The sequence below is a fragment of the Arachis hypogaea genome, chromosome 14 (genome assembly GCF_003086295.3).
Source record: "Arachis hypogaea cultivar Tifrunner chromosome 14, arahy.Tifrunner.gnm2.J5K5, whole genome shotgun sequence".
In the NCBI taxonomy this organism is placed as follows: Eukaryota; Viridiplantae; Streptophyta; class Magnoliopsida; order Fabales; family Fabaceae; genus Arachis; species Arachis hypogaea.
The window spans coordinates 13375539-13447627 of record NC_092049.1 but is presented as its reverse complement, the minus strand read 5'-3'; the positions used below and the strand labels follow the sequence as shown (position 1 = coordinate 13447627).

The 72089-nt window shown below is 34.0% G+C and overlaps 5 protein-coding genes and 2 long non-coding RNA genes across 8 annotated transcripts; 4 read left to right on the top strand and 3 right to left on the bottom strand.

The window, feature by feature from the left end:
* Positions 1–14984: 14984 nt before the first annotated feature.
* LOC112741599 (uncharacterized) lies at positions 14985–20707 on the bottom strand. 2 transcript variants are annotated; one of them, XM_025790615.3, is made up of 7 exons: positions 19923–20707; positions 18544–18689; positions 18382–18458; positions 17845–18303; positions 16988–17533; positions 16665–16877; positions 14985–15834 (listed from the first exon to the last, which is right to left on the bottom strand). In XM_025790615.3, the coding sequence occupies exons 2-7, from the start codon at positions 18626–18628 to the stop codon at positions 15229–15231; spliced, it is 1986 nt and encodes a 661-aa protein (XP_025646400.1). In that variant the 5' UTR covers positions 18629–18689; positions 19923–20707; the 3' UTR covers positions 14985–15228. The 2 variants fall into 2 exon arrangements, with proteins under 2 accessions (XP_025646400.1, XP_025646401.1); XM_025790616.3 differs by having other exon boundaries at positions 16988–17395.
* A 1544-nt stretch (positions 20708–22251) lies between these two features.
* Positions 22252–25112, top strand: LOC112741598 (uncharacterized). Its single transcript, XM_025790614.3, has 6 exons — positions 22252–22457; positions 22904–23285; positions 23787–23983; positions 24082–24223; positions 24390–24549; positions 24769–25112. The coding sequence occupies exons 1-6, from the start codon at positions 22384–22386 to the stop codon at positions 24807–24809; spliced, it is 996 nt and encodes a 331-aa protein (XP_025646399.1). The 5' UTR covers positions 22252–22383; the 3' UTR covers positions 24810–25112.
* A 9855-nt stretch (positions 25113–34967) lies between these two features.
* LOC112741597 (uncharacterized) lies at positions 34968–38749 on the top strand. The gene is made up of 8 exons (XM_025790611.3): positions 34968–35407; positions 35526–35634; positions 35760–35875; positions 35956–36075; positions 36226–36315; positions 37076–37218; positions 37940–38180; positions 38337–38749. The coding sequence occupies exons 1-8, from the start codon at positions 35207–35209 to the stop codon at positions 38487–38489; spliced, it is 1173 nt and encodes a 390-aa protein (XP_025646396.1). The 5' UTR covers positions 34968–35206; the 3' UTR covers positions 38490–38749.
* A 330-nt stretch (positions 38750–39079) lies between these two features.
* Positions 39080–40220, top strand: LOC140178261 (uncharacterized). The gene is made up of 3 exons (XR_011870647.1): positions 39080–39370; positions 39592–39678; positions 40007–40220. It is a non-coding gene; the product is annotated as an uncharacterized lncRNA (long non-coding RNA).
* Positions 40221–41577: 1357 nt separating this feature from the next.
* LOC112741596 (probable NADH dehydrogenase [ubiquinone] 1 alpha subcomplex subunit 12) lies at positions 41578–43989 on the bottom strand. The gene is made up of 5 exons (XM_025790610.2): positions 43756–43989; positions 43574–43600; positions 42596–42687; positions 42000–42109; positions 41578–41919 (listed from the first exon to the last, which is right to left on the bottom strand). The coding sequence occupies exons 1-5, from the start codon at positions 43845–43847 to the stop codon at positions 41761–41763; spliced, it is 480 nt and encodes a 159-aa protein (XP_025646395.1). The 5' UTR covers positions 43848–43989; the 3' UTR covers positions 41578–41760.
* An 8482-nt stretch (positions 43990–52471) lies between these two features.
* On the top strand, positions 52472–55921 carry LOC112742262 (uncharacterized). The gene is made up of 4 exons (XM_072215578.1): positions 52472–54722; positions 54837–55175; positions 55478–55755; positions 55808–55921. The coding sequence occupies exons 1-4, from the start codon at positions 52472–52474 to the stop codon at positions 55919–55921; spliced, it is 2982 nt and encodes a 993-aa protein (XP_072071679.1).
* Positions 55922–58644: 2723 nt separating this feature from the next.
* Positions 58645–61162, bottom strand: LOC112741595 (uncharacterized). Its single transcript, XR_003171523.3, has 4 exons — positions 60875–61162; positions 59707–60070; positions 59354–59588; positions 58645–59278 (listed from the first exon to the last, which is right to left on the bottom strand). It is a non-coding gene; the product is annotated as an uncharacterized lncRNA (long non-coding RNA).
* Between the last annotated feature and the right edge of the window lie 10927 nt (positions 61163–72089).

Sequence of the window (72089 nt, the reverse complement as noted above, 5' to 3'; positions counted from 1 at the left end):
TTTGAAAAAGTTACTGCCCTTAGATTTTTCTTTGTATTAATTTGTGTTCTAAAATTGTAAAGAGTTTACAGATGGCAGTGATTATATATATCATAGGAAAAGTAAGCTCATACACATGCACCAGATATTTTTTCATCTCATAAAATTCCTATTGTGCAATAATCGATTGTTTTATTTATAAAAGCATAGTTTTCTGAGTATTACTTTAATTTGGTTGTACTTTTAAAGATCTAAATCTATTCTTTCAGATGATGATTTGAGTAAAGAATAAAAGTTATAAATTATTTTTATTAATATAATAATACATATAGTTAATTTTTTTGTTCTCACAACATCTTCTAATCCAGCAGCTTAAGACTAGTTTATCATAGATGGAAATTTCATTTTATATAAAACTTATATTTATACTTTTCATGCATGCATAGTATCAAAACTCACATTATATATTGCCATCAATTCTTCCAATATAACTCGTGCTCTAATATTTGAATGGTTATTATTCACTCTTAGGTCAACACCTCCGTTTTTTGCTACATAAATATATATGATAACTCAAAACGCAAACAAACAATAATAATAATATGATCCTCTTCCTTGTCATCTTGGATGATTTTGTCTCACACAAGGAATAATTCTCACGCTTTACTTCAATTCTTTGAACCACAATAAAGCATTTTTAGGGCAAATTATCTAACTTCGGAAATACAAACAATATGATTAATGAATAAGTTGGGGGACCCAACCCTTTTCCATATGGACAATTGCATACTCATATCTTTGGTGCTTGTAAATCTAAACTTTGTAGTAAGATGTGACATTTGCCTTCAAATTTCAAATCACTCAAATTGTGAAAAGGAAAAGTATATACAACAAGAGGTGATCAGTCAAAAAATAAACAACTTAACTAATTTATAATTATATTTAATTAATTTTATTTATTTTTAATTTATAATATTTAATATTAATTATTTTTCATCCCAAATTAAAATTCTGAATGATACATTGGAGAAATAGGGGCGGGAATCACGAAACTTCTAATAATTCTGATTCTTAGTATATAAAAAAATTTATAAAATATATAAAAGAACATCCATTTAGTATAAAAAAGAAACATTTTAATACTTAGTAGAAGAAACATCCTAATACCTAGCATAAGCATCATTCACGTAAAGATTTTGAATTCATCCAGAGATATTTAACTGATTTTTTGCTGTACTCTAATTCCTAGCATTGTTGTTGTGAAAAATATCTCCACTATTAAGTCATTTAAAGCTGTCAAAATGAGTTATGACTTGTGAATCGGTTTAGATAGCTCGTAAAAATAAACTAGTTGAATTAATAAAATCACAGCTCATTTAAAAGTAAGTCAATTTAGCTCGATTCATATTACTTGCGAGTTAAACGGATTAGAATTGAACGGGTACATATTAACTCATTTGACTAGTTTTTTTCTTTTTTTTTTGAGTATATAAAATCTCTTTTGATAAACAAAGTCTCGTTTTTGGTAATTAATTTTTTAAATTTTAGATAATTTACTGTAAAAATATAAGAATATATGATGCATTTTTTTTATTTGTATCGATATCAATAAAAAATTACTAAAATTATAAAGCATTTTTTATATATATAAAAAAAGAAAATAAAAAACGAGTCAAACAAGTCGACTCATCAATCTCGTTAACACGGACAAGTTAAGTTGGGTCGATATTTCCATGATTTGTTTAAAATACAGGCTAATTTATTTTTTTTTATTTTGATTATTAAAGTATAAAATATATATTAAAATTAATTTGATGACTGATTTTTTGTGTGTAATAAATTTTTTATGTTTGTAAAAAATGCTAGATAAACGACTCAAATATGCTACATATAATAAAAAGGAAGAAATGTGTGTTTGATGAACATTTCGGAATAGTTGTTAGTAGTAGATATTGGATTGAATTGTTGCCCTATAGCATTTCCACTTAGTTATAAAGGGTACAATATTATAGTTAGGTATATATAATGGCAGTTAAATTAATCAAATTGGTAAGACCAACCAAAAGTGTGATGGAATATGTAGGTCTAATTTTGAAAAGTTGAACAACTAGAGAATTACTTTTTTGTTAATTTTTTTTATTTTAATTTCTAAATTTTAAATTCTAAATATTAATTTTAAATTCTATCCTTCAAAAAAATGAATATTAAAAAATAATTTTATAATAAAAAATAATTAATATTATCTAATTAAAAATTAGATCCATATATACTTAATTCATTTTGAAATTAAAAAGGAGAAAGGGTTGGCTTCTTGTAAATTGTAATTGTAAAAATTATGCAACCAGACTAAACCAAATCCTTGTCGAACGTACATTGTCATAAAAAACAATGTTGTTCAAATCAAACCAACCGAAAGCTATCATAAGCTAGGGCAGTCGACATTTTCCAATTTTCCATGTCAGACCAAAAACGGAAAAAGAAAGAAAATATTTGTAAAATTGAATAATTGCAATTGTTTACATAAAAATCATCAGTCATCTAACAATTTTAAATAATAAAATTCAATTATTCATCTGAGGGTTAATAATGTTACCACATCAGACCTCTTGCATGTTAGTGAGATTTTTTTTTTTCTTTTAGAACCTATAAAAATAAATATGAAAGGAAAACATGTTGGAAGCTGATTAATTTAAATACATTTGAAATGCACCTAGTTAAACTTTATGCATCATATACCAAGATAATCTTCTTGTGAGAATTTGAAGAAACTGATGTACTTCATACTCACATTTATATCATTGAATTATGGATTATTAAGCATGATTATCTGAATCGAACGGATAGTTGGACTAGTTAGACTATTAGTTTATTAGTTTATTGGTTTAATTTGTAAGCAACTGATTAAACTGTTGTTAATGAGTTATATCTCAAATGGCATAGTTTTTTCATACTCATTTAAGAGATCGTAGATTTGAGTTTTCCTATCTTTAGTAAAAAAAAAAAAAACTGGTTAAAGTATTTACATTATAATTAATAAATATAAATTTTAAAAATATAATTTAATTTGTATATGTTAAATATTAAAAAAAAGGCAAATATAATGAAGAGCAACTTGGTCTAATGACAGCCAAGTTGCTCCACATGCAAGAAGACTGGAATGTAAATTTAAGGATGAGTTTTTTTTTTTTTTTTTTGGTTATTTGTTGATTTACACCGATTCCGATCGATTCGCACTGATTCTGACTGATTTTTTTTCTTAAACAGTCAAAATATTAGATTGAATTAGTTTAAGATTCGATTCACTCATTTTTTAATCAAATTGGCTGGTATGTGATTTTAACGATTAGATCTTTTTAACATTGCGAACTATGTTACATAGTTCTCATGATGACTGAAGAGGACAAGGGTGTTTCCGGTCATAAACACCTTTTTGAGAGTTTAGCAACCGTTGTTATTTAGCTGATATTTATAGATAATTACGTATTTAATTAAATTATTTTACATAATATATACATATTTTATTTATAGTCTTGAGTTTTGACATTTTTATTTTAATAAATTTTTTTAAAGTCAGATAATTTCATTCATGAAATAAAAGAAATATATAGGTGTCTATATGTAGGACAAGTAAAAGAAATTGGGGACTCTCAACGCTCTACTATAAAGATAACATCATATAATAATCTAATCTATTTTATCATACAAAAATCGAGTTTTTGCACCTAATGATAAAGTTGATGTGGCATGCTTTTGAGAATGTTTTCTGATTTATTTCTTTTAACTCATTATATATATATATATATATATATATATATATATATATATATATATATAATAATAATAATAATAATAATAATAATAATAATAATAATTCTTTGATAGAATATTTTTTGGTCTAATAGATTTTTTCTTATTTTTTGTCAAAAATAATTTATATTAGGAGAAAAAAGAAGATACAAATTAAATTTTAAAATTCAAATTTAAATAAGATGTACAAATGGTAACTATTGAATTCATTTGGTAGATTTAAACTCTTTGTATTATCGTCATTAAAAATTTCAAATACTATTATAAAATTTTAGATATTTTTTTTAACTTATTATTCTTAAATTATACATTATACCGTGTATTTGAAGAGTTTCATCTTTTTTAAATAAGTGTGACATTATATACTTTTTTGGATACAAAGGGATAATGAAGTCGAAGTGATTAACAAAATTGATTATATAATAAGATACAAATTTTTAGAATTTCTAGCACAATTGACAAATTTTTAGTTTCAAAATAAATTTTTACTCTATTTTTTATCTTTTATTTGATTTTCTATAACTTTTTTTAATTTTCTTAATTAATTATGATTGTAATAATTCATCACAAATTTGTATTTTGTAGAGAAAATTTATTAATCATAAAATACAGAAGACTTAACCAAAAAATTTAAAAAATATTGATTAATTACAAAATAAAAAATTATGAATTGTGCTTTAATTATGTTGTAAAATACAAATTGAGTCTATTTAAAATTATTTTTTATCAAGGGTTAAGTACTTTTTTCGTCCCTAAGGTCTTGGGCCAAAATCAAAATCGTCCCCAACCTTTTTTTCTTATTAAAATCATCCTCAACGTTACAAAATGTTAAAAAATCATCGTTTTGTCCAGAAACAACATTTTTTAGACGATTTTACCCTTACATAAAAATAAAAAAAAACTTCAAAAGAAGGGTTCCACTAGTCACCAGATCCGTCCCCCTTTCCACGCCATACTCCCTCACTTCCTTCACAAGCCGCAAGCCCTTCCCTTAGCTGCGGCACCTCACGCTCCGGTTACCTTCCACGCCACGATGACAACGTAGGTTCCAACTCTGCCGCAGGTTCTAGCTCCGCCGCAACTTCGACAGGGAGAACTGGCCAGAGCAGAAAACAGAGAAACTCGCAAATCTGCAGAATGAGGCGGAGGCGAAGAAGAAAGAGGCGCTGGTGGAGCTGAAGCGAGTGGTGAAGGACCTGCAGCAAGGAGAGGACTTGGCGATTTATAATTTTCTGGGTGTTTTCGTACTCTCATAATAGTGGAAAACGATCACCAACCCTCTACTCTCTCTATCCTCCTCCTCTAACCACATAATCTTCAACCTCTTTGAATCCCAATTCCCCCAACCCGTTTCAGTTCATCGAATGCTCTGAATCTCCAATTGTTCCTCCTGCTTCAATCGTTTTATCTTCGTTCCTCCTCTTTTTGTTCTTCTTTTTTTTTTTGAAGAACATAAATATCATTTTTTTTAATTCTTTTTAATTTCTGTGATTGCTGATTTTGGATTTAAAGTTGCCATTGATGATTGTTGAATTGTTGTTAAATCTGAATTTTCTAATGATTTATTTTGTGGATGTTGCTGTTGATTTATTTTGTGGTTGTTGTTGCTGCTAAATTTGCTATTGTTAAATTTGCTGAATTTGGTTGTTGCTATTGCTGAAGGAGAGAAGAAGAATTGGAGTTTTTTGTTTAGGATAAGGGATTTTAAGAATCGGTATATCAATGCGCTTGTTATGAAGAGTTTGTGCAAGCAGGGAGGTTGGATGAAGTTGAAGGGTTCAGGGAGTTTGGGGATTCAGGCTGCTAGATTAGGATTAAGGTTTGGATAAGGGGCCTTGTGTAGGGTGGCAGGTTGGATGAGGCCTTGGAATTTTTAAGACAGAAGAAGGAAGATAAAGGGTACAGTCCTAGTTTGCTGTTTTATATTAATTTTTTTTTTAATTTTTGTTTAAGGATAAAATTATCCACAAAATATTGTTCACAGACAAAAGGATGATTTTTTAATGTTTTGTAACATTTGGGATGATTTTAATAAGAAAAAAAGGTCGGAGACGATTTTAATTTTGGCCCAAGATCTTAGGGATGAAAAAAGTTCTTAACCCTATTAACTTAAATTATAATAAGTTAAAAAGTAAAAATTGTATATAATAATTTAGTTTAATTATTTATACTACTAAAATTATTTTTTATTATATCCCATTTATTTTTATTCATTAGTGATCTTTAATTGTCTATTTTAAATAAAAATTTAAATTGATTGAATTGATTTTTTTTAATTAGTAATATAATTATTGTGACATTTATTTTTTTCAGTAATATTTTTTAATTTATTTAATCTGATTAATCATCTCTTTCTTATTTTATGCTAATTTAACTAATTAAAATTACTAAAAATTTCAGTTATTTTAATTCTTGCAACTTTTTATTCTAATAATATATTTTAATTAATGCATTAATATAATTTTAATATTTATATGTCATTAATAATAATAATCTCATTTTAAAGTAACCTTTTACTCCAAAATATATATATATATATATATATATATATATATATATATATATATATATATAATTGTAGAAAATATACTATTTCATTATACAATTAGATTAGACATATTTATATTCAATTTATTTAATTATTTAATTATAATTAATTATATTAAAAAATTATATTAAGATTATGGTAGACTAATTATATTATTATTAATTAATTATATTAAAAGATTAAGATCGTGATGAATTATCGTTATTTTATTACTTTTTATTTTTTATATTAATTCAGATATTTAATTTCTTTTTATTATTATTTTTTATTCTCTTATTTTATGTATTTATTCCCATAAATCTTGCTAAATTAAACAAGGTACTATATATCTTCTTTTTATTCCTCTTTTATATACATATAAAATTTATTAAATTATTTCTCTTCTATCTAATAATTTTATTTTTCTTCTATTTATATTTCTTTCCTTCAATATTTTATTGGTTCTTATTTTTCTAAATTTTATTTTAATTTATGTATTTATTCTTATTATACCGAACATTTTTTATTTATGTGTAATATACATTCTTATATATGTTATAGAAATATGATTTGATTCCATTAACTTATCAATTTTTTTTGAAAAATCTAAAGCTAAAACACAAAAATATATTTATAGATATTTTACTTTTTTAACTAAAAAATGTAATATTTTTACCATATTTGTTGAAACCTAAGTTAGATATGAATATTGATTTTTGAAATAGAATAAATATATTTTAAATTTTTTGCATCTAAAATCAATATTCTATCAATATTAGAATTATTTAGATGGATAAATAATAGTGAATATAGAATTATTTATGATGGATAGAACTAAGTACATCTTTTTATTGAAAATATGAATTTAAAAATATTATATTCAATTCTCAATAGTCAATCTCTCATTGAACCATTGTATGCTCAAAAGATTAATAAAATGATAATTTAATATTTCTATACTCTTAAAATATTATTTATTTATTTTTCTAGCATTTTTTATCATCCAATGACCACATTAATATAATTTAATTCAATAAATTTATTTATCATCATTCGATTGAATAAAAATTCTATTTTATCTTAAAATTTTAGGATTTCTCAACCTCAAGATCATCCATGTTAAATCATTAAAAAATATAACTAAGAGCGCGGAAGCGTCCCTTCATTTGAGAGCATGATTGAGATCAGAGAGCTTAGCTTTTGTGGTTCTTTGATCTTCGTCAATCAAAACCTTATGTATTCCTGATAGGGCTGAATCACAACTCCACTGTGGAAAAAGAGCTACGGAAGTGATTTTGATGTGTTGGAGACTAAAATCCTGAAGTCATTATTTATATTTGAGTGTGACACTCATTAAACCCTAAAACTCAAATAAATTAGTATCTATGATTTTAATCTAATTTATCCAAATCAAAAGTAATAATGACTTATTTAATTCAATATTTATGACAATAAATAAGATCACCGTTATATAAGTCATTTAATGTGAAATTACTTAATTTGCGATTATAATTAATATATGTATTGCCCATAAATATATTAACAAATAATTTCCTAACAATCTTCCATTTGAGCTATACATATATATTTTCTTGATCACATCGTATAAATTTATGCGCAAATTTGAATGTTATTTTCCTGATTACTTTAATAATCTAGTCTGTCTCATATATAAGTTATGAAATTATCGCAGCTTTTATCACATTAGTATCGCAACGAAACCATAATGATCGCCATACTAAAATACTCAACCACATAGATTAAATTTGGATGAGAAAATTCAGAAATTACATGCAAAAATGATCTCATGCATGCCTATTTCTAATTGGTCCAACTTGAATAAAAATTCTATTTTATTCGGTGATAGACTCAGACGAAACTACAAAGAAAACGCCCAGGCTGATAGCGACGGTGACTAAGTGATGAGTTTGTGGAAGAAAAAGAGAAGAACTTAACAGACTCAGAGAGAGAGAGAGAGAGAGAGAGAGAGAGAGAGAGAGAGAGAGATAGAGAGAGAGAGAGAGAGAGAGAGAGAGAGATATGAGGATTTTTGTAAAGAAGTTGAGAAGAAGAAGACTCTGGATGAGGATGATTGAGTTTCTCTTGCATGGCTATAGAGTATGGACTGAAGCTGTGAATCACTAAATCTATGATGTGAGGCAAATCCTAATTCCGAAAAAGTGTTTATATGTATATATCCGGGGTGGGTACACCCTAAATCCGACCATGCCCTTTCCTGAGCAAAATCAGCCCCAACTCGGATCAAGTTATTGCCCTCCCCAACCAGGTATGGACGGGTCAGGTAGCTACGTATTCGGGTACTCCTGCTAAGTCTAACCACATATTGATGCTTCATTTAGTAAGGGTTTACCGTTAGCCAATGGATTGCTACACACACAAGGCGAGATTCTAACTCCTAATAGTTGTTTAAGCGGACGAGTGAGATGATCATTCAATAAACTCAAATTGATTAAGACAAATACTAATTATTTTTAATATTTTAATATTAAAAATTTTAAGAGTTTGATTTTAATTATAACTTTGTAAAATATTTATAATAATAATTACTACATATATTTTATTTAATTTTTTAATAAAATTTTTTATATAATTTTATGTATTATCCCGTATAGGGTACGGGAACATACACTAATAAGAGAAATAAAAGAGAGTGATGTGCTCATCAATTAGGAATTAGGGATTTGTTGAAACTCCTTCTGCAACTTCAAAGTCGACGCTATTATCTCTTCCACACTAATTGATACATTATCAAAGATGAACCTATTTTTAGCCTTCCATAAGGACCAGCTCAAAATCACCATCATCATCCTTTACGAGGAGCTATTGGGTTGGGTACGTAAGATTCCCATTCTCAAGTTCCACTCAACATAGAAATCAGAGTCTTCGGTGCCCTTTCTAGTAGATGGTAAGCCTATTTTTGACTAAATTTTCTTTGATTTCTCACAATGGAAGATGCAATGATTGATTGTTTCTGAAAATTGTAGGCATCTTCAGCAGGTAGGTTAAATCAATGGGATGCGATGATGAAACTTTTGCAGCACTGGAAGGTTTTCATGGAAGCCCCTCCAAAGAAAAATCTTAATCTTCGCTGGGATTTTCATCTTCCACAATTCTCGCCACAAATTTTGTTGTCTCATAATCTCTGGACAAAATTCAATGGGAGAATGCAAAAACCCATAAGCCACACAGTACCCAGTACTCACTTCATACAAACCACTTTTATTAAGGGCCAATAAATTTTATCTTCTCCACTCCCAATTTTTGTTGCTAGCACTGATAAATCGCTATTTTATGGTTTATTTTTTCTTGAATTGAGCGAATTTTATCCATTATTCTCACATTTATTCATTTAATTCGCATGTTTTACATTTTTCTTCCTAATTTTGTGCTATGATTGAAAACATGCTTCTTTGGCCTTAAATTTGCTAATTTTAATCCTCCTTTATTACCATTCGATGCGGTGATATATGTGTTAAGTATTTTCAGAGTTTATAGGGCAGGAATGGCTTAGAGGATAGAAAGGAAGCATGCAAAAGTGGAAGGAACACAAGAAAATGAAGATTTGAGAAGCTGATGCCGACGCGCACGCATGGACGACACGTGCGCGTGATCGCGCCATACTTCAAGCGACGCGTACGCGTGACATGACGCGTACGCGTGACCTTGCGCATAGTCTAGCGACGCGTACGCGTGACAAAGCATCACGTGTTGCAGATATCAGAAAACGCTGGGGGCGATTTCTGACCTGTTTTTGGCCCAGTTTCAAGCCCGAAAATGAAGATTAGAGGCTGCAGATTGGAGCTGGATGGGGGAATCAATCATTCATACCTTCATTCAAATTAGTTAGGTTTATATGTAGTTTTCTAGAGAGAGAGTCTCTCTCCTCTCTCTAGGTTTTAGGTGTTTAGGTTTAGCTCTTCTCAATTTCAGATTTCTACTTTGCTTTAATTTAGTTTTCTTCTACTCTTACTTGTTCTAGCACTTTAGTTATCTATTACTCTTATTGATTCCTTTGTTTTGTCCATTTAGTTTATGAACTCTTATGTTACTCTCAATCCCTTTTTTAATGCAATTTTATGTATCATGTTTATACTTTCTTTATTTAATTGTTGATTGTTGATTTCTTGCAATTGTTAGTCTTAGGTTTTTTTGGTGACTTGTTAGTCTTAGGTTTTATTATTCCTTGTTAATTTTCTATGTTTTTATTTTGTACCCACCAAGTGTTTGATAAAATGCTTGGTTGGATTTTAAATTAGCTTTTTATGTTCTTAGCTTGGATTGAATAAATTGGAGACTCTTGAATTGTCAAAGTCTCTTGTTGGTTGGTGATTGAAAGTTGCTAGTTGGCTTGAGCTTCACTAACTCTAGTCCTTGATTAGGACTTGTGAACTCAAGTTGAATTGCTCACTTAACTTACCTTCAATTCCTTGAGAGACGACCCGAGATTTAATACTTCGGTTAATTTTATTGGGTTTGCTTAAGTGACAAACAATTCAAATTTTGATTGAGGTTTAATTGTCGGTTTATACTATTTTTGTAACGCGATATTTTTGTGAAAATCTTTACCGACATTTTTCCTCCATCAAGCACACGTTGACTAGTGCCCTAAAAAAAATACTTCTAATTACAGTATGATTCCACTGACCATTAGAAAGTATTAAGTCTTTGGCCATCAATAGTGGTTGATTTTGTAGATTGAAAGCTTCAGATGAAGGAACAACACAAGGATGTGGAGGAGCAAGCCAAGGATCACTGAAGATTCGGATACTGGACCCATCACCAACTCGCCAAACCAGCCCCTTTTCAACAATCTTACACCCTTCCAATATGCTACGCCACCCCCACGAAGGTACTGTTCTAATTTCTGCATTCATTATAGAATTGTATCGAAAATATTTACCTATAAGGAGTCTAGATAAGAGTGATTGTGGAAGAGAGACAACTTTCCAATATTGTTTTGCTAGTAGCATCAAATTCTGATCCCCTAGATCCTTAAAACCTAGTCCACCTTCGAGTTTCGGTATTGTCATAGTATCCCAACTAACCCATGCCATTTTTTGCTCTGTACGTTTTTTACCCCACCAAAATTGGAAGAGTATGTTGTGAATCTCCCTAATTAAAGTGTCAGGAAGGCGGAAACATGATAATGAATAAATTGGGATAGCCTCCCTAACAACTTCGATTAGAACATGCCTGCCTACAGAGGAGAGAAATTTTCTTTTCCACCTTTGAACTCGCTTCCTCACCTTGTCCTTGATTTCTCCGAAGGTGGCCTTTTTTTATTTTTGGACTGTAGATAGAAGATCCAAATATTTATACTGTGCACCAATATAAACAATTTTCAATTTCCGAAGCAGTAGTAATCGAGTAGCGAGAGAAGTATTATTACTAAAGAATATAGCTGATTTATGCAAATTAACTTTTTGGCCACTGAATCTCTCGTATGACTGAAGAATACTGAGAATATTTTCACAACTGTTTTCTGACACTTTGTAAAAAAGGATTGAGTCATCCGCAAACAATACCTTCAATGAGACCGTTTTGCTCTACCTTGTTTAGCAAAAAGGATAACCCTTCTGCACAGAAAAGAAAAAGGTAGGGAGATAGAGGGTCTCCTTGACGGATACTCTATTTGGTTTAAAAAAACCAAAAGGTCGACCTTCAACAACGACAGAGTAAGAAACTGTAGTCACCACCTCCTGTATCCAACCAATCCACCTAGATTCAAATCTCAGTTTCTCCAAAATAAACCAAAGAAAATACCACTCAACATGATCGTAGACTTTGCTCATATCCAATTTAACAGTCATTTCACTCGATAGGCCCCTCTTCTTTGTCTTTAGATAGTGCATACATTCATGAGCGACTAGGACATTGTCTGAAATCAATCTACCCTTAATGAAGGCACTCTGATTAAGGCTGATCAGCGAAGTCATAAATTTCTATAGCCGATGGACTAGTACTTTAGAAATAATCTTATACACAACTTGAGAAAGGATGATGGGTCTAACTTGTGTCATATCCTTTGCATCAGGAATCTTAAAACTGACAAAGAAACTGCGGATAGCCTTTAAAACATCCTCCCCTACTAAACTCCAGTAAAATTGAAAGAATTTAGCCGTAAATCCATCATCACCAGGGACGCTCTGGGGGTGAACACTAAAGACCGCCCACTTTACCTCATCAAAACTGATCGGTCTAGTTAATCTTTGGTTCATGGTTGCTGAAACTTTGGTTTTAAAATCTTCAAACGCATGTGCCGGATTAGCTTAGTTAATCGATGTGAAGATATCCTTAAAGTATGTTTCAGCTACTTGTGCAATTTCCTCACGGGTGGTAGCATACGTAGCATCATTCTTTTCCATTTCCAAATTTTATTTTTTCGGATTCTGAATTGGAATGATTGGTGAAAAAAAACTTGTATTTCTATCCCCTTCTTTAAGCCACTTTACACGAGATTTCTCCCTCCAATAGCTTTCCTCCCTAAAGTAAGCATCCCAAAAATTTATTTTTCAAGGCTTTAACCTATTCTCCCCATGTAATACCTTCCTCTTTGAGAATTTCAAGTTGAGATGTGAGTTCACCAATGTCCTTTTTCGAATTAGATTTGTTCTGTTGCTGCCATTGAACAATACGGTGCATACAATGCTTCAATTTTTGAGCCAATACAAACATTGTTGAACCATCCACTCATTCTTTCCAAGCTTCAGTGATAATTACCCGAATTTCTTCTAAATCACACCACCTCTCTTGAATTTTCCATGACCGAATTTGTATCAAAGAGGATAGGCGCATGATCTGAACCATTTTCTGCGAGCCGAGACAGCGAGCCTGATGGAAAACGATCCATCCACTGATCGTTTGCAAGTGCACGGTCAAGCCGCTCCCTGATCTGATCCTGCCCTCGTTGTCGCCTATTAGTCTAGGTGAACCTTCTCCCAATTATACCCAAGTCCTTCAGTCCACCACCATCAATAAAATTCACAAATTCAGAAATAGATGAAACTGATTTTAAAACCCCTCCTTCCTTCTCATCGAGACTCACTATAACATTAAAATCACCCATAATTACAACCTTTCCAAAGAAATGTTGTACAAAAGAGGAAAGTTCTGTGTATTAGTTAGACCGAATCTCATCCAGACTATTTAAATGTACCCCAATCAGCCCTCAAGAATAGTTCAAAGCAGTATCAATTACCTTGGCAGCTATGAAAAACACTTTTTCAGTGAGAATCTCAACCGTTATGCCCTTCTTCCATGCTAAAGCCAATCCACCCGCTATACTCGTCGGACTAACAATCCTCCAATTTGTAAAATGACAAGATCTCAACTTATTTTCCACCAAACAAGATTGGGTTTTTATTTCACATAGAAACACAATCTCGAGGGAGTAGGATTGTCACATCCCTTTAAGATTATGGATTATCAGGGGTCTTCCCAAACCGCGGCAATTCCATAAAAGAACTCTCATGACGAATTAAAGAGAAGAAACAAAGAAGGGAACAAAGAGAAGAATAAAAAAAGAAATTGACAAAAATCAAACATTGACTTAAACGACATAAAAATTCTGTTTTAGAAAAAATTCTAGTAGAGCAAAATGAAGAAGTACGTACTCCTCGTATAAAAAGCATGATGCCGCTCTCTCTAATTTTGATACCATTAATGTAAAATAATTTTTTTATTTTAATATTATTGTTATTTCTATATTAAAATAAAGTATTGTTTAAATTTTGAACGTTGAACTTTGAGCTAAATTCTAATATCATTTTTTATATTTAAAATGATCTTTTTTGTAAGCATATTATTTTATTGTCTAATAAAAAAACTTTCACATTAAGAAATGATTTTTTCTGTATTTTTTTTTCACTTTTATTAATTTTACTCTTAAATCACTATAACTATTACTTCGACCATCATTTGTTACCATTACCTAAAGGAAAAATATAAAGAGCCAACTACAATATAAACTAACTTAATCAACTTTCTTTTAATTTTTAGTTTTGAAATTCAAAATGTTAGGATAATAAAGGATTTTTTTTTTTAATAACGAACCTATTTTTTAACTAGTTCACTACACTCCTAATTAGTTCCCAAGCGAATTCAATACAAAATAAAATACTTTCAAATGTCAGTAATGAAATCAAAAAAGTCAAATATTTTAGATTAAAAGAATACTTTTCCTATTCATTATTGTCCAAAATCTACTAAACAGGAGGCATCAATCTGTTGGTGGACTGGTGGTTGTTTCTAAATTCTAATCCTTCCCATCTGTTCGCATGACAAAAAAAAAAAAAAAAACCAAAGGTGTATTCTTTTAGACTTTGGTACAAACATTTTTTGCTTTCAATGGAGACAAGTAACACCATTAGACTTTGGTAAAAGAATACTTTTCCTATTCATTATTGTCCAAAATCTACTAAACAGGAGGCATCAATCTGTTGGTGGACTGGTGGTTGTTTCTAAATTCTAATCCTTCCCAATTCCCATCTGTTCGCATGACAAAAAAAAAAAAAAAAAAAAACCAAAGGTGTATTCTTTTAGACTTTGGTACAAACATTTTTTGTTTTCAATGGAGACAAGTAACACCATTAAGATTGAGAGGGGGGGGGGGGTGGGGGGGAACCCAATAGAGCCTTATAAACACAGCTGGTTCTTAATCAATCACTTTTGCCCATTCATGTCATGGGATACACTTTCTCAGCTCGAGTCAAATCAAAATGAATAACACTGAAAACATGGCAGAAAGAGCTCTTGTTTACACAAACATGAGAGAAATCATAGATATAGGGAATTATGCTTTGGCTGATTTCTCAATTGGATGATGAAATTTGCAACATTTGACACTACTTAGCCTATTCAGCACTGAAAGGTGAAATACAATGCAATGCAAAATTCTAACGTTTAGAGCCACTCTTAACAGCACCATCAACTTTTCCAAGCTGTAATGCTCTTGTATCTAGCGAAATACTGCCAACCTTTAAGGAACCAGATGACTTGGAAATTCCATTAACTTCAACCTGCATTGAGCCTACTGTAACAACATTCATAGGTTCTTTATTTCCAACGCCAATGCCATGTTTAGTTTCAACCGGCTTTGGCGTGATGGTGACTGAACCAATCTTTAGGATAGAAGAGATATCTTGTTTGTCACCCATAGTTTTCTCAACCTTCTCATCTGCGGAATTAGTAGTAACCTCTGGTTTACTGACAACAGGATCAGGAATTGATATTGAGGTCTTCATTTGTAAGCTGCCAGAATCATTCTCAAGCTTGAAAATTTTCTCATCATTGATGGGAGGTATGTCAAAATTCAACTTTTGCGGAGCCTCCAATGCTGGAAAAAATAAAGGACCCTCAAAACTCTTGATTAACAACTTGGCCTTCTCATCCTGTATGATCTTCTGGCGGTTTTCATAGTAGTTGAAGTCATCAAGCAATGATGTTTTCAGAGTATAATTTTTGAATATCTTTAGCATTTCCAAACCCTTCAAGAAAATTACCTGCACATGAGCAAAGGTGTTAAATAGTCAATGTTAGAGGCTTACAATATAATTATAAGAGATAGGCACAATCACAACTGATGAGAAACAAAACTTATCGAAGTCAGAACAAGGTCATCATCTTTTTTGAAGAAAGAATGATATCATTTAGCCATAATACCAATGACCAAACCTCAAAACTAAGATACAAATCAAACTAGAAAAATATGAAGACCAATATCATATTCATTATTGTAAACCAATACTTAATTCCCAATCCAAAAAGAACCCATTCTTAATCTTTTTTTTCACAACCATAAAATTAGTTTCAAATCAACAATAATGAGGAACCAGGTGTATACTATTTATACATGACACATGTCAAGGTTTAGACAAAACGATCAAACAGACTTCATTGGCTCAATCACTGCATCAGATGATACCTTGCAACTGATAAATGATATTACAAAACCAGACACTAGATAATTTGCAACAATCTATATACACACAATACACAACTAAATAGTTCAGTGAAAGGTAAAGCTATGCACACAAAAAAAAAAAATAGAAAAATAAAATCGAATAAGTGAAGGTGGATTCTCACATGAAATAGAAAAATATTTTATGTGATGGTAAGGTATTATGATCAGGCCAATGAGAAAGTGACATTTTGGTTAACATTTGAATTAAGTTTGACCAATGCAAAAACAGGACTTCATATGTAACTTTTTCATTGATTTTTATGGTCATACTTCATGAAGTACAAAAATACTAGGTGGTAGCAAACACCATAAATAAGCCTGCTAATTCAAAATTTAATAAAGGAACTGCTGAGGAGAAACAATATACACCTCTTGTGTGTCTCTGCTGTTAGTTACTGGCTTATTTTCATTGTTCTCTAGTATGATGTGTCTAAAATTTGAATTTGGCACATCTTTTATCATGTGCCACTTTACAGGAAAGTTCCCATTCCATTTATCTTGCTGCCAGAAGTCCATATCCTTATTAAAATCAACTTGACCTACCATCTCCGCAACACCACAGAACTGGCCACTTGCATTAACCTGCATTAGAGAAACAAAATCAAAATAAAAAAATAACAAACAGATATCACATACGAAAATAGCAACCAGAATATAAACTCATCAGAAATATCTTGATAATGGATACTCACAGAATAAAATAAGAAGATAGGGCAAACTCCAGATTTTTCAGCTGCTATTTTCTTTGCATCATCATAAGCAGTCTGGAGCTTCTTGTTTCCATGAGGTGTTGATGACCACACATTATATTTGATACTTTTATGCACATCATCCTCACTATATGATTTTATAACAAAAAACTTTGCATCTTCATAATCAACAGGTATGTCCTCCCTGTTATAATGATCAGCATGAATTACAATGTTTCCTTGGTCGTTACTGTCTCCTGCCTTTGTTGTATAGGCTTTAACAGACGGCTGATGTTTAGATCCACTAATTCTAGGACCTCGGTTTTGCTCCCCCAATACATTAGAGCTTCCATTTCCATCATTTAGTAACTTACCAAAGTGTGGCTTTGGCCGAACTTTAGTAAACGCAGACTGTCCATTAGCATTATATCCAAAATCAGAAAATCCACTGTTTGAAGGAGGACCTAATTTCAATTGATTATGATAAGGTCCAATGTTTCCATTGGATAAAGTATCCACAGTATGTCCTGACACACCTGAATTTCTAACCTACCAAAGACAAAGGTAAATGATTATCTATCAGCCACTTATCAAGATTTTATTTACATTTCTATTTTCTGAAAAGAAAATTCAGTTCACATCCAAGTATCAGACCACAAGAACGTTTTTCAACATAAGGACCTCTAAGACCGAGAAAACCTAATGCCCATCCAACTCTCCCCACACTATATACACATGCTTGCCATCCGACAATCATAACATTTAGATGAATAATCTTTAACTTCACATAATAGTTCCTCAACCATCAGCAAGTAATAAGGAAAAACATCAAAATCTAATCAAGAAATAAAATTTCAAACCTGATGGACAGCTGATGAAGCTACATTGAGAAAATTACTCCCAGAAACATTTGTGTGCCTCAAATCTTTCTTCCTCCCATCATTAGCTCTCGACCCTTCCGATACCCTGGCCAATGAACTTGACTGACTTGATAAAAGTTTTGAAGAGTTCCTATAAAAGTTACCAGAAGCTGAATTGAACTTATGTTTCAAACCTCTTCCATCAGGTTTACTGACAGAAGCACCGGTTCCAAATGAGTCCACAGAACCATCAGAAAAAGTATCTGGTTGAAATACAAGGGGAATATAAGCAGGTGAAGAAACAGGATCTTGATAGCTGGGGACGGTATAATAATGTTGTCCTCCTCCAAACGAGTTATCAACTCCTATCAAAGCACCAGGAATGTATGGATTATATGGATTGTAGGGAGACTGTGCATATCCATGGTTATAATATACATAAGGATCAGTTTGTGCACCCTGGGGAAAGAGAAATAAGAACAATAAAATCATACACCAATCCAAAATTGAACATATGAAGACAGAGGATGTACTCACCAGGTGGTCAGGACCATAACCATCTACACCAAAAATCCCAAGGTGGTGATCCTCCCATTCCCCGGGTGATTCAAATCCTAACCATCATAAATAGCAAATAAAAAGTGAGGAACATATACATAAATCCAAACATAAGCAGTGACATGATAGTTTGAGATTTACCTGTACAGTAATACCCATAATTGGTGGCAGCAGGGTAATACAAATTCTGATCAACTACAAACTCAGGAGCTCCCTTGTTCAGCATGACTTAAAGTTTGTTCAGGATTAGGACTTACAAATTGGGAATTTAAATTTGCACCTTCAATCTAAGCCAAAACCATACACACATTATTGACCATCACTACCAAAGCGAACATACGATGTGAATATGCAAATCATTCAGGAAACTGGATATATCAAAGTTCAAATTCCAAAAGTCACAAAATTTTATAAAAATGACCAAGTAAGCATCTGGGATTCTACTTTCTAATTCCAGAAGCATCATACATTTCCATACCAGAACTGCCACGACTGTTAACGGCAACTGCATGGAATATAAGTTCACATAATGACTAAAAAAATTTTAGACAGACAGCTGGTGTTGCACCTTAACCAGGGTTTTATAACATTGAATTCTTATAACATTGAATTCTTAACAACAGATAGCATAAATAACAACATGCAGAACTCATGGGAAACTTCTCAATCAACAATTAATGTTGTAAAATTCAACAAGCATGAAACACACAAGAACTGAACAAATAAGCTACAAATGGAAAAAAAACGCTAAGAGAAGTCAAATTAAACCACATACATTGTGAAATCAACAATGGAAAAACATGTAATGCTAGATAACTATTGTAAATAGTTACACTTTTAACTCCAGATAAATGGAGCAAACAAATCGTTAAATTTCAGCCACTGTAGACACTAATGCATGGCAGCACATAAACACCACATAGTGGCACCTATTCCCCCAAGTGTTAACCACATCAACATCTCTGCAAAGCAGCTCGAAGCTCATAGCCTCTAAAGTAAGACTAAATAATTGAAATCAAATTCATAAATCAGAAACTAAAAAGAAAACTCTCTTCAATTTCACACTCAAAATGAACCCTAAAAAATCAAGTAGTAGTCACCAGCTCAGTACCAATAAGAAGCATCAACACTAGCTGACTCCAATCATATCTTAATATCAAAATGTTGAACTCACTGTGTTCTCCAAAATGAGAACACAGCTCCGTTACTCAGCAATTAAGAAACCAATTCCGCAACAAGAGAAAAAATATAAGAAATCCAACCACGCACACAAACTTATTGAAGCGAGAAATTCAACACATAACAAGCACAAGCACAACAAATCTCACAGTCCAGCACACCACACTCCCCCCGGTGGGAACTAAAATGAAAATAAATGACAAAAAAAAAAAATAAAACCACGAAGAGCACATGCATTATTCACTTGAAATCGTCGCACATTTGAAAAAAACCGTAAGCTTCAAGCGCCAAATAAAAATGGAGAGAGAAAAGGAAGCGTCGGAGTGGAATATTATTATTACCCGTCAAGAGAGAAATGAAAGAAGAAGAAAAGGAATCAACGCATTCAGTGATGAAACGCGTCGTTTTATATTGAAACTGAGGAATTGAAGGAGTGAACGAGTTGTTTCTACTTTCTCGGAACATTATCATGAAGCAGAATACGAAACCCTAGCCATGAAAACCGAAACGGTGAAGCTTTTGAACCGAGAAGGGTCGTTTTGGTGCGTGCGTCGAGACTCGAGGGGGAAATAAAATTAGCAGAGAAGGAAAAATAAAAAAGAAAAAATGAAAAGTGTGTTGTGTTCTGAGAGTTATAAAGAAAGAGAGGAGTAGATTCCCCACTATTTAAGATACGAAGCGTTTCGCTGTTTCTATTCTGCCGTTTTGAGATTACCGAAATGCCCCTGAAGAGGGTGCTGTTGGAAATACCAACTGTGACGACGTCGTTTTGGCTGCTTGGTGGACACGCATCTTGTGAGGTCGCTGTGTCGGTCATGAACTCGTGGTGACCGTCCAATGACGAAGCTTGGAGGTGATCTGATTTGACCATAATGCCCTTGGAATTTCTTCGCCGACAGTGCATGAGCGGTCATAGTGTGACGAAAGAAGGTTGTGAGGGCAGTACCGACTATTGACCTCCCAGGCAGCCCACAAGTAACGGCAGCAATGTTAGTTCTACGGCTGTGAAATAAGCCAGTTCGGCTCTAGGATTGGCCCGTTAAAATTCATAGACGAAATAGGTTGGTTCGTTTAATTCTGCTACATTGTTTGGATAACGAGAATTTGAAGGAAAAGAAAATGAAACGAGAGAAAATAGATGGAAAAATAAGTTTTTTGTTGTTTGAATTTGAAGAGAAAATAAAGTGAAAAGAAAAAAATTTATGTGAAACCTATTAAAATATTTTCATTTTAAGGACGAGATAAAAATGAAGAAAAATATTGCAAATATAAATAAAATTACATATTTATTCTTTATTATTAATAAATTATAATTTATATATAATATAGATAAGGGTATTAATGTAATTTTATACTAGTATGATTTTTTTTCTTTTCATTTTTCTTTCCATCAAAAAAAAAAATTCTTTTTATTTTCTTTCTATCTATTTTCTCTTCATCCAAATACCATACAAATTACTCTATTTTTTCTTCTATTTTCTTTCTTCTCATTTTCTTTTTTCTTATTTTCTTTCCTTCCATTTTCTTTTTTACATCCAAACAAAACCTTATTGACACGTGATAATATTTCAGTTTGATGGATTAAATAGATTGACTTATTTATCTTTTTATTTTATTTTTTGAAATATATTTTGATAAAAATATTTTTTAGGTCAAAAATTTTAAATAAACAGCATTTTTTTAGTTGGTAAGTTGAATTTTTTTGTCGAGTCCAAAGAAAAATAACTGTTGAAAGTGTTATTTTTTTTTAAGAATGTAAAAAGATAAATAAATAGACTACTCGTTTAGTCTACGAATTTAACTCATTATTTTTTTGGATTAATCGAATTCAATCTATTTAATCCAAAATTTAAACAAATTTAATTTTAGAGGTAAAATTCACCTATTTAAATGGGTAAACGAACTCACTCGATGAGTTGGCACATTTTAACGGTTTTAGTTAATTTCCTCGCTCTCTAACATATATGTTATTTTTATTTTTATTATTGCTCTTATTCTTAATATTAATATTATGGTTATGGTAATTTTATAAATTATTGTATTTTTTTAATGAACAGTAAAAATTGTTTATTTTATAATAAAAAATTTATCATGTATAATATACATATTTTTATAAAGTTAGTAAAATTTTTTATTCCTCATCTAATCTATTTTTCCTAAAAAAAGAATTTCTTTATTCTTATTGGTATTTTTATTATATATGAGTAATAAGAAACCAAGCAAAATACACAACAAACAAAATTCAACAATAAACAAAACAAAACGACTTAAACGAACACAGCTCACCAGAAAATTTTAATAACTAAATCAGGTAAAAACTTGCACATAATTATTGTTTTTATGTAAAATTAATAAAAAATTATTAAATAATTTAAAAAATTTAACTAAATTATCATTTAATAATTATTAACGATTAACAGTAACAACTGCATGTCACCATTAAATTACCATACAAATATAAATAATTAAATAGTTAATAGTGACATTGTAATTTTCAAATTTTATTTAAGTAAAAAATCCCGGTACTTTATGAGCTCAATTTCTAGAAATGCTGCAGCAATAACACTCGAATTACCAAAATAATAATAATAATAATAATAATAAAAGACTGGAATGTTCCAATACAAAAAAAGAAAAGACTGACTTCACTTGAACATTCGATGAAAGCGGTTAGCAATAGTAGAGTGGCATATACTTTACTTGCAGTTGCATTTGTGTGTTTCCTCTGTTTGAAGTGAAACTGAATCACCACCAACACAAAAAACGTTTCATCTTTTGTAGAGGTTTTGTTCTTCTGTTGCCATGGCTATGGAAGCTGCTGAGGCTTCAACCACACCACAGTTGGCGCTCGATGATACTGACATCAACTGGCACAGGTTCTTCTTCTTCCTTTCACTTTCATCCTCATGTTCCTCTAAGAGCCTTATAATGCATACGTTTATTTGTATAATGTGTGTTCATCGCTTCATGTAACTTGTTTTGTGATTATGTCCTTTGTGTTTTGACTAAAATGAAGTAAAAGATCATGTTATTGTTCTAATATTCTGAGTAAAATGCAGGTTACACAAATACTCTGATTTATATTCCTGGGTTTACTAGAATGCTTCAATGTCCCTCTTGTAAAGAAAAAGAAAACCAAATTTTGCATATTTGGATAACTTTTTGTGAATAAAAAGCATAAAGAAAGCTATTATTATTGATTCATTATTACGAGTGGCATGTATTTTAGGTGCAATTGTTTACATTTTATGTACTTAAAATGGAAGCATGGAACTAGGGTTTTTGTTTTTTTGTGTGTATAATCTTAATGGTTCCAAATTAGGCTGGACAAGACCAAGTTCCATGTAATTGGTGCCATTCTCTTCACTGCTCAATCAGCTTTGCTTCATCCAACAGCAGTGGTTAAGACAAGAATGCAAGTAGCTGGTTCTGGACTCTCTCAAATGCGTGGAATGTCGGTGTTCACTCATATTCTAAGGAGTGATGGTGTTCCCGGAATCTTTAGAGGTTTTGGCACTTCTGCTATTGGATCAATGCCTGGGAGGGTCCTAGCTTTGACGTCTCTAGAGATGTCGAAAGACATTATGATGAAATACACACAAGGTAGTGATATACCAGAAGCTTCAAGAATCGGCCTTGCGAATGGTGTGGCCGGCATGTTTTCCAATCTGGTGTCTTGTGTATACTTCGTGCCTTTGGATGTGGTACATAATTTTACACCTATATTCAATATAAGTTTTATCATTATGCTTTATGTATTCCTTTTCCATTTTACCGAAAATGGAAATAGCATGATGTTTTGGAAGTTGATGTAGAATGCAAAAGGAGGATTTCATACAAGGCTTAGATAGTGACTCTTCTTGGAGAACGAAAAGTGGTTTTTAATTTTTGCTATGCTTTTTGTCACTTCCCTCACTTTCTGACAATGATCTTTACTAATGTTGACTGAAGTTGATCAATGGTTCTTCTTCTATTCCTCTGCTTTTCCATCTCTTCCAAGCATTTTTCTTGTGTTTCTTCTCAAACCAAAGCTTTTCTGTTGCTGGATTCTTTAGGGAAAAAAAATTATATAATTTGCCTACAAATGTTAGAGCTATAAATCTGTTTTGGTAATTATAATGGTTAATGAGTCTTCTGTCTGCTCTCATAACTGTTTGTGAAGCATCATATGAAGAAATTTGTTATTTTGTTTGATGTTTGATCAGATCTGCCAGAGGTTAATGGTACAAGGTCTTCCAGGAATGGCTCCTTGTCGAGGACCATTTGATGTTATACGTAAAGTTTTCGAGGCCGAGGGTTTCCGAGGCTTGTATAGAGGTTTTGGATTAACAGCCATAACTCAGTCACCGGCATCTGCACTTTGGTGGGGTTCATATGGTGCGGCGCAACACATAATTTGGAGGTACATTCTAACTTACAACAATCTACTACTAGTAAATATTTTAAGAGTTGCTCATTCTATAGGTTATTATTATGATTATGACATGCTTAATGGTTTAGGAGTTTGGGCTTCAAAGATGATGCAGAGAACAAACCTTCACATTTTCAAATGGTGACGGTTCAAGCTACAGCAGGGATGGTGGCCGGTGCGTGTTCTTCGGTTATCACTACTCCAATAGATACAGTAAAAACACGCCTTCAGGTATATGAAGCTTTAATCTTCTCTGGGTTTCCTGTTTCAAGGAAACTATTTTAAATAATTGAAGTTGGTATCTCTTCCAAAGTGTAGGTTTTGATATTTTTTTTTCTTTGGGGTTTTGAACTGTGATATGGTTATATTTTGGATTTGCTTCTTCTGATTTGCAAAGGTTATGGACAACTACGGTTCTGGAAGACCATCGGTACTGAAGACAACAAAGACTCTCCTTAAAGAAGATGGCTGGTGGGGATTCTACCGGGGGTTTGGACCTCGATTTCTAAACATGTCACTTTATGGAACGACGATGATCGTTACTTATGAACTGATAAGTATGTCGAATCTTCTTCTATTCTCTTTAGCAATAAATTATTTTGAGTAAGGCTAGTTGATATCACTGAGAAAGTTGTGTTACATTCTTGTTTTTTTTCTCTCTTTCTTTCAATGCATAATGCTATTATGAGAAGCATTTTGACATTGATTGATCTTATTTTGATATGGGCATATGGCTAAAATCTTATTTGCTTTCATTTCTTGTTTCTTTTCAACAGAGAGATTGTCAGTACAACCGAGTTTGAGGTCTGTAGCTTAAACTGCAAGCGCGCTATAAGACCTGGGACAAGGATTCAACACTTAATTTTAGCATACCTAGCTTGTGTATAGGAACAGCAAATTGGTGAATTCCGTCAAGCTCAAGCATTAATGAAGAAGCAATTTTGAAGGAAAAAGGCTTACTTGTAGCCAGAGCTTCTCGCCGAGCAATTTTGAAGATAATGTAAGAATAACAAACAAAAACGAATTTAGATTCTTCCCTTTGACATTTGAGTTAGATCTGATTCTAGGTCTGAGTAAAATGGTACTGGAACAAAGTAAAGCAACTAATTTGATGAGAAAAGAGTGGAACTGAATACTATAATTTATCATTGCACAATGATAAAAAAAAAAGGAAAAAAATATGACTAACTGGTAAAATTATAAATTCTTATAAAAGGAGAACGTTTTTTATGTATATGAAAGTTACACTCAAACAAACAAAACACTCGAAAGAGAGAGTTAATTTTTCTCTCTCTAATTACTCTCGCCACATTCACCGATTACTCAATTAGTTCCTTTAAAAGCAGCTTTTGTGAGGGTGTTCAACAACTCTTTTAAGTTTTTCATAGACACAGTTTTAATCATTATAAACTCATCAATATTTGTATACTTTTTATTTTATATTTCTCCCTTTACAACATTCCCTCATCCTCTGCTATCATCATCATCTCCATGACACTCCCATTGTCGTTAGATCGAATATCATATTAAATATTTGCTAATGTTGACTATGGCATGTTTTTTCTTTAAAAGAAAAAATGTTTATTTGATTACTAATTCCCTATTAAGGTGAAGGTTCTATTGGATTTTGTTTTTTGAGTCTTGGTTTTTTTTTATTCTACTTTATTGTGTTGAACTTCTTTGTTAAAAAAAATATCATTTCTAACTGTTAGAACTACTCTAGTTATATTTTATATATCAATTTTCCCCCTTATGTATAAAGCTTTGGGTAATTTTTTTACTTCATTATTATAAAAAAAAAAAAAAAAACTGTATAATAGTGTAAAACAACTACTCTAATAATCACGTTATATGCATTTAAAATAGGAAAACCAATCATTTCTAACTACGAATATTCAGAACAAGAGTAAATACATGGTTAAAGTGGTGATAATGGAAGACTGTGAAAGTTTATAATTTGAAAAAGAAGTGATGATGATGGTAAGTTGAAAGATAAGGTTAGAGGCAATTTAAGAGTTTAGAAAATTGTTTTCACCAATATTTTCGAGACATACATGAAACGAGTTGTAAATAGTTTGGCTTTGTGAAAGAAATCAAAGGTGGATGTGAGGATGCTTGAAGTGTTTTTATATTAGTTTCGAGACAGCAGTTGATGATACTTATAAAGAATTTTGTTGCATAAATTAGTAAAAATTTAAGCAAATTTATGAGAATTAGAATAAAGAAATACTTAAATTTAACGGAATATTTATAGAAAATTATGATGATGACTTCGTCATTATTTATTGAATTTTTTTTTTATAGGTACTACGTGGTTTCTTTTATTGTCGTAGAGGAAATCAACCCATGTTGTGTCAAATCCTATGTGGTTGATGACCGAAGTGGAGGAAGAGAAGCATTGACTTGCTTTTTAAGTTAGGTCGGACGGAGATTGTGGTATCAGTCTCCAACTCGACAGATCAAGAACTAATTCGTTGCGGATCTGAACTCCATTTAAGAGTCTGCCGTTGGCCAATGGGTTGTTACATGCACAAGGCAGAATTCGAACCCCCGACACTTGCTTAAGCAGACGAGTGAACTGACTATTCGACCAATCCAAGTTGATTTTTTGGTCGTTAACTAACTCATGCTTCAATTAGCTGGGCTTATCTCTTTTTGAGTTTCGATGATATGACCCATTCATTTTGGACCATGGTCTTACTTTTTGAGTTAAGATACCAGTATTTTATTTTTTTGAATGGTTCTTTCTGTCTGTGGTTAGAAACATTTCTAATGGGAAGAATAGGAGTTGAAACTTTTTTTTTAAAATATCTACAGAGAAGACAATAGATGTGCTAACTGTTTGGCACGTAAAAGTTTAGAATTAAATATATCTTTTTATTTTTGGGACATTCCTCCTAAAGAGACAGTGAGCCTTCTAGTTGATAATGAACAAAGAGTATCTCTGTTTCAATCAAGGACGGAATTAGATGAAATATTAGAGGGAGCCAAAAATATTTACACAGTAAAATAAGACTAAAATAAAATTTTAAGGAGAACTAAACTGAAATTTACATATAATTTACATATAAAAAATTAAAATTAGGGGGCCATTGCCCCCTTTTCCTACTACATAGCTCCGTCCCTAGTTTCGATAGTTTGTAGCTAATTTTTTTCCTTTTTCTTTGGGTTTTATACTCCGTTTATAAACAAAAAAAATTATTTATTTGAAACTCTCAAAATATTACAAAACTTTTTAGAAACCTATTTACTTATTTAAGATTCAAGTTTAGAAAATTTTGCTTAGTTTAATTTTAATATATTAAAATTTAATATAATCGTTCAATCACATATGTTGATTATTTATGCAGTCAATATAAAAAGAATATTTTTATTGACAGTTACTTTTACTAATATGACATTACATAGCTAGATATATACAGGGTGTTTGTGATGCGATTTGGATCAGTTTTGAGTAAAAATTCATTCGATCTGAACACTAATTTTACTTGCAGTATAGTTTGAATTTGATTGGATTTGCGATTTTGTAAATTAAAAAATTAAATATACATAACAAGTTTCAACATCAAATTTTAAATAACCAATAATGACATAACAAATCTCAACAATATCTTAAAAAACTAACAATAAAATAAGAATATAAATAAAATTATAAATTAGTTAAAATAAATAAATAAATCTTATCTTATACATAAAATATTTATTAAATAATAATAAGACATGAATAATATAAAAATTATAACAAATTGAACATATTATAAGTAAAATTATAAATATAATAATAAAATATATCATTATTATAACATATTGTGCGGTTTGGATTTGATTTGATCGATTTTGTGAAATAGATCAAAAATTCGATCTGATATATGCGGTTTATAAAAAATATAATCCAATCAAATCTAAATTAGTACGATTTTAATTGGTTTTTGGTTTTTGGTTTAGATTGAATTAGATGAGTGATTTAATTTATGAATTATTCTCCACATTCAAGCAATTTTAACATCCAAGTTCATCCAAGTGATTTAAAGTCACGCGCTTCTTTTTCTCACTTTCTTCTCCCCTCACGCTTCTTCTTATTCTTTTAAATTCACGCATGCGTTCTTCTTCTTCTTCTTCACCCTTGATACTACGTCTTCTTCTTCTTCTCTTCTTTTTTTTTATTATTTTTTACTTTCGTTATCGTCGTCACCAACAACACCACCTCCTCCTCCTTTTTTTTCTTCTTTTCTCATTGGAATTTCTTCTCCTCCTTCCTTCTCATCCTTCTCCTCCTCCACCACCACCACCACCACCACCACCATCATGATTGTCATTGTCGTCTTCTTCTTATACATATCGTCGTTATCGTTATCATCGTTATTGTTATTGTTGAATTTTTGCCATGTTGATGATGTTGTCTTATCCAAAATTGAATTTGGATGTGTTTTTTGTTTACGATTCAGTCTTGTTTGTGTGCTTATTTTCGAACTGAGTTTATATGTCGCAATTATTATGTAATTTCGGTTCATTTCTGAGTTAATTGTGTCAATTATATAATTTCGGTTCATTTCTGAGTAAATTAAACTGCATTTGGACTCGTTCTGTGCTTCTTGTTTCACTCTTTTAAGAGGAATAAAACCAAGAAAAAAAGAAGAAAATATCAAACAAAAAAGAAGAAGAAACATATTAATAATGTTGTTTGATCCAAAATTAATTTTGGATGTGTTTTTATTCATGATTCAGTCTTGTTTGTGTGGTTGTTTTCGAACTGAGTTTATGTGTCGCAATCATTATGTAATTTCGATTCATTTTTGAGTAATTGTGTCACAATTTTATATAATTTTGGTTTATTTATGAGTTAATTGTGTCGTAATCCACTATGTAATTTCAGTTCATTTGAGTTAATTAAGGTGCATTTGGACTTGTTGTTGTTAGAGAATCATTAGAGAATCATTTTAAGATCAGTTAGTATCATTTATATTTATATAGTATATCTGTGTATTAATTGTAGGATTCTATGCCTTTATTACTTTGATTCTTCTGGCACCTATATATACTCCTTGTATATTGTACTTTTTCATCACACTGAATAATATATAAAACACTTTCTTTAGTTTGGTCTCTTGTTTCTAACATGGTATCAAGAGCTTAAGTTGTTTTTTTTTTTTTCAGAAACACTTGGTTTCTGGCTCCTTTATCTTGTTTCACCGGCAGTACTTTGTGCTCATTTTTTGCCTTTCTCCCGACGCCTTGGTTCGTCACCGTCGCCACCCTTACCTTCTCCTCGTTGCAAGCTTTCCAACGCCGCCACACTCGCCGCCTGTTGCTGCCGGACGCTCCCTCACGCGCCGCCAGAAGTCCGGGCACCGCTTCAGCCAAATTTAGTTCAATCAGTTTGGTTTCTTTTCCTTCTCCAGGCAGCCTCTTTCGTCCTCATTTTGCTTGCCTTCCCAACCTTTATATCTGTCATAAACCATATCATTGTCTTCTTCTCATCCTCACGATTACAAAGAGCTCCGCCGCGCTACCAGAGACATCAGCACGCACCGCCACGCGCCGCCGAATCATCGCTGGCCGCACCCCTTCTTCTCTGCCTAGAAGCTTCAGCAGCCGTTGGATCTTCGCGCATATTGGACGCTCTGCAAGCCTCCATGTGTCACGCTGTTATCCTCCAGCAACCCGCAATGCTGACCCGCGTCCAGCTCAGCGCCAGCGTGTCTCCTCTCTCCAGTCACACGCCGCCACGTGTCACCGCTTTGCTGACGTGGTGCGACGTGTCGCTGACGTGGCAGACAAGTGGGACCCACCCTAAGGTTTTTTGGTGAGCTCTTTCCGATTTTGCCCTCCGTTTTCTCATTTTCGGCTTACAAGTTGCAGTTTTTCTCTCCTTTTCGTGATCTCTACATCTACTATTATGGAAAAGTCAGTTGTTTTTGCTACCACACATGGAAATGATAAATTCTGTCAAAATTGTAACCGTTTTGGGCACCTCTTCTCCGTCTTTCCTTCTGTTGAATGTCGCACATGCCATCAGAAATTTCATATTAGCTACCATTGTTCACAACTGTTCTGCCATTATTGCAAGCTCTCGGGACATTTGCTTACTACCTGTCCTACTCGCCCACCACGTCGTGTGCCTGCTTCTGCTGTTCATGCTACTTCTGAATCTACCACCTCTGCTCCTCTCACCTCGTCTTCTGTCTCTCTATCTGATATTGCGTCTCTCCTTCAGCGACTTCTCTCCCTTTCTGGTAATACCCCTGCTGCTCTTTCGACTCCTCCAGATAATTCTAAATGGTATTTTGACTCAGGATGCTTTAATCACATGTCTCCGTCACGTAATCTCTTCTCGTCTCTGTCTACCACTACAAATGGACCTTCTGTCAATACTGCTAATGGTTCCCTCTTGCACGCAACACACAAGGGTTCTATCTCCCAGTCGACTCTTCATCTTCCTGATACTTATTTTATTCCCAACTTAAGCTTTAATCTTATTTCTGTTGGTCAACTTGTTGATCTGGGTTTTGATGTCACTTTTTCTCTCTCTGGTTGTCGTGTACAGGATTGTCGAACGAGACAAGTCATCGGGACTGGACGTAAGGGTGGAAGGTTGTTTGAAGTCGAGAATCTTCATATTCCTCCTGTACCAAATATCTGTGCTGCTTCTTCTCCATCTACCCTTCACTTATGGCATCAACGTCTTGCCCACAGTTCCTTAGGAAAATTGCGTCCTCTTGTGTCTCAAGGTGTTTTGGGTCAGGTTCCTAATGAATCTTTTGATTGCATTTCTTGTCAAACTGCCAAACAACCTGCTTTATCTTTTCAAAATAATTCATCTCTTGCTTGCTCTCCTTTTGATCTCATTCACTCTGATGTTTGGGGTCCCGCTCCTACCGCTTCTTTGGGAGGAGCTCGATACTTTGTTGTTTTCATTGATGATTATTCACGCTTTACTTGGGTTTATTTGATGACCAATCGCCATGAGTTACCTCAGATTTATATAAACTTTGCCACTATGATTAAAACTCAGTTTTCCAAGGTCATTAAGGTTTTTCGCCGTGATAATGCTATGGAATACCATGATTCCAAACTCTTAACCTTTCTTGCAGAACAGGGTACCTTGTCTGAGTTTTTTTGCCCTGGTACATCTCAACAAAATGGTCGAGCTGAACGTAAACACCGTCACATTCTTGACTCTGTTCGTGCAATGCTTCTTTCTTCTTCGTGTCCTGAGCGTACTTGGGGTGAAGCTGTTCTTACTGCTGTTCATGTTATCAATAGACTCCCTTCTTCTGTTCTTGGTAATGTTACTCCCTTTGAGCGTCTTTATCGTACCTCCCCAGATTATAATTCTCTTCGAGTTTTCGGTTGTGTCTGTTTTGTTCTTCTTCAGCCTCATGAACATACTAAACTTGAACCTCGGGCTCGTATGTGTTGTTTCCTTGGTTATGGCACTGAACACAAGGGTTATCATTGTTGGGATCCTCTCTCTAAACGTATTCGTATATCTCGTCATGTTGTTTTCTGGGAGCATCACATGTTTTCTCGATTCTCCTCCTTTGAGTCTATTCCTCCTACTCAGTCACCTTTTTTCACTAACCCCAATGTTGATCTTTTTCCTAGTGATGATTCTACAGGTTCTATCTCGAGTCACCCTCCACAGCCTCCTGTTCTTCCGCCTTCTCCATCTCCCGATGATTCCGGACCAGACGACGCTCCTACTCCTACCGTCATGCCGCCTCCTTCCACTCGCTGTTCCAGGGTGAGAAATCCACCTCCTCATCTTCTTGATTATCATTTCTTTTCTACTATTCTTCATCAACATGAACCTAAGTCATTCAGAGAAGCCTCCACAAATCCAAATTGGCAACAAGCAATGCAGGAAGAAATACATGCACTTGAAAAAGCACACACTTGGGACTTGGTTGATTCTCCTTCAAATCAGGAAATTGTGGGAAGCAGATGGGTATACAAGATCAAGACTCGCTTTGATGGTTCTATTGACCGTTATAAGGCACGATTGGTTGCTCAGGGTTGTACGCAAGAGTATGGTATTGACTATGAAGAGACTTTTGCTCCTGTTGCTCGTCTCACATCTGTTCGAGCTCTTCTTGCCATTGTTGCGGTCAAAAGATGGTCTCTCAGTCAGATGAATGTGAAGAATGCATTTCTTAATGGAGATTTGAAACAGAAAGTCTATATGAAACCCCTCCGGGTTATCCTTGTCCTTCTGGCAAAGTTTGTCTACTTCGCAAGGCACTCTATGGGCTTAAGCAAGCTCCTCGTGAATGGTTTGACAAGTTCAGCACTACCATATGCGGTCTTGGTTTCACTTGCAGTCCTCATGAGAATGCTCTCTTTATTCGTAAAAGTGAACGTGGAGTTGTTCTTCTACTTCTGTATGTTGATGACATGATCATTACTGGAGATGATGCTGATGGTATCTCTGATCTCAAGGCGTCCCTTCAGCATACTTTTGAGATGAAAGATCTTGGTTCTCTCAGCTATTTTCTTGGTCTAGAAGTTATATCCACCGATGATGGCATCTATCTCTCTCAAGCTAAATATGCTTCAGATCTTCTTGCTCGAGCCGGAATTACCGATAGTCGCACTGAGTTTACTCCTCTTGAGCCTAACGTTCGATTTACTCCTATGGATGGCATTGTCTTGGATAATCCTACTCTGTATCGACAGCTAGTTGGAGGACTCGTCTACTTAACTGTCACCCAACCAGACATTGCCTATCTCGTTCATGTACTTAGCCAGTTCTTGTCAGCTCCTCGTACTACTCACTATGCGGCAGTTCTTCACATTCTTCGATACATCAAAGGCACTTTATTTCATGGCCTTTATTTTTCTGCCCATTCCTCTTTGTCCCTTCAGGCATACTCCGATGGTGATTGGGCTGGTGATCCCACTGATCGTCGTTCTACTACTGGTTACTGTTTGTTTCTTGGTGACGCTCTCATTTCTTGGCGTGCTAAGAAGCAAACGTTCACTGCTCGCTCAAGCACAGAAGCTGAGTACCGTGCCCTCGCTGACACCACTGCTGAGGTTATCTCGATTCGTTGGCTTCTTGAAGATTTGGGTGCTCCTCAGTCGTCCCCTACTGATGTTTTTTGTGACAACCGCAGTGCTATTCAGATTGCTCATAATGATGTCTTTCATGAACGCACCAAACACATTGAGATTGATTGTCACTTTGTTAGGCAACGTATCCTTATTGATGCTGTTCGTCTCATTGCTGTTGGAACACTTGATCAGATTGCTGATATCTTCACGAAAGCTCATCACCCGACTCGTTTCCGGATTTTATTATCCAAACTCAAGTTGGTATCCTTAGCTCCCACTTGAGTTTTGAGGGGGGATGTTAAAGAATCATTAGAGAATCATTAGAATCATTTTAAGATCAGTTAGTATCGTTTATATTTATATAGTATATCTGTGTATTAATTGTAGGATTCTATGCCTTTATTACTTTGATTCTTCTGGCACCTATATATACCCCTTGTATATTGTACTTTTTCATCACACTGAATAATACAGAAAACACTTTCTTTAGTTTGGTCTCTTGTTTCTAACAGTTGTCCTGCACAATTCAAAACCCTTTCTCCTCTTTCTCGTGATCTTGTACTACTTCTTATTCTTCTTCGTTTTTATCTTTTTCTTTTTTATATTCATTTTCTTATTTCATTTTCTCAAATTTTTTTATTTACTCTCTTGAGAGGAATAAAACAAAAAAAAAAAAGAGAAGAAAATATCAAATAAAAAGGAGGAACAAACGTATTAATGACGTTGTCTGACCCAAAATTGATTTTGGATGTATTTTTGTTCATGATTCAATCTTATTTGTGTGCTTGTTTTCGAACTTAGTCTATATGTCGTAATCATTATGGTAAATTCCGGTTCTTTTATGAGTTAATGTGTCGCAATCATTATATAATTTCGGTTCATTTATGAGTGAATTAAGGTGCATTTGTACTCGTGGTCCTACACAATTCAAAACTCTTTCTCATCTTCCTCCTCATCTTCTACTGCTTCTTCTTCTTCTTCTTTTTCATCTCTTTCTTCTTCATTTTCTCCTTCTTATTTCATTTTTTCAAAATTCTTCTTGATTTACTCAAATTTAACATAATTTCTTAGATTATGTGTTAAATTTGAGTTTAGTTCTTGGACAAGGCCTTAGAAAATTAATAAAATTAAATAGAAAAAAACATAACAAGAAATAATGAATATAATGAATATTTTTCAAATATTCTCAAAAAAAGCATTTCATCAACCTTCACAACCTCAGGAAATAAAATCTTCTAAACAGTTCAAATATGAATTATAAATTTAATATAAGATGTCATTGATATACTCCTTTTTTCCTAAAAAGCCTTTTTTTTAAAATTTTTTTTATTATAGCTAAATTCTGCTCAATTGAACTTAAAATTCACATACAAAAATCTCTAAGTTCATGTTAAAAATCTTTTATTATTAACATCCATTGCTCCTCAAACTTGCATATTTTTTGCCATTATTCTTTGCTTTTCTTTTTTTCTGAGTTAATTGTGTCGCAATTATTATATAGTTTCGGTTCATTTCTGAGTTAATTGTATCGCAATCATTATGTAATTTCGGTTTATTTCTGAGTGAATTAATGTGCATTTGAATTCGTTGTCCTGCATAATTCAAAACTCTTTCTCCTTATTTTATATTGTAATAACAACAATAATAACAGCGACAAAAGAATGACGATAAGGAGAAAACACGCGAAGAAGGAGAAGAAGTAAGAGAAAGAGAAAGAGAAGGAGAAGAAGGAGGAGGAGACGATGACGATAACTAAAGCCCTGCGCATGAACGTAAATGAGAATAGTTTTTGTTGGTATTGAGTCTATTTAATTAGACTTAAATAACAATATTGTTTAAATATATAACAAATCTATTAATTTATATCGATTTAAATTTAAACACTTCTAGATATATGCGTAAATTTATTTTCTTGTAGGATAAATCGGACAATTTTCAATCCTAAACAACATATACATGGGTGGTTAAACCCAGGTTTTAAATTTGGTTTGCAGTTGCATAAAGGCCAACAAATCTAACTTTAACTCATGGAAATCTACCTTATATTGCATTAAAATTAAATTCTTTTAAACCCAAACGGAGAAAGGAGAAGAAAGAACAAAAACCCACACTGAACTGTATCCAGTTTTGGTGAAAGCTGAGAAGCTGAATAACCAATTAATGGCTTCTGAAACATCTCCTTCTCCGAAGATCCTTCTAGCAAAGCCTGGACTCGTCGCCGGCGGTCCCGTCACCGGTAAATTTTCCCGTGGCGGAGCCGCCGACGATGAAGCTGCGCAGCTCCGTTCTCGTCTTCCTTCCGTTGCATCTCTCAACCTTCTCTCCGATTCCTGGGATTTCCACATCGATCGCTTTCTCCCTGTAAATCCCTCTTTGCCTTCGTCTTTCTTTGCTTCTATTATAGTCTTTACAATTAGGTCACAGAGACCGAAAAAAAGAAGAAGTAAACTTAGCAACTGGATTTTGAAAATGTTCGCAGTTTTTGACTGAGAATACTGATTTCACTGTGATTGGGGTGATTGGGCCATCTGGAGCTGGAAAATCAACTATTATGAACGAAATTTATGGTTTTGATTCAACTTCACCTGGTCAGTTTATTCTTCACGCAATTTAATTATTGAATTAACGTTTTCCTAGTTGAGTTTGATTATTGTGTTGTAGTTTCCATAATCCATGTGTTCAACTCTGATTTGATGTGTGTGTAAGCTTACAGGGATGCTACCACCTTTTTCCACACAGTCTGAAGAGACCAGAGCCATGGCAAGGCATTGTTCTACTGGCATTGAACCTAGGGTATCTTCTGAACGTATTATTCTTCTTGATACTCAGGTAAAATGCCACCCATGATATCTTAGTTCGTTGCTTGAACTGTTGTGTTTTGGTTCATGCTTTTTGTTTTGCCTTTGTAGCCTGTGTTTAGTGCTTCGGTTTTAGCCGAGATGATGAGACCGGATGGCTCTTCGACGATTTCAGTGATAACTGGAGAATCACTGTCAGCTGAATTGGCTCATGAGATTATGAATATTCAGGTAAACATTGACTCCCAATTTTTTCCCTCTTTCTCTCCGATGAAAATCCAATCATGTATTAACTTGATCACAATTGATAATTTTTATTACTTGTATTGCTATAATCTGATGAATTTGACTATGTTGTGGTGCTGCAAGGAATCTTTATAGCTTGCTGTTCTACTTGCATCTATATGCCATGTTGTGCTGGTGGTGTCAGATGGAGTTCATGATGATAGCATGTGGCATTTGACGTTGACGGTATGTCATTTACTTCAACTTTTTTGTTGTTGTTACAGATGGTTTAAGTCTTGTTCAATAATTAAAAAAGTAATTTTTCCATCTGTGTAAACTATGTTGTTATTCAGAAGATAGGTTTAGCTGTTGTGTCATTTGTTATTTCAATGCATTCAATGGGTATAGTCTACTTGTATTGGCTAATCTTGTGTGCCGTCCATTACATTTTACAATGATCCTCATGGTGATAGTTGCTGCTTCATCTTATTAGTGTTTTACTTGACCTTTGAAATATGGAAATGGTACAACCCCTTACCTTTTTATAACAACTGTTTGATGTGATCTGGTTTTCCTATCATCTAAACTTATATGAGATAAAAAAAGAGAGTAATGTATAGCAAGATTTAGGTCATAGGCTCTTCTTAGTTTGGATCGTTTCCTATATGCTCTATGCATTCACTGTCAGAATAACAATAACTGCACTCTCAAATTTCGTTTATGCTTTTGGAATCTGTTATTTCTTTTATTGATTGGTTCAGATAATAATAAACATAATAGTTACTTGATTGGTCTTTGTTCATCAGAGTTCTGTAAATTTTACATGACTCATTTGGTATGGACAAGCAAATTATGTTTTTGATGGAAAAAAAAAAAAAGAGAAATATTTTACATGACGCATTTTCTAGGCCTTCTTGATTAATTTGAAATCCTTGTACATATTTTGCAGATACACTTTCATAAATGTATAAAAAGGAGTGACCACACTCTAGTTGTTATCTTGTAGGCTGACTTGTTGAAGCATGGGATACCAGACCCATCCTTGCCGGCTTCATCACTTTCCCAGAGCTCTAATTTGGGGCTTGAAAAAGATTACAAAGTTCCTGAACGTGAAGAGTACATGGCTACCCCTGTTTTTGTACACACCAAGTAAGAAAAATCTCTCTATTTGTAATGTCATCAAACTGTGTTGATATCAATGGTATTCAGAGAAAAGAGAGAATAGAATAGAAAATATACAATGTAAGATTTACTAAATTGTGAGAATCGTTGAATTTAAAATAGAGATTCATCCTTATATAAGGTGGTAATAAGTAAGTTATTAGCATACTAATTGTAACTAACAACTGATAGTCTCTAACTCTCTGACTAACACAGTAATATCCCTTCTATGAAAGAACGTGGAGGGAATTACTGAATGAGAAATGGTGAATAGTTGACGACCCTGTTGTATGATTTCATTAGCCACTTGTTTGCCGGACCAGTTCCCTTTTCTTCTAATATCTTGGCTGAACATACAATTTTTCAGGAATTCCTCCTTTAAAGTTTAGAAAGATTTTAGAAATAGGGTATGTGTTACCAACTATATGTATGTCCACACTGTCAACTATATACAAACGTAAAAAAATCACAAAGCAAAGAGGGACTAACTAATATTTTTATTTTAATCGGTTGTGATTATTGGTAAAGAAAAATTAAGTGCAAGAGAGTATTTCTTGTTTCCATGAGTAATTTGGCTGACATTGATATAATGTATAAAATCATATTATCACTATTCTAGCTTGTCTCCACTTCTTTTTGCTATTAAACTAAATTAAGATTGTTGCATAGAGAAAAAACACTAATATGTATTTTCTTTTGAGCTTTATAGGTTGCATGAGCAAGACTTTACTCCCAAAAATGTTGTGCAGTTGAGAAGGGCACTTTTGCAGTATTTCAAAGCATCCTCATTTGCCAGAGAACACACTGGAAGCAAGCCTGGGGAGCAACATGCAAGTAATATGGATTCTGGCATGCTAAATATGCATGCAATCCCATTCAAGCAAAAGGAAGAAAACCCAAGAGCTCGGCATGAAAGTTACATATCTGCATTATGGAAATTACGGGATCAGGTTTCTTTCTCTATCTCTCTCCCCCCTCCTCTCTACACACACAATGTGTATTACTCTTAATTTTTAACTTTTAGCCTCGTTTATATTACCAATTTTTTTAGCCTTTGTTATATTACCTTTGCTCTGACATGGCGGGATGTGTTTACTGTCTTATAGATTTTGTCGATGAAGCCGCCATCTTTCGTGAGACCTGTGTCTGAGCGTGAATGGTTGAAGAATTCAGTCAAAATATGGGAACAAATAAAGAGTTCCCCAACCATATTGGATTACTGCAGAACGCTACAACATTCTGGCATGTTTAGGAGGTAGATAGAAAGAAGAAATATTCCAGTCACCTGATTGTAATGAAATATGTAGCAGCTGGTAAGGAAGATGGCTTTATGGTAGGAACTGTCTGAGACTGGTCTTTTTCAAGTGCGAGCGAGGGCGTGAAAGAAGAATTGTTAAATATCAAGAACTGTCTTAAGATTGGTTGCGGTTTTTTTAGCTTTTGTTCTTTTAATTTTAGTCTCCTTCTTTATATTGGAATTTGGAACTTTACTAAATTATTTTTGGTCATGTTTGTGGAATATCCCATTTCTCTATCAATCGACGAAATTATCTTCTAATAATTGAAAACAATAGAAACAACTTTGCTAAATTACGGGCGAATGTGTTGGTCAAAATTTAATCATCTAAGCATCCACAAATATTTGGACAACTTTATTCAAAACTTTCAACGAAAAATTTGTTCTTTAGTACTCTTCTAATAATAGTGGTAAGAATCGGACCAAACCGGTTGGTTTGACTAGAAAATCAGTAAATTGGTCACTTGGCCGGTTTGATTGGTCATTCTGACTGGATAAGGAACACAACTGGTAAAGATCGGGTTAAAGTGTCCGATTTTGATAAAAATCAGAATGGCAGTTTTATGTAACCGGCTGGTTTGAAGCTCTTTTTCTTTTCTTTTCCAAAACGACGTCGTTTTGAGTTTGAAAAAGAAAACACTCGAATTAGTTGAATACTCCTTTTTCCTAACGCTAATCCCTTCAAGAAAACCTCACCTTACATCACCTCACCGCCGGCCTGTCGTCTTCTTCGTCTCCGGTGCGCCTCCGACGACGTTTCAACCTCATCTCACCGTCGCGTTTTGAGTCGCAAGCCGTCCTCTTCGTTGCGTCCTCGCCGTCCTCTCTCGGACTGTCGGACAGGTTGGTGGTCTTTTCATTGCTCATTCTTCACTTCTCTGCGTTCTGCATTATCTCTGATTTTTTAGTTATTCTGTTTATGATATATTTGTTAATTCTTGATTATGAAATTCTGTTTATTTGTGTTATATTTATGTTATATTTTTAGTTACTTCATTGTCTTGTTTCCCAGATATTTGTTTATGGTAATATTTTAAGTATTTCTGAATCTTCTGCCATTGCAGTTTGTGTTTGTTTCGTTGGCTGGGTGGGGCGCATTCATCTATGGGACTTGCAAGTTCTTCACTAGAGGAAAGGGCAACAAAGAAGAGGTACATAAATTTACCTTCATTGGAAGTCCGAATTCAGTTTTGTGACTGCTTCTTACACTCTGAATTTGCGGAAGATGTTCAGGAAGATATATCATTACTGAATTGTAATTGGCATGGTTTCTAAGTTTGGGTTCTCTTTCTTCAATTCATGAAATTACCAACCTAGTTCATGAGGTTCCGAATTTCAGTTAGATATGCTAAATGTGACTGGCATGATTAGGCTAAATGCATATTTTACTATTCATATATCATTCACAAATTTTATTTTCGAATTTTCTGTGCATCATATCAATTTGCTTAGGACTCATCTTGTCATGTCTTGCTGCAGAAAGTTGGAGAAGCACCAAACAAGGCTTGAGGTTGTTACTCCATAGAAGCGATATATCAGTTGCTTAATAAGTTGCCCTACTTAGATTTAGTTATAGGTATTGTGTTATTTACTTTGTGATGAAACATGCCAGTTTTGGGCATTTGTGGTGGCTTGTACATGTACATGACACATAAAAATGGTTTGGGAATATATAATAACACCTTTTAGAGAATTATTTGTCGTTATAGTATTTCTATTACCATGCAAATTATCATCAAAGGTTTTAGCATTTTGTAGATTAGAAGCTTGGCTGCTGGATTTGAATTTTAACTTTGATTAAACTCTTTCATAACATGATATTCGTCAACCATATTGTATGCACTTTGGTACATAATGATACATATGAGACGAATTCTTGCAAGTTAAAATTGATCTACCTTTGATATTATTTGTGATACACCACTAAACATATGCATTAACACTAGAATATGGTAAATAAACTTATTTTATTATAATGAAAAAAAAAATTATTTTTATATTTTTTATTTACTTAGAACTAATTTTACCAATTTAACTAATAATTTATCAGTTAAACCAATAAATTAATAAACCAATAATCTGATCAGTTTAATTAGCGATTTAGTTCTTACCACCATGCTTCTAATCTTCTTCACGTGGGGTCAGGTTTTTAATGTATATATATACTGGATTATTCTAGTATTCTTATATTACAGTAAACATAATGATTATAATATTCTAAAAAGTTATTAAAATATAAAAAATATTTAATTTTAATACTATTACATAGCTACTGTAATCACTATAAAGATAGACATACTAAAATTCACCACATATATAAATGTGTTCTGCCAAAAATGAAAATGAGCATCGTAACCTCAAATGAATATTTTTATTTTCAAAGAGGGAACTATGTAATCATAAACCGTAATACATTGAAAACTATTTTTAAGGCAAAAGACGTGGGTTTCATACGTACATGTAGGGTGACAACATGTACCCTACCCGCGGATACCCAATCCGACCCCACCCGGTCGGGTAGGGTTGTCAATCCGTCCGCAGCAGGTAGAGTAGGGTGCGGGTAGAGTTCTCGTGCGGGTCGGGTAGGGTGCGAGTTGAACCTCAACCCTACCCGACTAACCCGTACTATATGTTATATATATAAAAATATGTTTTAAGTGAATGTTGAACTAAAGACCTCTTATTAAATGCAAAAAATTCTTAGTCATTAAAAGAAGATCATTAATTGATAATTTAATAAACTTTTTTACATAAAAGTCAATTTTATTTTAAATTATCATCAAGTTATATAATAATATTATTTCTTTTTTTGTAACCCGCGGGTAGGGTCGGGTATCCGCGGGTTAAGAACGGGTAGGGTTACGGTTGAGATATTTTCAACCCACGAGTAGGGTTAGGGTTGGCTCCAAACCCTACCCATTGCCACCCCTACGTACATGCATATAGCTTTAAGTAGTATAAGATGTGATTGCGATTTCTCAATAGAAAGTATAGGGTGTAATAGACGCCAACAAAAAACACACTAATCCCAGAAAACGTATTCACGCAGATAAATGGAAATTTGTGACTCTGTAAGGAAACATTTGAATTACAAAGTGAGTTTGTCGAACAGAATAGCTAATAATTCATTTTATTCAACGGGAAAAAGCACCCCCCTCAATGCGAATGCAAATCATTTATCCAGAATGTCAAAACCAACATTCAGGAAAATTTTCAACACAGATGGACTGTAATTATGGTTCAAGCTTGGATTGCCATGGTTGGTACCTTGTCCAGTTTCTCTGTCCTGGATTAAGTGCATGTCCCTTGGAATGATAGATATACTGTTCACCCTCTCCTGATAAATTTTCTTTGTGTTCAACACCATACCTTCTCGGTTTCAGCAAAAGAAGCTGCAACAAAGCCCACATTATTATCTTGGAGCTGCGAATTTGCAGACCAGATGACACTACCTAGGGATAACTGAACTTACCTCATCTCCTGTATGATCAGTAATGAAGTGGAGCCAACCATGCCATTCAGGTGGAACTTGTGAAGCATTATATCTACTCTTTTCTGCATATTCAACCCACCTGTGTCTTCCTGCCAGATTTCAAGGAACCGAACAGCATGTATGAGCACACCTCATATTGAAATTCAAGGCTAACTATCTGGCAGATTTCCAGACATGAGTGAGGAGAAAAGAAAGGAGAGGGGTGGGGATGCATATTAGTTCTTAAGGTTTGAACCATTTGTTTAGCACACAACCCACTTTAACTCTTGCCGAACTGTAACGTGTAATTGTTGTATGGGCCATCAAAGGACAGTAGAACAGAACTGTCATTTTCCGGGCAGTATTAAGAAAGCCATAGCATTTTCACCATATCCTTTTCTTGTTCACTATGTCATAGTCAGGTTGCTATGTGTAGCAACCATAATGTTTATGTTACTGTTGTTACCTAAGAACAAGGTCATTCCTACCTATATGCACTTTAAGGGTTTATTTTCACTGCTTTCAGCCATGTGTAATTCTTAAACCCTTATACATATGCACACTTGAGAGACAGACAGCAGGGAGCTGAAACTAACCATATTGTGTGTTTTCAAGTTTCTCATAATACTTGTTACCGAATTTGTCAACACCAACAAGCGTTGCACCAATATTATGGATCTTGGTTTGCCTACATAAATTCAGACAAAATTAGATTGACAGGCAAAAAAATACTGGCATACAGGGATGGACCTGGTTTGATATTTCTAATAACCAAATAAAAACCACACCAAACCACTATGAATGGTTTGAAAACCAAAATTGAACCACATTGACATAAGGCAAACCGGTTTCAACATAAAAACCAGTTTACACCAGTTTATGAAATTTTGGTTTCCAACTGGTTTCAATCCCATCATCATCTCTAGCTACTGTAAACAAGTAGAATTTTTTTTCTTTCTTGACGTGCATTCTTAGTTTAAGATACACTTGAGGCAGTAACATTGATGATAATATTTACTTGTAATGCAGATGAACCCTTTCTTTTAGTAACTAAAATAATCACTCTGATAAATGAAAGTAATAAAAACAACACAAGAATTGACTTGCAAAAAAAAAGAGCCTGTCACTAGGGCAAAATAATAAGAGAAAAGAAATCTTGGAAATTCAGGGAATTTGGAGAGGAACTAGAAATGAGTATCGGTGTAAAACCAGAATCTGTTGTGTGCATGTCTTTGTAGTTTGAACATTGAAGCTTGTAAGCTTAAAAGAAACACTTCTCACTCTCACATTCCCTTAGATAATCACAATCACACACTTCATGATACAATTCAACAGATTGATTAATAAACAACCTAATGATGATGGAGCTGAAATACAGTGTGAATATTGGAGGAGCCTTCTTCAATTGCATCTAAACGAATCTCTACAAAAACTATCTTTTCTTGAATAATATGTAAGCAGCAGCAAGAAAAGCCTATAGACTAAAACAATTCATAGCTATCCAATTAAGACTAAGTTTTTCTGGATTCGAAAAGATGATAAAGCAAAAGATCAAAGCAGAGTAATTGACTTACAAGAGATTTCCGTCCGGAAGGCACCTCCTGAAATGTGAAATGTGAAATGAGAACAGAGAAGTAGTGAGTTGAAGATTGTGAGAAGAATTGAAAGAACAACAAAAAACCCTAAAATAAAAGGCAACAAAATCCATGGAAGCGAAGAATTTGTGGAAGGAAATAAAAAGGAAAAGGGAACAAACAGGTAGCCTTCATCTTTGAGCTGTCTGAGGAAGGCGCCGAAACCTTTCTCTCTGATCGATTTGAGAATGTTCTTCGCCACCGATGATGCCATCTTCCTCTTTCTCTTTCACTATCGCTATTCTCTTCGCATAATCACATCATCATGTTTTTTTTTAGTAAGCCATCATGGTGTTATGTTATTTCCAAACAAAAGTCATGAATTGCGTAAAAGAAAAAAAAACATCTACCAGCAAATTAAAAATTAATCATCAAATTATTTATTTTTCTAAGTCTTCAGAATAATTAATTTTATAATAAATTAATAATTAAATTTATTAATTATTATAATAATATAATAACTTTTTTTTTTATAAAATATCAGATACGAATTTATGGGTAGTAATTGATATTTTGTATAACATAGTTGTTTGTTCTATTCGTTTATTTGCGAATGTTAATAATTAAATTTTTTTTTGTCAATGAATAATAGCTCAAATGGCATAATCTCCCTATACTCAATTAAGAGGTTGCGGGTTCGAGTCTCATATCTTTGGTAAAAAAAAAGTCTAGTTAAATTAAATAATAAGATTTTGAATAATATTAATTATAATTGATTTTTATTATGTTAGATTAATTTAGTTAACAAAAAATTTTGAATTTGAATTCTCTAAATTTTATATTTTTATTTTAGAGGGTAAAGTGATATTTCTCAATTCTCACCATTGAATGTTTTTTCTCTCATATTTTCTCTTAATCCCACTTATAAAATAAATGATGATAGATCATACTTTACTCTCTAAAGTAAAATTTAAAATTTAGAGAATCTAAATCCAAAAAATTTAGCGTATAATATTATTCAAATTGTTTTTGGTTGACATGTTAATAGTTTTTTGGGCTCTGAACCTGGCCCAGGTGGGTTCTTCTTTTGATATAGAGTAAAGTATCGTTTTTGTCCCCAACGTTTGGGATAAGTCTCAAAGTTGTCTCTAACTTTTGAATCGTCCTATTTAATTCCCTAACATTTTAAAATTGACTCAATGTTGTCTTGCTGTTAGAAATCTGTTAACGGAATTGACGGCAGGACAAAATTGAGACGATTTTGAAACGTTAGAGACTTAAATAGGACGAAAATGTTGGGGACAAAAACGATTAGAAATAAATTTTAATTTTATCCTTCACTAATATCAATCTTTTACGGTACATAGTTATTCAATTATTTTTTAATCACATTTAAGTAAATTATACTTAATTACATTACTTTGATTCTAAATAAAATTATTTTTTTATATAATTTTACTCTTAAATATTTTTAGTCATCATAAAATATTTGTAAAATGTCTAGAATCACATTTCTTTATTGTATATGTATCATTTTTTTCTCACAAGTTTATGTATTAGTCATTCTACAAACATTTTAGGATGAGTATAACATTTGTAAGAGTAAAATTATAAAAAAATAAATTTCTTTAGAATAAAATTAATGTGATTAAGTGTAATTTATTTAGATGTGATTAAAAAATAATTGAATAACTATGTACCGTAAAAAATTGATATTATTGAAGGATAAAATTAAAATTTATTTCTATGTATCGTTTTTGTCCACAACGTGTTCGTCCTATTTAAGTCCCTAACGTTTCAAAATCGTCTCAATTTTATTCCGCCATCAATTCCGTTAACAGATTCCTAACGGCAGGACAACATTGAGTAGGGGTGTTCGCGGTGCGGTTTGGTTCGATTTTAAAGAAAAAAGTCATCTGATCCGAACGCTTAATTTATGTGCGGTGCGGTTTGGATCGGTTTGGATCCGCGGTTTTTTAAATACAATATAATAACTTAATTTATAAAGTTATATAACCTGTCCAACAATCCATCATAATAATAAAACACAATCCAACGTAATAATAAAATAAAAATTCCATAAAACATTATAAACCAACATGTCCAATTGTCCAACAATCCAACATATTCAACAAGTCTTGATAAAATAATAATTCTTCAGCATCAAAACAACTAAACAAGTCTCAACAACACAAAATTAAATAACATAGCAAAGTCTTAATAAAAACATAACATAAAAAACTTTAAACTGAAAGCTGAAGCACTGATCACTAATCAGATTCATCACCAGAGTCTTCTTCATCTATTAGTTGAAGAATTGGCTCAAGTTCTACAATAAAATATAATAAAATAAATATTAGTAAGTTAAACATATTATCAAATAGTAAATTTAATCACTATGTGAAGATAAAATAAAACATAATATTAAAGAACATTACCTTTCTCAAGTTTTTCAAATTCTTCAAAAGACTCCTCAAGGTCAATTGGCAATGAATTGGCTCGAAACTAATTTTGTGCACAAATCAAAGCTTCAACAGTTTTTGGAGTAAGAGAGCTCCTATATTTGATTAAGCACTCTACCTCCAGTGCTAAAGGCGGATTCAGAAGCAACCGTTGACACCGGCATAGCTAGAATATCCCTCGCAATTTGACTTAGAACAGGATATTTGTAATTGTTAGAGCTCACTTTTCACCAAGTTAAAATATCAAAACTACTTGGATCAACTGGTTTCTCCAAGGACTCCATGAGATATAAATCCACTTCATTTGTGTTGACACTCTCATTTGCTTGTACATCATTTTCAAATGCTGCCACAAAGCGAACATCATCAAAGGCACTATCATCCATATCCACATCTTGGCTGTTGTGTAGATTGGTGTGCTTGATCACTATTGAGAGCAACCCTATAGCTGTTAAATAAGTCATTGAATACTTCATTCACCTTACCACATAAGAAATCAGCATCCTCCTTCTCAAACAACCTTTGAAAACTCCACTCAACAAACTTAATCTTGTATCTAGGGTCAAGTACCACAGCAACAAAAATCATCATATTCATGTTCCTCAAGTTACGCCAATATTTATCATGCTTAGCCTTCATTTTTGTAGCCATACCCTTAAGTAATATGTCATTACTATCAGCCCAAGTCTTCAAAGAACTAAGAATTGAACAAAAGTGATGAAAATATGAAGAAGAAGTCACAAATGTAGAACCCGAGACTTTTTTGGTTACATCGAAAAAAATCTTCAAAAAGTTCACAAAACATCTTGCATTATCCCAATCTTCATTCTTTGGAATGCCCCCTTGCATCATTACAAACTCAGCATCCCTCTCACTTAATCTCTTGAAGGCCTTTTGAAATTTTAAAGCACTATCAAGCATTATGTAAGTGGAATTCCACCTAGTGGGGACATCTAATTGCACACAAGAGCAGTCTTGGATCCTAGCCTCTTTAATACAACTTTTAAACCTATCCATACAACTAGGAGAAGCACGGACATATCTAACAGCATTTCTAATTTTACTAATTAAGAATGCATATCTTTCAAACCATCATTCACCACCAAGTTCAAGATATGAGCACAACACCTAACATGCAAATGTTCACCTTTTAAAGGATGTGAATTCCAATCTTCCATTCTACCTTTCAAGTAACAAATGGCAACATCATTTGAACTAGCATTATCAACTGTGATGCTAAAGACTTTACTTATTCCCTAATTTAAAAGATATTTTTCTATCTTCCTACCAATTGTTTCACCTTTATGATTCTTGATGAGACAAAAGTTAAAAATTCTCTTTTGCAACTTCCAATCTTGATCAATAAAATGTGCAGCGAGGCAAAGATAGTTTAGATTTTGTACAGAAGTCCAACAATCAGTGGTCAAATACACACTTTGATTTGAGTTTATAAAGACACTCTTCAACTTATGTTTTTCATTCATGAACAAGTTCCAACAATCCCTAGCAACTGAAATTCTGCCCGGAATATGGAGTTTTGGCTGTAAAACACTCATGAAATAATGAAATCTCTTCCCTTCGATAAATTTAAAAGGCAACTCATCTATGATTATCATTCTAGCAAGAGCTTGTCTACATAAATCAGGATCAAATGATACAGTAGTCAAACAATTACCCAGCCCATTTCCTTCTTCTTTTTTAAGTTGCTGCATAACAAGTGTTTTTTGTGTGGGATCAAGTGAATCTTTTGAAAATTTTCTACACTGACTCAACAAGTGACTTTTAAGATTGTTAGTACCATTTTTATGCGAATCAGCCACATAAGATGCTCCACACCACTTACATATAGCCCTAGGTTTGGGACCACTATCATCTTTTTTAAAATGCTTCCAAGTCCAAGATCTAGGTCTAACAGGTTTTTTAGTGTTACCTGTGTCTTGTTCCTCAGACTGGCTAGGATTAGGTGACTCATTAGCAACATTTGCTTTGCCTCTCCTCCTCTTAGATCTAGTTCCTTCATTGTTCTGATCACTGTGTGACGGCAGTGGCGGCAGCGATGGTGGCTGTGTCTGCGTCTGAGTTTGTGGCTGCGATTGCTGCTGTGGAGGCGGCATTGACTCTGACTGTCCTAAAGATCTGACTGATTGAAAAGTGGATGGAGTAGCACTGGTAAATCCTGGCTCGCTACTTTGAACATCCTGTGATAACAAAGAATAATTAATCAGTTTATGTTATTTTAATATTTTTCTCAATTAATTAACATATTGAGTTGTTACCAACATACACATTACACAATAAAAAAATTACCTCAGGATATGAAGCTGACATTGTTGACCTTCGAATTGAAAGCTAAAAACAACCGAACAAATATAAAATCTGCAGAAGATAAAAAAATAGAATTTAATTTCAATCAACAAGAACAAAATACTTAATTTAATACAAAGTTTAACCAATTTTAATAATAAGAATAATAGTACAACAAGAACAAAATAAAATTAAAACACAGTCTAATAAGTAAAAATTAAAACAAGTAAAAATTAAAGCAAGTAAAAATATACCTTGAACAGTTTGACACAGTTTAATACAGATTAACAAGTAAAAATTAAAATTACACAAAATCTTAAAACAACAGAACAAAACAAAACAAACAAAAGTAAGTAAAATATACCTTGAAGGCTTGAACATTTTAACACAGCTTATGAGTTTAACACAGATTAACAAGTAAAAATTAAAATTAAACAAAATCTTAAAACAACATAACAAAACAAAACAAACAAAAGCAAGAAAAAATATACCTTGAAGGCTTGAACAGTTTAACACAGATTAACAAGTAAAAATTAAAATTAAATAAAATCTTAAAACAATAGAACAAAACAAAATAAACAAAAGCAAGTAAAAATATACCTTAAAGAAGAGGCGGCAGTGGCGTCACCGAGAAGAGGAGGCGGCAGCGGCATCACAGAGAAGAGGAGACAACGAAGGGCATCATTCAGAAGAGGAACGGCGGACGGCGTTTGCGTGTGTCAGTGAGAGTGACTGAGAGTGAGTGATGCTGTGATGGTAAGAGTGAGTGATGCTGTGATGGTGAGAGTGAAGAACGAATACTAGAAGAGTGAGAGCGGGCAGAGGAGTTTCTTTCTTTAGATTAGAGTTTCAAACATTTGGGGAAGTGGCGCTAGTGTATTGTGCTACGGTAAGGGACTAAGGTATTATTATTATTATTATTATTATTATTATTATTATTATTATTATTATTATTATTATTATTATTATTATTTCGGTTCGGTTCGGTTTTGCATAGTGGAGCCGCAAACCGAACCGAACCGCAATAAAACCGATCCAAAATCCAAAAAATATCTAAAATAGAGCGATTTAATTCGGTTTTTGATTTGGATCGGTCCGATTTTGCGATTTTTTGGACCGGTTTGGATCTGAACACCTTTAATATTGAGTCAATTTTGAAATGTTAGGGACAACTTTGAGACTTATCCCAAATATTAGAGACAAAAATAATACTTTACTCTTTGACATAATATTAGAGAGTGATAACTAATTTGAATAAGTCTAATAATTAGTTTATTAATTCATTTAAATAAGTGTTAGGATTCAAATTCTATTATATATATAATAATAATAATAATAATAATAATAATAATAATAATAATTTACTAGTTAATAATAAATTTTTTAAAATACTATTTATATACTAAAATTAATTACTAAAATTTGCCATCATATACATATATATACACGTATTATATAACTTATTTTTAATATATATTTTATATTAATATCTGATTTTAATAATTAATTTTAATATTCACATAACATGATTGTAAATTAATTACTAAAATTAGTCATCATATATATACATATATACACCTATTATAGATACCAAAAAAAAAATACACATATTATTTAACTTATTTTTAATATATATTTTATATTTTAATATATATTTTATATTAATAACTGATTTTAATAATTAATTTTAATATACAAGTAAGTAGATTGTAAAATTTTAGGTAAAATTTAAATTTATAATAATAAATCCTTAATTTATCGAACTAAGATACTATGTAAAGAAAAAAGTATTGGAGAGTGATAATACACAAGTATTACAAGACCTACAAAGTATACACATCCAATAAGTATTATGGCCTTGCTATATCCAATTGAAAGGCTTATTTGAAAAGTTTTAAATCTTGTCATTTATCCCATGTTAAGAGCGGAGAAATTAATGAAATTAAAATCATTCAAGTTTGTATGAATTAATGAAATTTTCAAGTTTCTAAGATTATTTTTGTTTTATGAATTAATAAAATTTTTAAATTTATATTTATCATTTATTAATCATTAAAATTTAATATGAGTTATGGAGTTAACAAAATCAACTATCAATCAACCATTTCATATAGGAATTTACAATAGGCTTATGTCTATATTTATAATCAAATTTCATAAACGATGTTATTAAATTAGATTTAAATTAATATATAATTGATTAATATTTATAATCAAATTTTATAAATAATATAATAAAACCAAAATTATATTTATAGTTAAAATACGGAAAAGTATAAAAATATAGTAATAGTTAATTTTTTTTTACATTTATTATAATTTTATTATATAAATTCGTTTTAGAAGAGAAAAAAATCCTAGCAGAGAAAGAGTACGTACTCCGTACTCAGAGAGAATGAGAGAAGGAGAGAGCGGGAGAGAGCGTTTGAGGGTGAAACACGGTGAAGAAGATGGCCATGCCATCGAAAGAGATAAGGGGGAGAGTGTGGGGGGTTTGCATCAGGTGTGAAGGAGGGATCAAGTAAGGGCGACCTTAGTTCTAGGGTGACTTCCAAGATTTCGTTCCGTGACAAAGTTATTGGTTCTACGGTAGCCACAGGGATAAATCGGGCTGAAGCTCTAGATGAGGATTCCATGGCAGTGGTCACTGGAAAACAAGGAGATCCTATGCCTCCAAGAGTTTGCTTCTCCGAAGAGGCTAGGAACATCTTTTCTGAACCATACAAGGAAGCAATTGTGATTAAGGTTCTTGGAAAAAACCTTAGTTACACGGCCATGTTTCACAAATTGAAAGGGGTATGGAGGATCACCGGTGGATATGAAATCTTGGATGTGGGTTTTGGGTACTTCCTCGTTAAATTTGATCGCATGGACGATCGAGAGAAGGTTTTACTAGGGGGCCATGGATGATCTTCGGTCACTATATTGCGGTCAAGCCATGGACACCGGATTTTAAACCTTGTGAGGACACTTTCGGGGAGACTATGGTTTGGATTCGAATCTCTGGTTTGAGCATATGGTACTATCAGGATAAAGCCATGATGAGAATCGCTTCTGCTGTGGGAAGACCAGTCAAGGTGGATCTGGCTACTAAGTTGGCGGAAAGGGGAAAATTTGCTCGGGCTTGCGTGCAAATTAATCTTGGTTTGCCGGTGGTCCGGAGTGTGATTGTCGATGAGTTTGAATATAAGGTGGAGTATGAATGCTTACACCTTATTTGTGACAAGTGCAATTGTTTCGGGCATCCAGCAACTGACTGCAGAATGACCCCAATAGATTCGGAAAGGGTGGATCGAAAGGAAACATCAGTGACCGAGACGGCGGCCCGGGTGGTGCAGCCACAGGAAGCTTCAAAAGAGAAAATTTTTGAATTTGGATGCAATCCCAAAGAGTCAGTGATAGTTGCAGAAATTGGGGAGGAATTAGATGATACGTTGCATGGGAAGGAAGTGGGGTCCCAACATTTGGAAAATGAGGCTGGCTGGACCAAAGTCAGCGGTAAAAGGAGAGAAAAATTGAGTCAATCAAACAAAGCCCAACAAACATCTAAAGATAAAATGCCGGTGCGCTCAAATCAGAAATTAGACCAGAACCGTGACTTTGGGCTACGTATGAGAGGAGCCGAATCAGGGGTGAAGACCGGGTCGGTTAGCGGATCTAAGGCACGCATGGCATCTTCCAAACAGCAAGGGGTGAAGGGCAAATCTGTCTCCGTTGCGGTGCCGACTTTCACTGCCATTATCAAAAACGGACACAAGAGGTTGCGCCCTTCTTCTTTGCAGAATTCGCCGTCGACTCCGGACTGCCTTGGCGACACCAGCAAGCAGCAAATCGGCAAATTGGAAGGGTTGTCAGTGGAGGGACACAGACAAACCGGGCAACAACCGGACAAGGACAAGCAAGGCTCAGGGGGATATGATGGTGGATCTTCATCATCTCGTTAGGGACTTCAGCTGAGGTTGGTCCTTTTTACAATACAAATTGTTTTATGGATTATTTAGATTTAAGCTTTCTATTTTGGAATATTAGAGGTGCCTCTAATAAATTGGCCCGGGTTCATAGTAAGGAGTTAGCGAATAAATTTCATCCTACTTTTTTCATTCTGTTTGAAACCCATATTGCTTTCGAGAGGATGAAATCTTTTTGGAATAATCTAGGTTACCAGGGTGTTGGTATTGTCGAGGCTAATGGTCATAGTGGGGGTATCTGGGTTCTATGTTCTAATTCAAATATTTCTGTGAGAGTATTGGATGTAGTTGATCAATGTATCAGTTTTGAAATCACTATGGGCAATACATCTAGTTACTGCAGTGCGGTGTATGCTAATCCGCATATACATCGGCGTAAAGAACTGTGGGGTGACTTGACAAAGATTGCTAATATGATCCACGGACCTTGGATTGTGTTAGGGGAGTTTAATGATGTTTTGTTGCAGAGTGAAGTTAGAGGGGGGCAATTTAGACTTGCCAGAGCAGAACAATTTGCGGAAACATTGGAGGATTGTGGGCTGTTTGATATGGGGGCTATTGGGAGAAGATTCACTTGGTACAGGAAGGTGAAAGGTGGGGTGCAGGTGGCCAAGAAGCTTGATAGAGCAGTCATCAACCAGGACTGGCGACTAATGTTTCCGGAGGCTTATACTGAGGTACTGGCGCGCCTTCACTCTGATCATTGCCCATTATTCACTAGGTGCAAGATGGCAAAGAGGGCTACCAAGGGCCATCGTCCGTTCAGATTCCAGGCTGCGTGGATGACTCATCCTCTTTTTAGGAATGTTGTTGATACAGCTTGGAATAGAGGAGCTCCGGATGTAGTCAAATGTTTGTTGGAGGTTCAAAAAGATGCAACTAGCTTCAATAAAAAGGTTTTTGGCAATATTTTTGTTAAGAAAAGGGAGTTGGAGAGGCTTTTGAATGACGTTCAGATTACTCTGGAAAGTCGAGAGGATCAACAGCTTAGGATCAAAGAGCAAGTTTTGCATCAGGAACTGAATGCTGTCCTTCTTCAAGAAGAGTTGTTGTGGTATCAAAAATCTAGAGAACAATGGGTGAGATGTGGAGACAGAAATACAAAATTTTTTCATCTGCAGACAGTTATCAGGAGAAAGAGGAACAAAATTCATGGGTTATTTTTGGAGGATGGGTCTTGGGCCACGGAGACTACGACTCTAGAAATGGCGGCAAATTCTTTCTTTCAAAAGCTCTTTTCTACAAGGGAGGATATTGACCTGGACGCCATGGGGCCTTTTTCTTGCCCGTCTCTTAGTATTGAGGCTTGTCAAAAGTTAGTGGAACCGGTGACGTCTGAAGAGGTTAAAAGAGCTGTGATGACCATGAGTTCATTTAAAGCCCCAGGGCCAGATGGATTCCAAGCAATTTTCTACAAAGAGTTCTGGGACTCTCTGAGCAACGATGTGTGTAGACTGGTCAAGCGAGCCTTTGAGGGTGAGCCACTGAATGCGGCTATTTTCGATACTCTCATTGTTCTAATTCCTAAAGTGGAAGTTCCCTCTTCCTTACGGGAGTTTCGGCCTATTAGTTTATGTAATGTAATTTATAAAATTGTCACAAAGGTTCTAGTTAACAGGTTCAGACCTTTCCTGTCGGAGATCATTGGTCCTTTGCAAGGAGGGTTCATTCCAGGAAGAGGAACCACAGAGAATATTATCATTGCTCAAGAGATTATGCACTTCATGAGGAACACCAAGTCTCGAAAAGGGACCATGGCATTCAAGATTGATTTGGAAAAAGCTTATGACAGGGTAGACTGGCGTTTTCTGGAAGCTACTTTGGTCCGGTTTGGGTTTCCAAAGGCTACCATTAATCTTATATTGAATTGTGTGACTTCCTCTTCGTTGGCAGTTTTATGGAATGGGAACAGGCTCCAAAATTTCAATCCGAAGAGAGGGTTGAGGCAAGGAGATCCTATGTCTTCTTATCTATTTGTACTATGTATGGAAATGCTTGCCTGCTTTATCTCTCATAGAGTTTCCCAAGGTTTGTGGAACCCAGTTGCGGTTTCTAGGAATGGACCACGACTCTCTCATTTGATGTTTGCAGATGATCTTTTGCTTTTCTGTAAGGCATCAAAAGCTCAAGTAATAGAGGTCATGCATTGTTTGGACTTGTTTTCTAGAGCGTCAGGTTTAAAGGTAAATCTTCATAAGTCAAAGGCCCAGTGTTCCAAGAGGGTGTCGGAGAGGAGAAAAGAGGTTCTCTCAGGGGTCTCTAACATCCGGTTCTGCAATGATTTGGGTAAATACCTGGGAATTAACATCGGTCATGCCAGAGCTTCCAGGAAGACGGCTCAGGAGATTATTGAAAAAATTTCGAGAAAGCTCTCCAGTTGGAAAGGACGCCTACTGAATAAGGCAGGGAGGCTTTGTCTTGTTAAATCGGTTATGGCCTCTATCCCAGTTTATGAAATGCAAATTTCTCTTCTCCCGAAGTATGCATGTAATAAAATTGATTCCTTGATGAGACAATTCTTGTGGAAAGGCCAAGCGACTGGAAAAGGGCTGCCTCTGGTCAGGTGGGAGGTCGCCATAACTCCTAAAAAGGCAGGAGGATTGGGTATTAGGGATACTTCTTGTGCTAACATGGCGCTTCTGGGAAAGTTGGTATGGGATTGTCTAAATAATAGTGAGAAGTTATGGGTGCAGGTTCTGAAGCATAAATATCTCAGGAATCAATCTGGTATGAACGGAAACAGTAGAAATTCTTCATCGGCTACCTGGAAGAACATTGTTAGTGCCTATGAGCATCTCAAGGAAGGGCTTCATTGGAATATTGGAGATGTCCACAAATTAGTTTGGTATGATGAGTGGACTCCTTTTGGTAAGCTTTGCAACCTTGTTCCTTATGTACATATTTCTGAATCAGATTTCATGGTGGCTGACTTGTGGAAAGGGGTGTCTTGGGAGGTTGATAGTCTTACCACGCCTATTCCGCATGAGATTAAGCAGTTTATTTGTGGTCTGAGATATCCTAGTTTGACTGAGTTGGAGCCACAGTGGGAGTGGTGGCCTGCAGCAACAAAAAAGTATAGTGCAAGGGAGGGTTACAGATGGTTATTAAAGAAACATTAAATTGGAATGCCAACAGTAATTGGAACTGGTTGTGGAACACAAACATTCCAGAGAAGTTCAAATTTACTATGTGGCTTAGCTTACATGATGCTCTACCAACTGAAACCTTTCGATTCAAGCGGCATTTAGCTTCTTCAGATATGTGTAAGAGATGTAATAAGGCGCAGGAGACTATAGAGCATTGCCTTAGAGACTGTGAACGATCAAAGGCAATCTGGTATATGTTGGATCCTAGTATCCTGGACTCGACAGCTGGTACTGCTCTTGAAGAGTGGTTTCGGAAGGCCTTGGCTAACAATGAGGCGTCCTTTGGTGCAGGGCTTTGGTGGGTATGGAGACATAGGTGCAATGACATATTCAACACTGACAATTCTTGGACAGACCATAAGGTTGTTGCCTTGGCCAGAATTACCGCCAAGGACTTACAGGTTTACAGGAATCGAAGCAATGCCTTTAGGTCTCTCCGAAATTGCTTGTGTTGGGAACCACCGGTAGGCAATAGTTTTAAAGTTAATTGTGACGCAAGCTTGTATATGGATTCAAATTTAGCGGGATTTGGGTGTATTATTAGAGATTCTAAGGGAGATTGGATCTCGGGCTGCTCTGGAAGCATTCCCCCTTGGTCTATAATCAGATGTGAATTATTTGCTGCTTGGAGGGGGCTGGTTTTAGCTTGGGATTGCGGTTTGAGGGATATTATATGTGAAACAGATTGCCTTGACATTCTACCCATCATGCATGAGCTTACAAGTGGGTATCCATGTGAAGTAACAGATTTGGTTCACAAGATTCAGGAGCTTTTATCTCGTCCTTGGCTTGTTCACGTTGAATGGGTGTCCCGAGAAGCAAATAGAGCTGCGGATTGGATGGCTAAATATGGTGCCAAGAGTAACTCTAATCATGTTATTTGGTCTGAGCCTGGTGTTAATCTCCAACGACTCATCCGCTCGGATTTAGAATAGTTTTTGCTTTGTTTCTTTCCTTGTTTAGTCACCAAAAAAATTATAATTTTATTATGCTGCTATAAATAATAACCGTGAAATATTTAATTATTTTGATAGTTAGTTATTGGTGTAGTACCAAAGTATAGGATTAAATTTTTTTTATTTAGGAGAATAAAATGTGATTTTATATCATATATTTTATAAATAAAGATAAAAAAAACAAAAAAAATAAAAATTATATTTTATATTCTCAACTAAAAAAAATTTGAGAAGATCCATTTTCTTAGAGCATCACGTCTTTTAGACTTTCGATGTAATAGTAGTATTAATTCGGCAATCCAAACTTGTTTTTTTATTTAAATACATACGTAAAAATGATTTATTCTCTAAATGCGCATGGTTTAAAATTATGCTCAAAATAGGCAGACCCATTTCATCCTTGCCAACCACAAGATGGATTCTAACTCCATTTCACAAGAAGCACCCGACCTGCTACGTGTCAGAGAAGAACTCAAGCCCGCCTTCCACGAAATAGAGCATATCACAGGAAATATTCACGAAATGGCCAAGCCGTCCCTAACACCAACGAATTGGTGGACATCAGCTGAGCCAACAACGAAATGCTCTTATATATTATGTTTCTATAATAAGCGAGTTTAATTATTTTTAGAAGGCACTTCAATGTATAAAAGAGAAAAAAATTATTTGCTAGTATTTTAGCCATTCATCAGTTAAAGCAGTAATAAAAAGTCATCTTAATTTTTGTTATATTTTTTAAGTAATATAAAATTTTTGTAATTATAGTCATCTTAATTTCTGTAATTATAGTCATCTTAATTTTTAGTGTTTGTTACTATAAAATAATAGGACAATTTACGTAAATAAAATGTTTGGATTCCAATTTTATGCAAATACCACTTTTAAAATATGAATACGCAAATTATTTTTTTCATATGAAAAATATTGTTGACTCTTTTTTATTTTTAATAGTGCTCTAATTTTTTAAGTATTTTATTAATTTTGATGATATTTTTATTATTTTTTGTTAATATAAATTTTTTTATCCTTTACTACATTGTATTTATGTTGTGTATGAAATTTTTTTATTTAATTTTATTCATATGAATTTTATTTACTTTTTTTTGTATTTTTTTTATTTGATATATGTTGTTGGTTTTATGAAATTTTTATTATTTCTTATCTGTATGATTTTTTTTCTTTGATGTACTCTATAAAAAAAGATAAAATAAATAAAAAATTAATTATAAGTAACAATATAGTCATAAATAATGAAAATTTATAGTTCAAAATAATACTAAATTAAAGAGTACTGTCAGTGCTAGAAAAATTATAGAATATTTTTTTTATTTGAAATTATAAAATTGATAGTACTCGCTTTCATATTTTTATTTTTATTGTATTTATTTTATTTATATGATAAATATTTTTATATTATTTTTGTTATTGTTCTGATTTTGCATGCATATAAAAAAAATATTTAAATTGATATCTCTTTTAGTAATTTTTTATCTAAGAGTGATTTTGAGTAGTATAATTCAAAAAATATTTACTTTACTATAATCAATTTTGATATAAACATAAATCACGTTATATAGGTATCACAAAAAAAATCACGTTATATAGGCACTGCCTCCAGCAATTTACGCATAATTTTGTGTTGTACCTGATCAATGTAATTCGCGACTATCTATAGCGGATTATGTTCTTTTCGTAATTGTGATAAATATTTTTAATATATTTGATCAGTATATCTCTTATGTTTACCACCGATATATTATATGAATTTTGTTTTTGCCTAAATATAATACATGATAAAATTTAATAGTATTATTTAATTTATATAATCAACTCTATTTAATAGAATAAGATTTTGTTATTATTATTATTTATTAATGTAAAAAAAATTTATATAGATAAATAACCGTATTAAAATTTATTATTCCACTCGTAGCAAAAGATTTTTTAGTATAACGCTGCTGAAGTGAATTTCGAAATTAATTCCTTTGATCTAATTCAAACCGTAGCCTCAGAATTTCACACAATTTGTGGACAGCCAACAAAAACTTCTTTGGGTCCAGTTTGACATAGGGGATAAAATTGTGGTGAAAAGTTGATGAATTAGGATTAATAGAAACTCATCTTTGAATATTTTATTGCTATTTCCAATCCAATACCAAACCAATTCATGAAGTAAACTATTTAGTAAAGAAATAAAAAATAAAATAAAATATAGAGAAGTAAACTGTTAACCCATTTGAGATCATAATTTTGAAGATCAATTATAATAAATAGTACTTACACCAATTGCTCTTGCTTCATCATTGATATATGAGCTATCTTTTTTTTGTGCACTTTGATCCATAACTCTCTTCTACCGACTCTCCTTCCTTGTTGTTCTGACTATAACAACAAAGTTTATGCCATTACCGTATTCCATACAATCAAGAAGAATGTAGACATAGAGATAGTCCAAAGAGTGAACAAAAAAGTAAAGTACAAGTCCGAAGAGTGAATAAAAAAGTAAAGTACTTCTTCTTCCCTCTGTCGTGTGAAGCTTTTCGAACCGCCAGTATATAGTTGTTTTGATCTATTTATCGCGTTTTTTCTGCACTTCTCCTATTGGTCCATCAGAGATAAAGGACGATTAGAAACTAATTTAAAAAGACTCAATGCAATTGTGATTGTATTGTTGTGTACTAAGGAACCATCTCCAATACTTTCGAGCAATTTCCGGCGGACGATTCTCAATATTTTGTTCAGTCGTTGATGTTGGCTCGTAATAAGCATTATACAACCTCAGCCTTGTATCCTTCCAGGACTTCCCCATACTTTTCAAAATATTTTTCTTGATAGTTCCTTCACTATCTTCATCAAAGTGAAAAATTTGCTGCATAGATAATACAATTTATTAATAATTGTAACAAATAAGCAAATTTAATTCAACACGGATATAAACTTTTACCTTGACACATTCGTTATAAACCTTGTTTTTAGTGGTAATATTACGCCAACTTTTCTCATAGATAAAAATTTTTCCATAATCAGATCCTGGCAGACCAAGAACGCCACTCAACAGTCCAGCTTTGTCTCCAATTGCCTGCTTTTCGTTGTTGAACTTGAGCATGATCCTTTTACCATTAGGCCGTTCCATAGCCTCCTCACACTTAATTTTGCCGGCTTGATTGTGCCATCGAAATCTATAAGTCAAATATAATTCCTTATATGTGTCTCCATTATGGACAGAATGCATGAAGACTAATAAATAACATAGAGTCTAGCATAAATTGATCAAAGAAAAATTATTAAATATGTTACCGATGATCTTAACCGTCTAAAACTCTGTAGTCTTGCATCCTTTGCGATTCTGAGCTCCAAAAGCAACAAAGACGTCTTCTTGATCAAGAGAATCTACCTCATTTGCATTAGCGTCCAAGTTTATGTGGCCTGGCTTCGAGTTCTAAATGCTATTTGTGCTCGTCTGTGGAGTAGGCCTTGGTTCATTGCGCGGTAGATGGAACGGACGTGAGGTTGTAGGGACACTATCACCGCTGACGGAGGGAATTTGAGAGTCATTGTGGTGAAAAGCCGAAGCCGGAAGTGGAGCCGTTTGAGGTTGTTGACATCCTGGTCCTATTTTTGATTTTTTCATATAACGACCTTTCCTAGCCATCTTAAATTCCTAATAACAGGATGCAGAAAAAAAAAACCAATCACATTATCTCCAACAACACATAATATTGGTAAGTTATGTTTATACAAATTAACCAAAAAAATACAATTATACAATGCAAGGAGTTAACCAGCACAACACATAGTTATAAGCATGTATACTCTTTATGTTATTTTTAAAAGAAACTAAACAGAAACAATAGGAAAAAGCTAAGAAGCCTAACAACCCAAATATGCATATAACTGTGTATAAATTGGTTCATAATTAGACTATTTTTTAGTATCTTCGAGAGTTCATTTTTCTAGTTAATTATTAGTTGTCATGCATTTTCTTCATGGTAGGCAGTGGACACCTCAATTTTTTTTCTCGCTATTCTTAATCATCCGCACAATTGATTTGGGTTTTAAATTCTACTTAAGATTATTTTAAAAAAAAAATGATAGAAGGACAAGAAATCACAAATTGACCAAATATACAAATCAAAGAAATAGATAGGCGAGGTTGCTTTTGGTTATAGAGGAGATGATTAATTAGAGTATGATTTCATCAAAATTATCTATGTATGTTGGTGAAGTTAATGGAGTAGAATTTCATCAAAAACGAGACTTGATTAATTGAAAGGTTCATAATAGCATTGGTTATCATAATAGGAATTTGATCAACTGTCTCAACTCTCTAAATATTACCAATTTTGATCAAAAGATAGAGGAGCATAGTACAAAGATCGATACATGCACAAAGTTCATTGACTGTAAGAACACCTACCATAATCACATTTTAACATCACAAATTGAAAGAAATATTAGTGCATACCGAAGAAGAGGGACGAGCCAGAAGTAGGCCGGAACCGACGATGACCACGCGGGTAGAGACGGCGACGCGATAGGCACCTTCTAGAGACCGAGACGGCGACGGGAGATGAGCAGTCCTCGTCGACAACAGCAAAGACAGGCGAGAGTGCAAGAGGTGAGAGCTTCTCTGGGTGAAGGGTTGGTTCACTGGATTTATGACTGAGTTAAGGATGTGGTGGAGGACCGTGTATAAGAATTGGGGAAGAAAAATTCGGGCACGCTGAGGCTTATTTTAAAATAGGAATAGCAAAATATATATATATATATATATATATATATATATAAAAGGCTGATGTTATTAAGTGTGTTAGTGTTTTAGTGTTAATAATAATAATAATAATAATAATAATAATAATAATAATAATTACTGAGATAATATAAGACACCGTACTAAAAAGTTATAACACCAATGGTTTAGGTTGCTATACCATTTATTTGATTTTAGCTTTGATTCTTATTAAATAAGATTATTTTTAATTTTTCTTTTGGTTTCGCTATTTTATTTTAACCTTTTATAAGCATCTTTTGTCATATTTTATTTCATTTTACTTCAACTTTAACAATTAAATTTAGTCCCCTTCAGCTTTTGATCCTTTTAAAATTAGCAATTTATGATTTTAGTTTCTGAACAGATATTCAGACCATCCCTAAAATTGGTCTCTACCATCATCTTCAATAATAGTTAAAAACTATAACCTACTAATTTTACATGACCAAAAACTCATTTAATCCTTTTCGATTTCTTGCCATGACTACTTGCTACATGCTTATAATCTTGTACAGTAATGATAATAGTAGCTATTTTCTTTTTCTTATGATGATTAGCTGGTCCTAAGAAAATACATGAGTATATGAATGTGCCAGGATTCACAAAACAGCATGTTTCAAGCTATTTACAGGTTTGCTCTGTTCTATAGTGCAACACTCTTCCTAAGTTTGTTTTTAATATGCAGTATGTTTTTGGAACATGATTTATGCATATTCAATAAGTGTTGGTGCATTAAAATTTCCATGGGAAGGATAGCATGACTACTCAGAGAGGTACTATTGGTAATATTGCCCTTGGTTATATTTTCCTTTGTCAGGGAATGAGGGAAGTGTTTTCAAGCATGGATTGTCTTATTACATTGAAATTTTCATTCAGTTTGATTTCAGTAATTTTGATGTTAATATTTCTATAAGTCATGATCCTGACATAACAATTGAGCCTAAATTCAACCTTGGTCAAAGCTAGATATGCATTGCAGTGGGAGTCCAAGAATCTGATTGCTGTGAGCACTGCAATTCAGGATTGGCTTACTTCAAGTAATGGTTTATGGTGCTATTACGAATAAATCACTAGTATTTAAGTTGTGCTGGATATGCTGAAAATGCTCTTCAATTGGCAATAGGACTTGCAATGGAGTTGATGAAACGAGGAGCAATGATGACTGTTCTGAACACACTTTTAACTCCAATATCTTTTTTTTTTAGCTATTATCACCTCTGCAATGCAATTCAAAGAGTTTGAGTTTTGAAATATAGGGATTTTTTTTATTTTTTTTCATCAATTTAGAATTGAATGTATTTTCTTCTTTTTTATTTTGGTGAATTTTGTAACTGAAAAAGATTCTGAAGAGGCTACCTTGATAATGGAAGGAATCACTCTGAATAATGCAGTTACTTGAAAAGGTGGAAAGGGTTGGAAGAGTATAAAAAGTTAACCAGTACCTTATGATGTTTCAATGTTCATTTGTTATTATTTTCATTAATTTTGTACTTTGGAGTTGACAAAATTGTCATACTGATTTATTGCTGGTTTTTACTTAATTTTGATCTTTAAATATAACTTTCCTATTATCATCAAAACCTGGCTGTTTAGGCATCACTTGCACAGACCATAAGGAAATTATTAGCATCAGAAAATTACTTTCTGAAACTGATAGCAAGACATTAGTAGTTAAAACAACTTCATTTCATCATGGCAGGTCAAGGTATACATTAATTAGGAGCTCCATGGTGGTCAAATAATATACGTGAATAATAATAATAATAATAATAAGAGTGTTTTAACAAATTGCAGAAATAGGTTAAACGGTAGACCAATGACCTTCAATGTAGCATAATAACAATCCCTAATAACAGACTGAACAGTTATAAAGTCAAGACAAATTCAACAAACAAGTCTCGACTATCTTATACAACTTAGACCAAAATTCTTCATCTAAACTACTGCACTATCTTCAAGGTTTCAAGTATCGTTTAGCCCATATAGCCAAGTGGCACGCACTCTTCTTCTCAGGAGACATTCCACTATAAAGATATTCATTTTCTTCAGGCGTTTTATTGAAGTCATATGACAGCATGAAAGCCTTTCGTCCAGCAGAATCAGCCTCATCAAAACTATCGGAGGAGACAATGTCCTCTTTCTCCATTGAATCTGGAACCACCTCCTCCGGTTCTTTAGATTCCTTTTGAATCTTGTCTCGAGACATTCTTGAGAGTTACATCATAGACAAACAAGCCCGGAATAAGAGGAATTAGTGTGTGAACATAATCAGATTACATAAACATCGTAAAAGTCATGTCTTTCTTACTGTCCCATAGTCGTTCAAGGCCATGTTCTAGGAGTTTGAATTCCTCCCGTGCTACAATATCTAGTTCAACGACAAGAGAGTTTTATAGCGTGCCTATACAATATACCATAATTAATGTATAAATACTGTCTGAAAAAAAAATTCATATTCGAATCTTGATATGATAATTGACATAGAAAAGAATTAATGAAGAAGAAGAAGACCAATTATCAAATAAAAAGAGACCAATTATCAAATAAAAAGAGATTATAATTTGATAATATTCAAAGGTTTAAGAAATTGCTCAGTGATAACTACATAGTTTTAGAAGCCTTTATGATACAAGAACAATTTCATAATCTAAGGCTGGATTGAATATGTAATTCTAGGAAGCTATATACATTGTCTGAATGTTGAATAAACAAAAGATAAATTACAATAAACTTCAATCACAAAAAAAAGCACAACAAACAATTAGCTCCTAGCTTGAGTCAAAATATAATGACAATCACTCAATCAGAACAAACTATTTTTCTTTTTTTTTTTTTTTACTCTGGTCTGGATTTTTCCTGTCATCAACCCACTAAAGCCCTTTAGCAAGGATATATTGCTAATCTTTCACAATTCAATATGATTAAATAAGTCACTATCAATGCAAAATGGAAAGCTTACTTTGAGCAACCTCACATCATGCCAATACAAGCAATTTAGCAAGAGTATATTTATAAACCAACAAATTTGTAGAGGACAGAGACATGCAGGCACTTTAAAGGATCAAAGACCAGCCATTCTTGTCTTCCACAAAAGGATTTCTATTTTATGCCATTAAATTTCTTCCAGCAAGGACAAATAGAGTTTATCTTGTTCTACAATATACAATTAAATTATCCCGCCTCAATGGTGATTCGGCTTGTATTTTTATTATCAATATTTGTTGTTCTTTTTGCACTTAAACATAGCTAAATAAATCTAATGTATTAATTTTACAAAACTGAAAGTAGAATTTAACTATATAGTTAAAGAACTTTTATATACGCCAGACACAGATAAATACAAAAGTAAAACATGAATATTTACCTTCACCTCATCAAGTATTTTCTGTGAGAACTACGTGTCCGTACTTGTTATAAACTCAAATCCAAATTTAGCCCTGTACCTTCGGTCCCATTGAAGTAATTCCTAAAATTTTAACATAACCACATGAAATGGGTTTCATCCAAAAATATGAAAAGGATATCAAAATTAAATTGGGCAGCAACAATCAAACCTTCATCATTGAAGCAGGCGCATGACGAATGGCATTAGTGAGGTGTATGTGTCCAGAGAAGGCATCCAGCCATGATTGTATACTTGACTCTTTAAACCCCAGCTGTCTTGCAAAGGACATTGCATGGTCCAACGAAGAGAATGGAGATGCATCTATCATCTTCTCTGTAAACCTGATGGTTTTGCAAACCAAAAAGAAGTCTCGGCTCTCCAATCTTCCTGATAGGCCACATACATAAAAAGAATGTACAAAGATAGAAGAAAAATGTGGTTGCACGAAGATTTGAATAAAAAATCACAGCACTGTAAAACACCATATTCTAATTTAAGTTTTTCACTTATGTCTGTAACACTCTACTATCCTAAATTCAGATTCTTGGTCTGATTTAGACAAAGTTTGAGAAGATGCATGATAACATAATCAAATTTGTAAGTGATACTAAATTATTGTGCTATGACTCTCTAAATGTTCTTACGTCCATCACTCTCTTAAATTTATATTTTTTTACCAAAATTTAGATAAAAGAGCTTTTTATGAAAGAAAAAATTTTTAAATATCTAAAATATATCGATCAATTCAATCTATTGTCTAATGATGTGACTAAAATACAATCCACTGTACATCATTGTTGAAGCATGATAGTAATATATATGCAGAATCTCCTATGAATATGAGCTACATGCATGATAGAGAAATGTATTTATGAATCGGCGGCCTCATCACAATCTTCAACGCCGTCATTAGTGGATTCTTCTAAATCTCCATCTCTTGTCAACTGTAGGCCTTTGACATCAAATTCAGGCAAGCTAGTCATACAAGGCTGGAGATGAAGGTCGACCCACAATGTCCATAATCTTCACCCATGTCAAACAAATCTCTTGGCTTCACATGGACTACTACACTCCATCCGTTGTCAACCTCATCATCCACGTAGAACACAAGACACGCCTCAGATGCTAAGATGTATGGCTCGTCGTCTTCTCGATCATCGGTGTGAATCGGAGTGGCAAAGTTGACACAGGTGTGGCCCAAAACGTCTTGTCATATGCCTCTGCCCAACGTGATGTCTGCCCAAAGACACTTGAACAAGACTACTGTGAATTGACCACTGTAATTTAGCTCAATGATGTCTACTAATCTCCCATAATACGAGACACCGCCAACGGTAACATTGCTATCCCGTTTGCTTGCATAACTTCTAGTATCTGAAGTGACATAAACCTCACTATTCTGTGTTTTCATCCTTTTCTCCCTCAACATGGTTCTAAATTTAAATCCATTGATATTGTAAGCCTTAAAGCGTCTGGCCTGAGCGATGGGACCATAGGCAAGCCACTGCAACTCGTTTGAATGACTGGTGCTTCCAAATGGGACCTGGCATGGAACAATTAGACGCAAGATAGCATCAAAGGGTAGTAGGATCCTGAGATATAAGGGATTACCTCATGCCTGAACCAGTTGGAAAATTCTCTGTGCACAACACTATCTATGTGAGATTGGGACCTTATTTCATTTCGTAGCTTTCTCTTTGTGATGGCTCTGAACTCACTGTGCACATAAAAAGTTGATTCAAGGTCAATACTCTCAAAACATATTGGCTCACTTCATACTTTTAGATCTCACACTCCATACTTACTCCAAGAATTTCTCTACAGCAATGCAATTGACTAGTACATGACGATGTGCTTGAAGGTTATTGGTTGCTGTTAGAGTAAAAAATGAAGCAGCCTCAACCGCCTTTCTAACCTTTGGGAACATGCTAAATCTTGCTTGACGCAGCTTCACTCAGCTGATCATCAACGCGCGTCGGCCGGATGATTCTGGTCTCGACATTATCTAGGTACCTTGAATAGAATGTGAGAATCTCCTCGGATAAGTAGCCCTCTACAATTGAGCCTTCTGGTTGTGCCCTATTACGCACGTAATGCTTAAGATGACATAAGTACCTTCGAGAACATAACAAGTAAACTACTAGGTTTAGGCTATCCTAATAAGACAGGTCAAAAATGCTTATTAATGCACTGGGCCACCTCGACCAGATGCACCGTTAGATGAACCATGACTGTGAATAAGGAAGGTGGAAAAATCATCTCCAGGTGGCACAGAGTATGGACCACACGATCCTGAAGAAGAGAAAGTTGCTGAGGCTCTATGGATTTACTGCATATTTGTCAGAAAAATGAGGATAACTCTGCCAAAACGGCAGACACTGGGGTGGGCAATACATGTTTTGACGTAATTGGCAATAGATGTTCCATTAGAATGTGGCAGTAGTCATGACTCTTCAAGCCCAACAACTTGCACTGTTTTAAATCAACACGGTAAGAGATGTTGCTAGAGTACCCGTCTGGAAAGACCACATCCTTGATGGTCCTCAGAAAGACATCCTTCTGTGGATTGGACATGGTAAAGACTGCAGAGAGATACTTTTCACCTTCAAGTGGCCACATATCATGCCTGATTCCCATCAACTGGAGATCTTTTCGAGCTTTTAGGTGGTCTTTGGATTTACCACTCACGTTCAACATGGTGAAAATAATGTTGTTGCACACATTCTTCTCTTTGTACATCACGTCAAGGTTGTGACGTAATTCGTTGTTCTCCCAGTATGGGAGATCAAAGAATATACTTCTTTTTTTCCAAGGAGACTCGTCTTGCACCATAGTTTGCTGTCCGCGCCTTCTTTTACCGCCCACTGACAAACCCCATTTGTAGGGTTTATCTTGTATTGATTTTTGGGGATTTTATCACCTTTTACCCATATTTATTCAAGAAATAGCATGGTTTTGTATATTCTCCTTTAATTGTGCTTGAATGTGAAAACATGCTTTTTAGGACTCAAAATAGCTAAATTTAATTCACCTTGATTCTATTAGATGCCTTGATATGTTTGTTAAGTGATTTAAGGTTTAGGAGGCAAAGATTGGATCAAGGGAATGAAGAAAGAAAGCATGAAAAGTTGGAGAACTCATGAAGAAATGGAAGAACCGGAAAGCTGTCAAGCCGACCTCTTCGCACTTAATCGGCCATAACTTGAGCTACAGAGGTCCAAATGATGCGGTTCCAGTTGGGTTGGAAAGCTAACATCCGGGGCTTCGAAACGATATAAGATTTGCTATGGTTGAACCGCGCATGGTGATGCGTACGCGCATAGTACGCGCACGCGCCGTTGCTGCCACCTGGTTCACTTAAAACAAAACGTGGCCAGCGAATTCTAAAGCCTTGTGGGCCCAATCCAACTCATTTCTGATGCTATTTAAGCCAAGGATTGAAGGGGGAATGAATATACTTTTTCATACTTTTCATACTTTAGAAGTTAGTTACCATTAGTTTAGTTTTAGCTTAGTTTAGTAGTGAGAGTTAGTTTCTAGAGAGAGAAGCTCTCTCTTCTCTCTAGAATTAGAATTAGGATTAGGTTTAGTTCTTAGATCTAGATTTAGATTCATGTTCTTCTACTTCTACATCTCAATTCCTTGTTGTTACATTCAATCTTCTTCTATTCCTTTGTTGTAATTTCCTTTATGTTGTTCTTATACTTTGTTGTAGATCTAGTATTGTTCCTTCTACATTCTTCCAATTCAATAAGAGGTAATTCATAATAAATGTGTCTTCTTTACTTTTCTATTGTTGATCTCTTGCCTTTGTAGTTGTAGATTCCTTTAATTCTTGCAATTAATAATGTTTACTTCTACTGCACTCTATGTGTTTGTTGAAATGTCTCTTTTAGTTTTAGTGTAGGTTTTGTTCCTCTTGGCCTAGGTAGAGTAATTAGTGACACTTGAGTTATCTAATTCCTTTGTTGATTGATAATTGGAGAGATTGCTAATTGGTTTGGAGTGCACTAAAGCTAGTCTTTCCTTGGGAGTTGGCTAGGACTTGTGGCTCAAGTCAATTCATCCACTTGACTTTCCTTTAATTAGTAAGGGTAAACTAAGTGGTAGCAATGAACAATTCTCATCACAATTGAGAAGGATAACTAGGATAGGACTTCTAGTTCTCACACCTTACCAAGAGCCTTTTATAGTTGTTAGTTTATTTTCATTGCCATTTACTTTTCATGCTTCTTATCCAAAACCCCAAAATAACTCATAACCAATAACAAGACACTTTATTGTAATTCCTAGGGAGAATGACCCGAGGTCCAATACTTCGGTTTATAAATTTTAGGGGTTTGTACTAGTGACAAACAACTTTTTGTATGAAAGGATTAGTGATTGGTTTAGAAACTATACTTGCAACGAGAATTCATTTGTGAAATTCTATACCATCAAAAATCCAATCATCAAAATGGCGCCGTTGCCGGGGAATTGCAATGGTGTTATGTTATTGGTTATTGTACATATGTGAATAGTGTGAATATCTTGCTTTTTGCTTTAATTGCTAGTTGTAGAATTTTGTTTCTTTTGTTTTCTATTAGCTTTTGTTTTTATTTTATCTTTTCACCATGAATTCTCATTTTGGCTATGAGTGTGATTACAACTATGTTGTAGGTGATGGGAGCTACAATGAAGATGTGTGTCAAGGATGGGATAACCAAAGGTGGGAGGAGCCATATGCTTATGATCAATCCTCTTGGCAACAACCTCCACCAATGCACTATGAAGAAGAGCCATTCTATGATGCATATCAATCCAATGGCTATGGTGAATCTCCTTGTGACTTTCAAGAACCACCACCATATGCCTATGAGTCATATCCTCAACATGAACCTCAACCACACTCACAAGCCTATTTTCAACAAACACCTCCATATGACCATGATCCTTACCTACCATACCAACCTCCTTTTGAACCATATGAGCCATACATGGAACCACAATTCCAAGATTACTACTCCCAAGAACCACCTCAATACACACCACCACCTTACCAAGAAGAACCACCTTCCTATAATGAACTCTTTCTCCAAGACAATGAACCCTCTTATCCACCCCAATTCTCAATGGATGAAACCCTTAGCCTTATACTTCAAGGGCAAGGAGAAATGCAAAGGGAGACACTAGAATTTATGGCTACCTTGACCAAGGTAGTAAGCATTTTAGCCTCCCAATGCTTGAGCACTCAAAGCACTCCCATGGTCACATGTGGAGAACCAATTAAAGAGCATAGCATGAAGGAAAGATTGGAAACTCCGGTGGAAAAGGAGGAATGCTACTTTGTGTTAGAACAATTGGAGGAGCCTATGATTATTAAAGAAAAGGAAGAAGTGGTTGAAGACTTAGGAGATGCGGAACCTCCATGGGAAGCTAAAATCAAAGAAAATCCCTCCAAGAAGAGTAAATTTGATGTTGAGGAGGAATGTGCACAACCTCCGAGGCATATTCTATATGAAGACTTGGAGAGAATGAAGCAAGAATTGAGTTCCCTCGGTGATGAAGATCATGCACCCAATCTTCTTGGTGAAGAATCCTTTGAATTTGAAGAACCTTCTCCCAATGAATTTAAAAGTGATGTGGAGGTAGATTTCTCTCAACCTCCCATTTATGACTTGAGTGATGTTGAAGAGTTAGAGGAAGTTGATGAACAAAGGATTGAAAATGAAGAAGTTTATGAAGAGGTGGAGATTGACAAGGAAGCAAACAAGGGAGTAGAGCTTGCAAGCACATTGGAGATACCTCTCCCCAAGCCACCACCATCCATTCTCTCATTCAAGTGGGTAAATTCCTTATACTTAAGCTTTGTTATTCCCCTTGAATATGGTTTGCTTGAGACGGATGGTCAACTTAGAAAAATTAGTGGCTTTAGGAGTAAAAAGGAGATGGTTAGTGGTTGGAAGCATCCTTCTAGGTTCATTATGGTCACATGTCCAAAGCTTGATAGCAAAGGTTGGTGTATAACTAGAGTACATGGGTCTAGAAGGATGTTTAGTCACTTTGTTGAGAATTCACCTTGCTCACCACCCACATGGATTAATGATAATCAACTTGGAGATGGGTGTGAAGACAAAATATGGGATCCGGGAACACATGAGGATCAACATTGGGAGCCCATGGTTTGTGAAGAACTCCATCAAAGCTTGGAGATATTAATCTTGAATGATGGAGCTTATTGGAAGTCCAAGCATTGGTGGAAGTTCCAAGATGAGTACCAGCACAAGCCACCTTGAGAAAAGCTCCCCATAAGTCCAACTTAAGGACAATAAACAAAAGTGCTAGGTGGGAGACAACCCACCATGGTAAAATCCTTTCATTTTCTCTTTTGTATATATTGGTAGAATTAGCTTAATTTCATGTTTTGTTTAGTTAGTTGAGTATGTTTGGTAGTTTAAGTATGTTAAATAAGGTTTTATGGTGTTTTGGTAGCTGTTTGGAGGTTTGGAATGCTTGGATTGGTGCAAAAACATAGAAAAAATTTTGAAAAACAGAGCATCATCCACGCGTACGCGTACATGGCGCGTACGCGCACTTACAGCATTTTCGACCATCCACGCGCGCGCGCCATGCGTGCGTACGCGTGGATTGAGAAGTTCCAACCTCCATACATTTTCCAGAGAGTTGTGCCTGCGCTGCGCCAACGTTGTGCCTCTGGCACAAACCTATTTGCGCGCTCGCGCACATGACGCGTACGCGTCACTCTCGAAATAAGCCATCCGCGCGCGCGCGGCATGCGCGCGTACGCGCGGATTTCCTTCCTTCCCCACATTTCTTTTCTTCTCCTCTTTCTATTTCTTTCCTTCTCCTTTCTCCTACCCCTCATCCAACACTTCCAAACACCATTGACAACCATTTATTTTAGTTAACAAATTAGTTAGTTAGTTAGTTGATTAGTTAGTTTTAGTTTAGTTTTCATTTTATTTTCTCTCTTTTCATCATAAGTGTTGGAGTATTGACTTTGTTTACTATACATTGTTATATCCCTTATTGCCTAAATGCTATTTTAGCATGAATATTTTTAGATAATCTTTGTTGGATTCTATGATTGAGGTTATATTTTGTTACTTGGTTTTGAGTTCTTCATGCTTACCTTTTGAAAAATACCAAGTGATGAGAATTGTCTTCGAGCTTATAACTCTTTTGAATTGCATGTTGTAGCTAGCCACCATGTGATTTGAACCGTATTCTTTGATTAGACAATCTCTTGATGGATAATGTTGAGCATTTACCTTAATGCATCGTGTTCATGATTATATCCATCCATATGTTTGACTTGAATGCTTTCATGCTTCTCTAATGCTTGTCTTACCTTACAAGCTTACTTAAAGCATCTCAAGCACACTAGGATAAGTGAAGTGCATGCTTCTTTTGTGACATAGCTTTTATGCTAATGTGTATTCTAAACCGCGCATTTTAGAATTCACACACCTAATATTTCTTAATGTCACACTAATTCACTCACCTCATTCTAGTGATTTACCT

Bases quoted from the DNA above. Each gene is read 5' to 3' on its own strand.
- LOC112741599 (XM_025790615.3), bottom strand. From the start codon at position 18,628: ATGCTGAACAAGGGAGCTCCTGAGTTTGTAGTTGATCAGAATTTGTAT. The intron at 18,459-18,543 runs GTAAATCTCAAA...TATGATGGTTAG, and splicing joins TTATGGGTATTACTGTACAG to GATTTGAATCACCCGGGGAA. The intron at 17,534-17,844 runs GTTTGAAATTTT...TGTCTTTGGTAG, and splicing joins CTTCATCAGCTGTCCATCAG to GTTAGAAATTCAGGTGTGTC.
- LOC112741598 (XM_025790614.3), top strand. From the start codon at position 22,384: ATGGCTATGGAAGCTGCTGAGGCTTCAACCACACCACAGTTGGCGCTC. The intron at 23,984-24,081 runs GTACATTCTAAC...TTAATGGTTTAG, and splicing joins GCGCAACACATAATTTGGAG to GAGTTTGGGCTTCAAAGATG. The intron at 24,224-24,389 runs GTATATGAAGCT...TGATTTGCAAAG, and splicing joins CAGTAAAAACACGCCTTCAG to GTTATGGACAACTACGGTTC.
- LOC112741597 (XM_025790611.3), top strand. From the start codon at position 35,207: ATGGCTTCTGAAACATCTCCTTCTCCGAAGATCCTTCTAGCAAAGCCT. The intron at 35,408-35,525 runs GTAAATCCCTCT...AAATGTTCGCAG, and splicing joins ACATCGATCGCTTTCTCCCT to TTTTTGACTGAGAATACTGA. The intron at 38,181-38,336 runs GTTTCTTTCTCT...ACTGTCTTATAG, and splicing joins TATGGAAATTACGGGATCAG to ATTTTGTCGATGAAGCCGCC.
- LOC112741596 (XM_025790610.2), bottom strand. From the start codon at position 43,847: ATGGCATCATCGGTGGCGAAGAACATTCTCAAATCGATCAGAGAGAAA. The intron at 42,688-43,573 runs GTAAGTCAATTA...GAATTTATGTAG, and splicing joins CTTCCGGACGGAAATCTCTT to GCAAACCAAGATCCATAATA. The intron at 41,920-41,999 runs GTAAGTTCAGTT...GCTTTGTTGCAG, and splicing joins CTGATCATACAGGAGATGAG to CTTCTTTTGCTGAAACCGAG.
- LOC112742262 (XM_072215578.1), top strand. From the start codon at position 52,472: ATGAAATCTTTTTGGAATAATCTAGGTTACCAGGGTGTTGGTATTGTC. The intron at 55,176-55,477 runs GTAAGCTTTGCA...CAAACATTCCAG, and splicing joins TGATGAGTGGACTCCTTTTG to AGAAGTTCAAATTTACTATG. The intron at 55,756-55,807 runs GTATGGAGACAT...ATTCTTGGACAG, and splicing joins TTGGTGCAGGGCTTTGGTGG to ACCATAAGGTTGTTGCCTTG.